This window comes from Bidens hawaiensis, unplaced genomic scaffold (genome assembly GCF_021521415.1).
Source record: "Bidens hawaiensis isolate Kalapana, Puna unplaced genomic scaffold, B.hawaiensis_p1.1 tig00005935_1, whole genome shotgun sequence".
Taxonomy (NCBI): domain Eukaryota; kingdom Viridiplantae; phylum Streptophyta; class Magnoliopsida; order Asterales; family Asteraceae; genus Bidens; species Bidens hawaiensis.
Window position 1 is genome coordinate 162,705 of NW_027491390.1, and position 72,089 is coordinate 234,793.

Consider the following 72,089-nt stretch of genomic DNA (forward strand, 5'->3'; position numbering starts at 1 on the left):
ACATTTCTAAGCGCGCCGCGGGAAGAATCACATTTCTTAGCGCGCCGCGGGAGGAACTAAAATTCCTAGCGCGCCGCGGGAAGAACTATAATTCTTCGTGCGTCGAGGGATGAACTACGATTCTTAGCGCGCTGCGAGAAGAACTACAAATCCTTAGCGCGTCGCGGGAAGAACTACCGTTCTTAGCGCGCTGCGAGAAGAATTACAATTCTTAGCGCGCTGCGAGAAGAGTTCGTCTCGCGTAACGCTGAAACAGGTGGTCTTCACGCAGGATTCCTTGTAAGGGGTCTGGCGCGTGGAGCTGCGCAGACAACCTTAGGCGGGAAGGAACAAAGGACAAGCAAAGAGTTAGAAGAAAAAGAGGGAAACAAGGCGTAAGGGCGGGACGGCGACAATAGGGAAAAGAAGGCGGAAAGAGAGAAGGAGAGGGACGGGACGGCGGAAAGAAAGAGAGAGAAAGAGGCGGGAAGGAAAATATATATTATTATTAAAAGTAAAATATAAGTATAAATAAATATTAAATCACAAAAGGAAGAGATCGGTCAGAGAAACGGGTACCTGGGTCGGGTCGGATCGGGGCAGATGTCACAGTACCCTCTTTCCTCGAGTATTATTAGGGCTCGGTACCCTCTTTCCTCGAGTATTATTAGGGCTCGGTACCCTTCTTCCTCGAATATTAGTAGGGTTCGGTTCCCTAGTTCTCGAATATTAGTAGGGTTCGATTCCCTCTTCGTTACCATACAACCATACATCATACCTCGAGTATTATTAGGGCTCGGTACCCTTTTCGTAACCATACAACCATACATTATCATTTCTTTCTTCTATTATCTCTATCATGTTCGTACACATAAACATACATAACATACTTACCTTATACATAGCGTTACAACCTGACAGTACGTGCAATATCCGAAGATCGTTCACGTACCATCAAGCAATCATTCATACATTTCACATTATCCACATAAGGCATACACTTATCTCTTAGGATAAGTGTAAGAGATAAGTGTATTAACAAACATATTGAGTATGCACACAGCCCCGAAAACGTAACACATAAATGGGGCTAGAAACTCACCTGAACACGGTTACGTTCTTCGTTGATCGTAATCCCTTTCTTCAGTTGTGCACGGCTGACTGTATAACAAGTATACATATCAATTTAACTATCACTACTTATAACATCTTTCTAGTCTTAATTACTACCCACAACGAATGGGGGTCCGGGGGCAGCGCCCCTGGCAGCGGGGTCTAGGGGCGGCAGCCCCTAGCAGGGTCCAATGGGCAGAGCCCCTGGCTGGGGTCGAGCTGTCTTAACACATTTTTCATTAGATTTTAAATTTATTTTCTAAACGAACTTGGCTTTAGGCGAAGTTAAACCTCAGGCGAACTTAGCTTTAGGCGAAGTTAAACCTCAGGCGAACTTAGCTTTAGGCGAAGTTAAACCTCAGGCGAACTTAGCTTTAGACGAAGTTAAACCTCAGGCGAACTTAGCTTTAGGCGAAGTTAAACCTCAGGCGAACTTATCATCAGGCGAACTTAAACCTCAGGCGAACTTGTCATCAGGCGAACTTAGCTTGCAGGCGAAGTTCATCAGGCGAACTTAGCTTGCAGGCGAAGTTCATCGCTTGAAGGCGAAGTTGCCCAGATGAAGGCGAAGTTGCCCAGATGAAGGCGAAGTTGCCTAGGCAGCCGCTGTTTTAGTTTCTGATCGGCATTTCGGGCGATTTTAACACCCTTGTTAAGGTTCAATACTACCCACTACACTTCCCGACCATTTTCGGTCGTTTATACACTAAAAGCTCGGATCTTTAAACTTCCAAGATCAAGAATCATACCTTTTGAGCTTGTTTGGATCTCGTTTATCTTGGTATCACCACTAATCTTTCTCTCTTACCCGGACCTCGCTCGATCCTTCCTTCTTTCTCGGCCCGGCCGGCGGCGGTTTTGGGTGTGCTTGGTGTGTGTGTGTGTGTGTTTAGGAGAGTGGGGGAAAATGAAGATATTTTGGGATTTTGGGGGTATTTATATCCCTGAAATCCCATTCTCATTTTACCCATCTCAATTAATCCAAGTCCAAGACCCGCTCCTTCCCCGACATTAATCAATTACGCGAAATCACTAAACATAACTTTCTTTATTCAACATTATAAATTTTAGGATGTTACAGCCAACGAGCAGTGGAGGTGGATGTGGAGATGGATTAAGCGGAGATCGTTTTTCCAGTGTTCCGATGATGGTTCACATAGAGGAGATTATTGGGCAGAGGATGTGATTTAGGGTTTCTCAAAATCAAGGGTGAAGGAAGTCGCACACCTATTGTACGATAAGATATTAATGTATCGGATCCTATTTCTATATATGGTTGAGAAAAAGTTTATAGAGTTTCTTCAACTCAAGTAGTTTTTATTTTATTCTAACATGACATTACCAAGTATAATTACAAAACAATTTGGACACATATTGTAGTTAGGAACCATAACCAACTATGGCCGACTTGTCAATATTGGTCCATTAAGTTCACCGACTTGTGACTTGGAGTCCGAAATTACGTCCAACGTATATATCATTTATTTGGGAGTGACTATTTAGTGTTCATTCATGACTTTGAATCACGTTTGTATGCATACCAGGGATGGCTCTAAGGGTGTGTCGAGTGTGCGACCGCACAATCTAAAAATAATAGAGGGGCAACAGAGGGGAGGTCGACCTCCCATTTAGAGGCGTAGGAGCAAACCAGTTGTGCTAGGTTTGCGTTTCAAAATTTATAAAAAACATGCTAAATAGTTAACAAAAAATACTTTGTTAAAATAATACAAGGCGATGATTGACCCTCGACCTCACATTTGGAGGCATGGGGAGACAACCAACTCCGCTAGTTTCCGCTTGTCTTCACGACACACAGTAATATATAGTCTATAACACGAAGCAAACTCAATTATTGGTTGAGCTACAATTCATAGATTGTGAATTGTTATACATGTATAATTCTAGTTTTGATATTGGTTGTTGCTTTTACTACGAATCTATGATGATATAGTTTTTGATGATGATGTATAGAAGTTTGATGCTTTACAAGATTTAGAAATAGAATTTATACTCTTTAATAAAATGCTACAAGTTTTGTCACTTGTCACTCATACATTAAACCTCGTCAATTTTAACAAATTTATAATAGTAAAATAATAGTTATCATTCTTAAATTTTATGCTTCAAAATTTGTTAATTAGATATTTATTTCCTTTTTTTTCAAACATTTGATATTTATAATTATCTTTTACTTTAAAATTGTTTTAAAGACTATTGTACAACGACTGTATTTATAATGTTTAACAAGTTTATTGTTTCTTGCATACTAATTATTTATTAAATATTGTATTTTCAAAAACTACTCGTGTAGTACACGAGTCTCAAACTAATATAATATAGATAAGGACGATGTATAATCAGTTAGTGATATAACTAACATATTTGGAGCTTTAGTATATATTACATAGTATGTTCATATTGTTATATCAAATCAAATAGTTATTGTGATAATATATGGAGTGCCTCGGTATTACAGAATCAAAATCTTATTCAATCATAACACATTAGAAGAAAAAAGAGAGATAGTGATGTTTAAGACTTCGTTTATACGCTGATATGATGGCAAAGAGTCAAAGGCAATTTGTCCTTAGTAAAGAAATCAACAATAAAATATTTAGATTAAAACAATTTTGTTAGATGATTATTTGCTTATTTAAACCAAAAACAAATGTTATATCCAAAATATGCATTTGTGCATGTAAAAAAAAAAAGAAATTGTAAAGTCGGATACAATCAGAAAGAGCTACCGAACTTAAATCTCTGATACTAGAATTCTTTTTATATATTTTGTGTGTCAAACAAAAAAAATACAAAACATACTTTTTGTTATAAAAATCTAAACCCATAATGCTCAATAGAATTTGTAACAAAAAGATAAACCATGCTACACACTTTAACAATTTTATACGTTATTACTTTTTGTTTGATCACATGAATTATCAATTCAATACTAGTGTTCACATCTAAAAAAATCTAAGCTCAATACAACTTTAAATAAAAGGACAAACTGTGGTACATATATTTGGACAATTTTATACGTTATTACTTTTGTTTGATTCATGAATTATTTATACTTGTGTGTTTGTTCACATCTTGATTTCCTCACTAAACACCGGAGTCATTGTTACTCCACTTAGACCCGTGACCACGGGGATTTTGACGTGTTAATTGAGTATTGGTTATTATATTTTTAGTTTAGTAAAAATTATAATACGACATATGTTAGTTAAAAGAATAATCTATCTATCTATCTATAATATATATAAACGAAAACATAAAAATCCTACGTGTCGCTCCCCATTTTTTTGAGTCACCATATTTGCTTTATTTTTAAATGAAGGCTTCTCATACATTTGACCCGAATTCACGGGTATGGGTCTCATTAAACCCAAATATTTCATAAACGGGTTATAACATCTCATTAATTTAAAAACTAATCTCAACAAATATTTGATACAAAAATCCTATAAAGTAGGAATATACTAAAAATTAATATCTGATTTTTTTAAAAAGTATATATATTATTTATAATTAAAAAACCAATTTTACAGTAAAAAAAATAAACGAGTCTTGGATCTCATCAAACTCATATAGCTTTTAAACCGGGTTATAACATCTCATTTATTTGTGAAACAATTTAATATCAAACCATAAGTATATTATTAACTTTCATACAATAAAAATATAAAAATTCAAAAATAGATAAATATTAAAAACAAATTGTCACACCCTCAAAATCCACTAACGGAGTTTTACCGTCAGAGGGTGTGAACTAACAGGATCAGATTCATTAGTTATAATCAAACCATAAAACAAAGTTTTCAAAACACAAAAACGTTTACGAGTAATTAAACGCGGAAGCGTAAAAACCAAAAGATAAAAGTTGCGTCACGCAGGACGACTTAAAACCCCATAACAACAGTTAAAAATCAGTTTGCATAAACAAAAGCGTTTCAGATAATGCATGATTCTATACCGCGCGCCCGCCTCGGCTACCTGAGAATAACATACTAAAAGTGTCAACACGGGGTTGGTGAGTTCACAAGTTTATATAAAATAGAGCGTTTAGCGTTTGCGTTAAGCGTTTTGCGTTAAGCGTTTTGCGTTATGTCAATTATATATCTATAGGTAGCTAGCCTATAAAACAAGTATTACTAAGTGTTCGACACCGAAGCTGACTGTTTATCATTTGCCTTGCCACCAGGTCTATCCCGACCATGGTATGTGTTTAGCCAAGATTACACCCACTCGACCTCCAGTCGAGTTTAGCATTGGGTGGGGTTTGTCAAACCCAGTAGTACTACTCAACAATGACTCGCTATTATCCAATATTAAACAGTTCGATGTGAATGAAGGACTTAAGTTATTGCGTTTGCCACTTAGTCTTTACAAGTGATATATAATCTATATTAACAAAATCTTAAAAGCGTTTTCAGAGTATGTTATCTCCCCAAGTGAAAAGCGTTTGAAAACAGTTTAAAGGGGTAAGTGAACTCACTGTTTGCGAAGAATTCCCAAAATAAATCACCAAGTGATGCGCGTCACAGAAAACTCTCTCTAGCGTTCTAAAACAACAAGGAGATTTTCTAGTGTCGGAACTATTATCGAGTCTCTAGACTCGGCACATAATACCTATGCACACAACATGTTTCGTGTTTCGTTTGTGAATCGTGTGTGACTTTAACAAGTGTATTTGTGATACGTTACATGTGTGAGCAAATTATTTACGTGTCATGTATTCATAATGTACATCACTAGCAATTACTTCCCGTAAGGGCAATTTGGTCAACACATAACAATTAACTAGCAATTATTGCCCGCAAGGGCAATTTGGTCAAACCATGACAATCAATTAGCAATTATTCCCCGCAGGGGTATTTTGGTCAAAATACGACAATTAGTTAGCAATTATCCCCCGCAAGGGCAATTTGGTCAAAACACGATAATAAATTAGCAATCACCATGTTTCATGCAACTTTTACAAAATTCAGCAACTAGTTTCTTAATGACAGAATTCTACTTGTAAAACTAGTCTATTCCACCGATCATAGCATCTCAATTAATTTACCAAATATCATCACAAAAGTATATATGTGTTAGGTTTCCAGAACATATTTTGTTGTATTTTTATTTCATATATATTCCTCATAATGATCAATTTACCAAAGCAAACTCACAACAGTCAAATTTATGCGCAACAGAAATTTATTTGCAATTCCCGTTAAATGAAAAATCCAACAAATGCAAGACCACTTGGGTTAGGTTCCTAACTCAACAAGTCAACTTCCAGAAGTGGAACCAACCCAATTGGTCTCGTAGTTCATGAGATATAACATTTACAAAACAACCTAACAGCAGGTCTAACAACTCAGCTTTGCATAACATTTTTGTAAAATCATAAAGGTTAACTTTTACACGTCCAAAAATTGCAAATTTACATTCTTTAGAAACTAGACTCAACCTAGTTTACTGTAGTATCAATTATCTCAATCAATTTTCACATTTACACCCCGTTACAGTCAATTGAACATCAACAACACAATCTGTCCAGAAACTGTTTGCAACAAAACTCAACCTATTAACTATCTATGGACCATAATCCGTTCATGTGACCTTATAGACACCATAATCATTATCCATGCACATCAAATACACATTACATCCATGATTAGGGTTTTACTTGAACTCAAAATCAAGAAACAAACGATTAACATGCAATAACACCAATACTAGCTATCAATTCAACAATCAATACATCTTTCAATCAAAACAAGACATATGAACATCATGTATATAATTTCCAGATTCTAGGGTTTATAATTATACCTTCCAAAGCACAAAAATAAGCAAGGGGAAGGTAGAAGATGACTAGAATCGGGTGTAGGATGCTTCAATTGTGAAAACCAAGATAAAAAACCAAGCAATATGTGTGTGTGTGTGAGCCGATCGTGAAGAGAGGGGGGGGGGTAGCTGCCGTCGGGTTTGGGGAGGAAGAGAAGGGGGTTAGGGTTTAGGTTTATATTAAAAATAATATAATACACTTTGGTCCCTTAACTTTCAAATGTTACTTTTCTAGCTTAATTAACTAGTTCTAGCACATTGAGTTAACGTTTATAACAATGTTATCACATAACACATAAGTCTAACACATAATTATCACATAATTATTGTTTTGACGTTTTTCGTTTATTCACCAATGGTTAGCGTCAACTCGTTTGCGTTTCGGTGCAAATCCCGAAAGACTACACATGTAGTAAGTGTCAAGCGTCATTTAAACCCTAGTTTAAATGTAATGAGGTGTACGTTATAGATTCAATGATCTTAAGTTTGAATTGACGGAGTTGAGTTAACGGAGTTAACCTGAAATTGACGATTGTCACATCATTCCCATGTTAAAGAATTTTCGTCCCGAAAATTTGAGTCAAGTCGTGATGAGTGTCTGAAAAAGTAAGAAAAATTTTCAGTTTGTCATATCATCCCCTAGTAGAAAGAAATTTCGTCCCGAAATTTAATTCATACCTCCGGTGATTTCTGACGGTTTGTCGGGTTTCGCGGTTTTCTGTGTTTGGTCAGCCCTTCAAAAAGGTGAGGATACTTTTTCATCATTTGATCCTCGCGTTCCCACGTGAACTCCGGTCCACGTCTCGAGTCCCAACGAACCTTAACGATTGGAATTTTGCTGTGCTTGAGTGTTTTGGTTTCCCAATCCAAAACTTCAACTGGTTCTTCAATGAAGCGTAGCTATTCATCAACTTGCAGTTCGTCCAAAGGGACTACTTGGGTTTCATCAGATAGGGATTTCTTCAAATTGGATACGTGAAAACATTGTGTACACTGTTGAGTTCCGCTGGTAAGTCCAGTCGGTACGCCACCGGACCAACGCGTTCCGTTATCCGGTAAGGACCAACATATCGTGGGTTGAGTTTGTTTCGCTTTCCAAAGCGAACCACACATTTCCAATGTGAGACTTTGAGTAACACTTGATCGTTCACTTGAAATTCGAGAGGTTTTCGGTGCTTGTCGGCGTAACTCTTTTGGCGATCTCGTGCTACTGCCATGCGGATTCGGATTTGAACAATCTTTTCCGAAGTTTCGAGTATCAATTCTGGACCAGTGATTTGGCTGTCACCCACCTCTGCCCAGCAGAGAGGTGATCGACACTTCCGTCCGTACAGTGCCTCAAACGGTGCTGCTTTAATACTTGCGTGGTAGCTGTTATTATACGAAAACTCTACCAAAGGTAAGTGAGGTTCCCAACTTTTTCCGAAATCCAACACACATGCACACAACATTTCCTCTAAGGTCTGAATAGTTCATTCACTTTGCCCATCCGTCTGAGGATGGTATGCTGTGCTCATATCAAGGCGTGTGCCTAGGGCACTCTGTAGCGACTTCCAAAAGTGCGAAGTGAAACGGGAATCTCGATCAGAATTGATTGAGACAGGCACTCCGTGTCTAGACACTACTTCCTTCATGTAGACGCGAGTCAGTCTTTCCATTTTGTCCGATTCCTTAATCGCTAAAAAGTGTGCCGACTTAGTCAACCGGTCAACGATCACCCAGATGGTATCGCATCCCGTCGGTGTCTTAGGTAATCCCGTGATGAAGTCCATTGAAATGTGTTCCCATTTCCACATTGGAAGTTCCGGTTGTTGTTTTCTGGTATTCTATTTTGACTCTGGCACAAGTCAAGCATTTGCTCACGTAGATGGCAATGTCGGCTTTCATGTTCGGCCACCAGTAAAGTGCCTTTAAGTCATGGTACATTTTATCTGAGCCAGGGTGGATAGAATATCGGGACTTGTGTGCTTCGTCCATCACCAGAGTTCTCAACTCTCCGTACCGTGGAACCCAAATCCGGTTCTCAAAATATCGAACCCCGTCCGATTTGGTTTCAAGTTGCTTGTTCATGCCCCGCATGAGTTTCGAGGGAAGATTATCATCTTTCAAAGCTTCGAGTTGGGCATCGCGAATCTGATCGGGTAAGTTGGCATGAATCGTGAGTTGCAATGCTCGCACTCGCCTGGGTTTATCTGTTTCTTTTCTGCTGAGAGCATCGGCCACTACGTTGGCCTTGCCAGGGTGGTACTTGATGGCACAATCATAATCCTTAAGCAGCTCGACCCAACGACGCTGTCGCATGTTCAGCTCCTTCTGATCGTAGATATGTTGGAGACTCTTGTGGTCGGTGTAAATGGTAAACTTGGTACCGTACAAGTAATGCCTCCATATCTTAAGGGCAAACACCGCAGCTCCGAGTTCCAAGTCATGGGTCGTGTAGTTCTTCTCGTGAACCCGTAGTTGTCGAGAGGCATAAGCTATAACCTTCTCAAGTTGCATCAGCACACAACCGAGACCTTGTATCGATGCGTCACAATGTACTTCGAAATTCTCTGTTCCCTCGGGTAGGGCTAGAATAGGGGCGCTACAGAGTTTGGTTTTCAACAGTTGAAAAGCGGATTCTTGCGCGTCACCCCAATTGTACTTAGTGCCTTTATGAGTCAAAGCGGTGAGGGGTTGAGCAATCTTTGAAAATCCCTCGATGAAACGCCGGTAGTAGCCGGTCAGCCCTAGGAATTGCCACACCTCAATCGGAGTCTTAGGTGCTTCCCAGTTTTTGATAGCCTCTACCTTACCGGGATCGACATGGATACCATTCTCATTGATCACATGTCCTAAAAAGTGAACCTCGCGAAGCCAAAATCCGCATTTCGAGAGTTTAGCATTCAGTTGTTCCTTCTTCAATAATTCCAGAATTACCCTTAAGTGTTCCTCGTGGTCAGCCTTGTCCTTGGAGTAGACGAGAATATCATCAATAAACACAATCACAAACTTGTCGAGGTACGCCTTGCATACTCGATTCATGAGGTCCATAAATACGGCTAGTGCATTGGTTAAGCCAAAAGGCATAACTGAAAACTCGTAGTGACCATACCGTGTTCTGAAAAGCCGTCTTTGAAATATCTTCCTCGCGCACTCTTAGTTGATGGTAACCAGATCTCAGATCGATCTTCGAGTAGTAACTCGATTCTTGGAGCTGGTCAAACAGATCATCAATTCGAGGTAAAGGATAACGGTTCTTGACCGTCACCTTGTTCAACTCCCGGTAGTCGATACACATGCGGAAAGTCCCGTCCTTCTTTCGGACAAATAAGACGGGGGCTCCCCACGGCGATGAGCTAGGTCGGATAAAACCTTTATCCAATAAATCTTGCAACTGAGTGGACAGTTCCTGAAGCTCCACCGGTGCGAGCCGATACGGGGCTCGTGCTATGGGTGCTGCACCGGGTGTCAACTCGATTTGGAATTCGACTTGTCGTATAGGAGGGAGTCCAGGCAAATCCTCCGGGAAAACTTCCGAAAAATCTCGCACAATCGGTATATCTTCAATTCGCTTCTCCTTCGCTGGTTTCTCGACAATATGCGCTAAAATTGCCGGATGACCCTTTCGTAGATACTTCTGTGCCTTCATGAGGGTGATAACGCTGGTGGTCATACCGCTTCTCTCGCCCCGGATCGAAACGATCTCGCCGGAAGGGGTAGTAATGTGGACTATCTTGTCGTGACATATAATCTCCGCTCGGTTCTCGGATAACCAGTCCATGCCGACCACGACATCGAAACTACCAAGCGTGAAAGGAACAAGGTCGATATCAAAAACATGACCTGACAGTTTTAACTTACATCCCGCAAGTACATGAGTCGTTTCTACAGACTTTCCGTCGGCTAATTCTACTGGAAACATAACATCTAACGGGGTTGGAGTTATGTTTAAGAGTTGACTAAAGGCTTTCGACACAAAACTCCTATCAGCTCCAGTGTCAAACAATACAGAAGCAAAACAGTCGTTCACAGGAAACTTACCAGTCACCACGTACGGATCATTGCGGGCTTGACCTGACCCAATAACAAAAGCTCTTCCTTTACCATTGTTTCCACCACCACTGCCACTTCCATTACCTCCATTGTTGTCATTCTGTTTCATCTTAGGGCAGTCTTTCTTAAAATGTCCCTCTTGTCCACACTCAAAACATCCCTTGGTCGTCATGGATGGTTTAGGAGCACCCTTTGCCGCAAGGTCTCCTCTACATTCCTTTGCCTGGTGACCCATCTTTCCGCATCTCAGACACTTGACACGGTCACACGGGCAAGCATGATGATAGTTACACCTGTTGCACTTCGGATATCTCCTAGCATAGCCGCTCGAACCCTGCCCGCCACCGTTGTTATTGTTATTGTGACCCTGATTGTTGAAGCCCCGAGTGAGTTCGGGCTTACGGTAGTGTTGTTGCTGTGGGGGGTTCGAGGATGAGGATCTGGTGTTGTCAAACTTTCTCTTTCCATTGCTCGGGTTGTTGTTGTTGCTGTTGTCAGTACTCGGGTTGTCACGGGCTTTAGTGGTTGAACCCCTAGGTGGTAGCGCACCTTGGGTCACTGCCTGATCCGTCAGTTTGTGAGCTAACCGGATCGCTTGTTGAATCGTGGCTGGTCTGGAAGACGTCACCATGCCCTGAATTTGCGGTGCTAACCCATCAATATACATTTCAATCCTCTTACTCGGCGGGTCTACCATCCGTGGACACATCACGGCTAACTCGTGAGAGCGGGTAGTGTAGGCTTCGATTTCTGAACCCACCATCTTCAATGACCAAAACTCGGATTCCAACTTTGCAATCTCCTCTCTCGGACAGTACTCTTCTCGCATCATGTTCTTGAACTCCTCCCAGTTCATAGCATTATCCAGTTCCAACCCAAGGATCTGCACGTTTGAATTCCACCAAGTGAGGGCAGAATCTTCAAGTGTTCCAGCAGCAAATTTTACCCTACTGGCAGGGGGACAATTACACATCTCAAACGCTGATTCGGCCTTCTCAGCCCAACGCAGGAAGCCTATAGCTCCCTCAGTGCCCTTAAACGTACTGGGCTTGCAGTCAAGGTAATTCTTGAAGGTACACGTTCCAACTGGACCTCCAGCTTGGTTCTGGACATGTGCGGCTAGAGCGGCCGCCGCATGGTCGTTCAGCAGAGTTTGGAGTTCTGCTGCAGTCAAGTTGATGTTACCACGTCCGTGTCCAGCGTTTTTCCTGCCATTTCCTAGAATCACAGCATAAAATGTTAAACATGAATTTTTCTTTCATATGTAACACGCCATACATGTAATAAAAAGATAGGTAAGAAAGAAAATAAGAAACAATATCACATCACAACCATCTATTAATCCAAATAATAATTCATGATTAAAACCATTGTATTCGCTACAAAGTATTTAAAACCAATCCTTAAAATCATAGAAAATAATAGTTTGGATGGAGACAACCCCTCCATCTAGGTGTTATCATCATTAGATGTCATCATCTGAGGACACCTCTGAGTGTGCCTCCTCCTCAGCCGGTTCTTCCTCCGGTTCTTCTTCAGGTTCCCCCTCGGGATCTTCCTCAGGATCCTCCTCAGGCTCCTCTTCGGGATCTTCTTCGGGTTCCTCTTCAGGCTCTGCCTCAGGTTCTGCCTCAGGTTCGGCTGCGTTCTGAGCAATCTGCATTTGTAGAACATCGCAACGTTCTAGAACTATTTCGGTTCGGGTCCTTGTTACTTGGAGTTGCTCTTGCAAGTCTATCATCTCGGCTTGCATCTTTCTCATAATCTTCATCTGTTGATCACTAGCCTCTTGCATTTCCTTCATGGCCGCTGTCATGCGGGCAATTTCCTCCTTAGTTTCGGTTCCATCTTTTAACAGTCCGGAAACGTTAGCTCTCGTATAGCGCATGTAACCAACATCACGCTCTAAGCAAGAAACAACAGCTGCAAGTACACGCTCTACAGGTTCGGTTATGGGTGGTAGGGTGTTGGGGTAAGCAGGATGGTTCGGGTGAGGTAACGGGGGAACTTTTTCACGGTAGACCATACGTCTGATCATATTAGGGTACCAATCCCAGCTAACTTCGTTTTCGTACATGCCTCCGGATAAGCGGTACCTCTTCGGTGCGGGAGCTTCGAGTTCCGGGACTACTCGGGGTGGCGATGCGGTAGGTATCTGCGGTTCTTTCCCATGAGCATGAGTCATCGGATCAGATGATGATGAGGGTGGCGTCGACATCCCTACAGGTAAGCCGTGTATGCGTGCGTATGAGTGAAAGAGGTAAAGAGATAAGATTACAAAGACTACGTATCATTATAACTAGTGGGTCGTCGCAGTTATAGTAGTATGCATGCAATTTCTAGTTCGCTATAACCAAAGGCTTTGATATCAATCTGTCACACCCTCAAAATCTACTAACGGAGTTTTACCGTCAGAGGGTGTGAACTAACAGGATCGGATTCATTAGTTATAATTAAACCATAAAACAAAGTTTTCAAAACACGAAAACGTTTACGAGTAATTAAACGCGGAAGCGTAAAAACCAAAAGATAAAAGTTGCGTCACGCAGGACGACTTAAAACCCCATAACAACAGTTAAAAATCAGTTTGCATAAACAAAAGCGTTTCAGATAATGCATGATTCTATACCGCGCGCCCGCCTCGGCTACCTGAGAATAACATACTAAAAGTGTCAACACGGGGTTGGTGAGTTCACAAGTTTATATAAAATAGAGCGTTTAGCGTTTGCGTTCAGCGTTTTGCGTTAAGCGTTTTGCGTTACCAGATAGTGTTATGTCAATTATATATCTATAGGTAGCTAGCCTATAAACAAGTATTACTAAGTGTTCGACACCGAAGCTGACTGTTTATCATTTGCCTTGCCACCAGGTCTATCCCGGCCATGGTATGTGTTTAGCCAAGATTACACCCACTCGACCTCCAGTCGAGTTTAGCGTTGGGTGGGGTTTGTCAAACCCAGTAGTACTACTCAACAATGACTCGCTATTATCCAATATTAAACGGTTCGATGTGAATGAAGGACTTTAGTTATTGCGTTTGCCACTTAGTCTTTACAAGTGATATATAATCTATATTAACAAAATCTTAAAAGCGTTTTCGGAGTATGTTATCTCCCCAAGTGAAAAGCGTTTGAAAACAGTTTAAAGGGGTAAGTGAACTCATTGTTTGCGAAGAATTCCCAAAATAAATCACCAAGTGATGCGCGTCACAGAAAACTCTCTCTAGCGTTCTAAAACAACAAGGAGATTTTCTAGTGTCAGAACTATTATCGAGTCTCTAGACTCGGCACATAATACCTATGCACACAACATGTTTCGTGTTTCGTTTGTGAATCGTGTGTGACTTTAACAAGTGTATTTGTGATACGTTACATGTGTGTGCAATTATTTACGTGTCATGTATTCATAATATACATCACTAGCAATTACTTCCCGTAAGGGCAATTTGGTCAACACATAACAATTAACTAGCAATTATTGCCCGCAAGGGCAATTTGGTCAAACCATGACAATCAATTAGCAATTATTCCCCGCAGGGGTATTTTGGTCAAAATACGACAATTAGTTTGCAATTATCCCCCGCAAGGGCAATTTGGTGAAAACACGATAATAAATTAGCAATCACCATGTTTCATGCAACTTTTACAAAATTCAGCAACTAGTTTCTTAATGACAGAATTCTACTTGTAAAACTAGTCTATTCCACCGATCATAGCATCTCAATTAATTTACCAAAAATCATCACAATTGTATATATGTGTTAGGTTTCCAGAACATATTTTGTTGTATTTTTATTCCATATATATTCTTCATAATGATCAATTTACCAAAGCAAACTCACAACAGTCAAATTTATGCGCAACAGAAAGTTATTTGCAATTCCCGTTAAATGAAAAATCCAACAAATGCAAGACCACTTGGGTTAGGTTCCTAACTCAACAAGTCAACTTCCAGAAGTGGAACCAACCCAATTGGTCTCGTAGTTCATGAGATATAACATTTACAAAACAACCTAACAACAGGTCTAACAACTCAGCTTTGCACAACGTTTTTGTAAAATCATAAAGGTTAACTTTTACACGTCCAAAAATTGCAAATTTACATTCTTTAGAAACTAGACTCAACCTAGTTTACTGTAGTATCAATTATCTCAATCAATTTTCACATTTACACCCCGTTACAGTCAATTGAACATCAACAACACAATCTGTCCAGAAACTGTTTGCAACAAAACTCAACCTATTAACTATCTATGGACCATAATCCGTTCATGTGACCTTATAGACACCATAATCATTATCCATGCACATCAAATACACATTACATCCATGATTAGGGTTTTACTTGAACTCAAAATCAAGAAACAAACGATTAACATGCAATAACACCAATACTAGCTATCAATTCAACAATCAATACATCTTTCAATCAAAACAAGACATATGAACATCATGTATATAATTTCCAGATTCTAGGGTTTATAATTATACCTTCCAAAGCACAAAAATAAGCAGGGGGGAGGTAGAAGATGACTAGAATCGGGTGTAGGATGTTTCAATTGTGAAAACCAAGATAAAAAACCAAGCAATATGTTTGTGTGTGTGAGCCGATCGTGAAGAGAGGGGGGGGGGGTAGCTGCCGTCGGGTTTGGGGAGGAAGAGAAGGGGGTTAGGGTTTAGGTTTATATTAATAATAATAATATAATACACTTTGGTCCCTTAACTTTCAAATGTTACTTTTCTAGCTTAATTAACTAGTTCTAGCACATTGAGTTAACGTTTATAACAATGTTATCACATAACACATAAGTCTAACACATAATTATCACATGATTATTGTTTTGACGTTTTTCGTTTATTCACCAACGGTTAGCGTCAACTCGTTTGCGTTTCGGTGCAAATACCGAAAGACTACACATGTAGTAAGTGTCAAGCGTCATTTAAACCCTAGTTTAAATGTAATAAGGTGTGCGTTATAGATTCAATGATCTTAAGTTTGAATTGACGGAGTTGAGTTAACGGAGTTAACCTGAAATTGACGATTGTCACACAAATAATATAAAACAACTTCCGTATGGTGTTTTTGTAATCATGCTAACGGGTTCGCGCAATTCAACCTAACTTTGACATAATTTTATGAATACCTTGACAGAAGATGAATGTTATTTTAGCTCCATTGTATCCCCAAAATATAATTCTTCCGAGACAAGATGACAAAAAAACGTCCTTTATATTTGGTCTGATTTTTATTAGACTTCCTTTTTCGAAACAAATAGCAGAAGACATAATTCATGTATAAAAAATAAACGGTTCTTGGGTCTCATCAAATCCATATACTGTTTAAACCGGGTTATAACATCTCATTTATTTGTGAAACAATTTATCATCAAACCATACATTATTAACTTTCATAAAATAAAAAAAATTCAAAAAATAAATAAATATTAAATACAAAATAATATAAAACAACCTCCGTAATACGAGGGATAAAACCTAGTATATAATATTTAATTAGAACACTAGTTAAATAACAAATCTAGTCCCTAGGTAGTTATAACTTGTTGAGTATAGTTCTAACCTAGTTCCGCTTTTTAACGGTTCAATTCGTCTTAATCGGTTCTAAACTGGTTTTAACGTGGGGGTTCCTAAATCCTAACCCGGTTTCAGTCATACAATTTGGGTTAGAACTGGAACCGGTTTGTTTGTCCACCTCAACAACCGATGGTGTTGTGGGCTTTGAGAAACTGGGCTTTAAAACTCACAATTCAGGCCCTCGGAGTAACTGAAGTTGGTATTTGCTATTTGGGCTTTGTGAAATTGGGCTTGAAAGTTCATCTATTCTTAATTTCTTTATCATTCGAGTTCGAGTGTGTTATTGGTTGTCTCAGGCACAAATCCAATGTCAAAGTGACCTACATACAGTCCTATGAAACATGTATTACAATTCCTAAATTTTAACACTTCCTAATATATATTTTTATCATAAAATAACATACTTTTCTTTTTTTAACAAATTAGCAACCGCGCATGAAATTTGAAGTTACTAAACATATTAACCAAACATATAACAACATTTTTTGTAGCAAATTAGCATATTACTCTATTATCCAAGAATAAAGAAAAACAAAAGGTTTAGTTGTATTGTTTGGGTAAACGAATGTGCATGCCTTGGTAATCAAGTCGGGTATCACATAATAGTATACGTGTCAGCAAATTTTTTAAACATAATCCCATAAACCAAATATCTTCCGATGTGTTTCAAGTTTCGTGTTTGCTTGTCGTCATATTTGGTATACATGTTCTTATTACTTATAGTCCTACATAACAACCAAGGATTACATAGACAAGTTTCAATACATAAATGATGATGTATTGGTCTTCGTTGTAGTCTATCGCGATTGTAACATTATCACACTTAGATAATAACGTCAAACTCGTATTATGTTTTCTTTTTTTGGTTACAACAAAAGAAAACTAACTAGATTATATAAATTACATATCTTATATGTTAAAGTTTTTGAATAAAAATATGTGGATCAACCAAACTCATATTAAAGAAAACTATTTCTTTCGATATAAATGCATGCATAGTATTTATTTCATTTTTATTATTATTTAATAAACCTTTAAGGAAGACATGGTCCATTGTCATGTAGTGTGACTAGGTTGATCACATGGCACAATCAATTAAAATCGTAATTGTTTTTATTTTGCCAAATCTTGTGGGATACGATAATATTCGCTTTCATGGTTGCATTAAATTACTAAGCTATAAAGTATAAAATACGGATCATTTGAGAATTAAATAAACCTTTTTCTATTATTGTCTAAAGACGTTTTTTTTACGTAACTTAAAGTTATAAATACTCCCAGCGTTGGTATGCATGAATGAGAAGGGGATTATTGCTAAGGAACGGAAAAAATGAGTGTCTGGTTAGTTAATAGAATAGAATGATCTATTACCTAGTTCATTTCATTATCTCTAAAACACCTCAATTTCATTTCATCCATCACCTTTGTTTTTTGTTTTTTTCCGTTTAATTCCATCTTTCACCATACACACCTTTGTCACCCTCCCACCACCACCGCCTCCGACCATCGCCGCCTCCCGCCGCTGCCACCACCCACTAGGTACCATTGCCGCTACCCACCACTACCGCCAACCACCATTGCCAACCACCAGCCACGACTACCCCCACACCACCACCACCTCGAGTCACCACCAATTTTATTTTATTTCTTCGTCAGTTCGTCTACCATACAACACAAAGTAATGATCTATTTCATTCCCACATAGTAACCAAACAGGACAATGGAATGATATGATGCATTCAATTATCTCGTCCATTTCATTCCCGCATCCATTTCATTCCCTCGTTCATTTCATTATCTCTTACCACATTGACCCTAATCGTTCATCACAAAGGCTACTAATCGTGGATGATGTTAAATTTGCTAGTTAAAGCGTTATATCATTGGCATGTAGGCAGTGCAACTTTAACAAGCACACCACGTTATGATTTAACTAACAATAGTACCACCATTTTCTTATTAAATTACCTGGGTCTCATCATTTATTTGTTAAAGCCTGTTAACCGGCTACAAGCCCTTTACCACCCCGGACAGGCCGGTTAACTTTGGCGTCCTCGTTAAAACCCACAACTACCGATCTAAAGATAAATTAATAGAACTCTAAACAGAGACCATTGATTTATTTGAATAAATATAATAATTACCATAAGCACCTAAGCACTTTCAAAATTGCGGATTTTCAGGTATAATATCATTAAAATAATAAAAAAAAATATATAAGATAGGATGCTAAATTGCTAATCCAACCGTAAAACTGACTTTTAACCAACAATATTGTTGTCGAAGACTCATATTCAACATCGTGAAATGACTTTTATGTCCCCAGTCAATGGATTCATTTATCATTTGCCTATGCTATTTTATTATTATGTTTGACCTAATATAAAATGAATGTTTTTGAAACTTCAACTCGAAATCATGTTTGTGTGACTTGTTTTGCAGCTAAATAGATTATGTTCACATGGAGTTTGGTTTATGAATCTATCAAACTACAAAATTTAAGATTTGGTTCAAACCACATAGATTCGCTTTCATTTAAAAAAAAGCAACTTTTTAATTTTTTAAGTACATACTATTAGATCTTGATGGCGCTCAATCGTTTGTTGATGCTAGGCTCTCTCTGGTTGTCTAGGCTTTATAACCAAGTCATTGGCTAATCTATTTTATTAAACGATCGATTTTCAGTTAATTGGTTCGGTTTATTCAATTAGTTTTTTTGTTTCAATTATTATTTTTGTTTTAACTTGATTATAAATTCATTAAATAAAGGTACATATACATGTTGTGGAGGTATAAAAACTAGAAATGTATGAAAATAGAACAGACTCATTTTGAAAGTTAACAAAGGGTACAAACTGATAACTGGTTTTTGGTTAATTTGGTATTCAATCAATATAGAATCGGTTTCGTTGATTTTTGGTTTAGTTTCAGCTAACAGTTCGTTTATTGCTCACTGCTAAGAGATTTTTTAAAATCCATTGATGATAAATGTTTGTTTTTGTTTGAACTTGCATCGAAATTTATAAAGTTATTTTATAAATACAATAACACATGACATGGAAGTATAATAGATACATGAAATAACATGTTAGCATGACATAAATGAAATAAAGGTATAAAAGCTAGAAATATATCAAAATATAAACAGTTCAGCTAACCAAGAATAAAAAAACCGATCATTAATTTTCGGTTAATTCAGTTTTCTGTTAATTTCCGTTCCGTTCATTTATTGTTCACCCATACATTTTTACAAATGAGATTTTTTAAAATCCATTGATGATTTTTTTTAGTTACAATTTGAAATATTTTAGCCTTATAGCTTAGTCCCTATTGAAGAAGAAATTGAACCAAAAGCTAATTACCCATAGTGATGAATTGTTTGTTCATGTGGATGTATAATGGGAGAAAGTGAGTGAGGGACATAAATGATGATGATTATTATTATGAATATAACAAACAGTATAATCCATTAAAACTTTTTTTTGGCTGATGGGAAAGTGATGGTAGTCCTTGACCAGGTAAAAACACATACATTTTGAGTGGGGGGGAACACCTTTGGTACCCATTTGAAGGTCTTTGGGTTACATGACAAAACCAAAGGTTGATACAAATACCCCACATAAACAAAAGCAATTTCAAATTGGTCCCCATGCAATCTTATGCATATTTCATCTATATAAACACATATATTCATAGACATAGATGGGCCAAACCAACAAAAACATTTCTTGGTTCAATGTATACATCAACCTCATTATCTATTCGTACCTATAAGTCTATGGTATTTTTTATACACAAGTGAAAACGACCCTAACCTTCAACAAGGCTGACTAAATGATCGTTGCCAAACATCTAAGATATGGTTTCACTGCGTTTATCACGCTGAGACTCATTTTTCTGGGTGGGACGCCATCAAATGATTGACAAACACCGTAAAAACACTATATCTGATTTCATATTTATATGTGTATACACATATAAAAGTTTAATACAAACTAGTTATAAGAAGATACTATATAACTGCATAAACACACGTATTATAATCCATTGCAAGGATATTGAGATCAAGTGATCCCGAGGTTTCAATATATGTATTTGTAACGTCGAATGTCAAATTATCACGTAGGTTTTTGAACGATGATCTCTTGAAATAAGTTGCACGATGGAAATAGCATAAGATATTAGGTTCGACTGGTAATCACGTTACCTCTTTATTGGAAAGATCTACACTCTAATGGTATACCTTCTTTTAAATTTCTTATATGGCTGAACATTAAGTACAATATTACATAATAGGTTGTCTTGCAAACATGTTTTGAACACCGAACCTCTAATATAGAGGCGCAAGAAACAATGAGTTGGCTAGCAACTAATCATGTTACCTACGCCAATAATTTAATAAACATGTATAGAAAATACTTTCCTCCTAAATATAAAGTTTTCGGTCACTAAAAACAATTCAAAAAATTTATTAGTATCTAAAGTTGAAAATGGAATCGAACTTCAAAACACATAATTACTACCTTAATAAAACAATTTTAAATAGACCATGCAATCTACCAATTTAGTCTCATGCTTGCATGTAGACAGAAAAACCCGACAATAATATACTTGGGAGTGGAAAGTCCGATAAAGATTAAAGAACATGTCCGAAGACAACATCCTACACGCGGTTAAGTAATTATAGATTGATAAGTGAATGAATTAAATAAGATTTAAAAAATAAATCTTTTTGAAACATTGGTTTTGCCTTTTATTATAGTAGCTTTGCATTACTATTTTACTTTATATATAAAAGATTTATGTTTAAGGACTCTTTAACTATTAAACTTTTTTAGATAATTTATTATTACACTAGAAAAGTGAATGAATTAGATACCAAAGTTTTAGTAATTACGTGCAAGTCTTCGAAGACGGCCTCAAGTTCGATTGAAGCTGTTCGCAAAATACTTAAACCAATCTATTTAACAACGCGATGGTGGTTTTTTTAGGGATTATTGAAGTCTAGTTTGAAGGTTTTAATAGAGGGTAATTTAGGTAATTTCATCACATGTGTTAAACGACAGATTAAAGTTAAATACCAATTTGCAAGTGTGTGTTTCCAAATACAAAAGTTTTCTCAACAATTGTGTGTTCAATCATTCATTTGTCAGTCACTTGTTGTCTTACACGTTTGGAATATGGTTACTTAATCGTGAATTAGCGTCTTCTAAGCATTATAGTGTCAACGTAGAGTTTGCTTCATAGTTGGATTATCATTTCTGTTTCCTATAACATCAATCATCAGTAGTTTGTTGTTTGTGGGATTTACACGAGACTAGGTATTTGAATCCTTTTAGCACTTCCTTGTCCGACAATTAGGTTCTGTGAGGGTGTGACATGTTTCTAGCTTTCATGATAGTTACCGAATTAGATAAATATAGCATGAGTCTTTTCAATTGCTTTACCATACTCAATTTCGTATTACAAAAATTTTAAAAATATATGAAAAATTAAGAAATACATAAATACGAAAGATAAATTGGATTTTAATAATTCAATAATAATCTCACCTGAGGATATTCATGTCGGTGGTCCCACCTTAAAATTTGTTTTTTCACTCATTGCACTTTTGTTAAAAAAAACTTAACGGTGTCAAAGTTTTATTCGCATTTCAAACTAATATTTTAAAGATTTTTTTCAGAAGAATGATACGAGTCGATTGATGTAAACCGTGAAACTTCAAACACCTTAATTGAAGCACAGTTTCGTCGTTTGAAGCATCGTTTCGAGGTAAATTTTACATCAATCGACTCGTATCATTCTTTCGATTAAAAGCCCTAAAACGTCAGTTCAAAACTCGGATAAAATTTAACACTATTAAATCTTTTTAACAGAGGTCTACTAGGAATAATTTAAAAGGTGAGACCACCATCAGTATTATTCTCAATTGGGATTATTTTCAGTAAATGACAAAAAAATAGGATTAATAAAATCTGTTTTGCCAATAGGTAAAACAAACAACAAAACCACAAATAAATATGAATTACATAATTCAAAGTTGTGGATACTACACGTCTGTCATGTTGTGACTTACCATGATTCATTGTAAATTGGCAATTTACGTATACGTTAGTATAAATACAATTTCATACGTTAGTAAAAAGTATACACACACAACTAGAGGTGGCAAATGGGTTGGATTGGGTCGAACGAGTCATGGGTTGAAATAAGTCATGGGTCAAAACGGGTATGAGTCAAATTGAGTTTGGGTCAAAACGAGTCAATTAAATAAAGGGTTGTTTTTGGTTTGGGTCAAAATAGGTTAGGGTCAAACCGGGTTTTGAGTTTTTTTTTTTTTTTGTGAACGAGAATAACGGCGGAGACATTTTTGTTTTTTTAGATTTTTCGTTTTTTACTTATATTTTAAGTTATTTTTTTTAATTATTTTTTTAGGGGTTTTCTATTAAGATAAAAAACACTCAAAAAAATATTCAAAAATAATAATAAAAAATTATAACTCAAAATATAAATCATAAACCAAAAAAGTAAAAACACTAAAATGTTTCATACGTTGTCCTCGTTCCATAAAAAAAACATCTAGAATCGAACCGAAACCGAAAGAATCGACAAAAATGAAACAAAGAAACAAAAAGCCAAAACCGGACCACATCAATCGAAATCGAAAAAATCAATCAAAACGAAACTAAAAGAATTCAAACCAAACAAGAACAAAACTTAAAAAACGAGTCCGGAATCGACCAGAAAGAAGCAAAAGAATCCAAAACCCAACACGTCACGGGTGAAAACTCGTGTTGACTTGAAACCTGAACCAAACCCGTTCCGATCTGAAACACGTTTCGTGCCGAAACGTGTCTTGTACGAAAACCCGTTCCGATCCGAAACCTGTCACATTTCCTTGGGACACTAACCCACATCGACCCATTTCTTTGAACTTATCGACCCATTTTGACCCGAAAATAAAATGATGGAATTTCAAATGACTCATTTTGACCCATTTATTTAAAACCTTTTACCCAAACCAACTCATTTAACTTTTAAAACAACTCAAATTGACTCATTTGAAAGGGTTTGGGTCAAGATTGCCACCCCTATACACAACTATAAAACACGTATTATTTAAAAATACAACACTCACTTAACTAGCTAGCTGCCTTATTTTGTCAACAGAGGTTATTCTCATATCATATAAGTTATTTATGTGAGGGCTATACGACTACTATAACTCCTATATAAACCGTATAAAGTTATTAACATAACGTAAAAGTGGTGTTCTGAATATAACGACCCTGTTTTGTCAACCAAAACCATAAAGAAGAGGAGGGTAATGAGCGCTCCTTAAGTCACATGAAAGTGTTTGGGTAGTTTGGTAATATATAATATAATTATATATTATACGATAATGAGATCTCATCCTTGTCCCCACGTCATAATCATCAAGATTTGCGAAAGCGATGTTTGATATTCTCAACCTCTCCCTCCATTTTTCTTTTCTTTTCTTTCAATGGATGAAGACTAATTTTGGTATGCAAAATATACCTTCATATATTCGTTGATTAGGTTTAGGGGTGTTTGGTACAGAGAATGGAATTGTAGAGAAATGGAATAGAGAAATGGAATTGCAGAGAAAGGGAATTGGTCTGGAGAATGAGAATTGACTGTTCTGTTCGGTAGCACAGAGATTTCAGTAGAGAAATATAGCTGAGAATCATTTCTCTTGTTTGGTACATAGAAAATAAACAGAGAATTATATCAACTTTATCATTAGCACAAGTATTTTTTTCATAACAAATATTTATTAAAAAATAAAAAACATATAAAAAGATGCATAAATTCCAACCAAAATATGCATTGATCAAACCAATTCACATACAAAACATAGTTTTTAAGCAAAAAACATCAACCATAGTTAAAACCAATTCACATACAAAACATACTTCAACCATACACAACTATCCCATTGAACCATCGGTATACAACTCGACCATCTCAATTTTCTCTTCTATTGTCAACGCAAGAAAAGAACGTCCTAGATCCACATCTTTACCAATCAAATGAGCTGCTTTGAACCGTTTTTTCGTAGTGATACCTGGTAAAGCTTTCAACTCATCACTAACATTTTCATAGATTGCACGAGCCTCCATACCTTCTTTGCTAAGTTGTTCACCCACCATCTCCCCAAATCGAAGCAAAACTTTCTTGATATCTTTGCAAGACTCTCGATATATCTCATCTGCATCCGTGCTTCTAGTGACCTGGCGCATCATAGTCAACTCTTGAACCCATGTTGTCATACAACCATGCTTTTATTTTCCCATCAGTTGCAGTTGAGAATATAAACTGCACGGTTTCTTTAAAATGTGGACATACAGAATAAACAGGTGCTTCATGACCCTCAAATGTGTATTGTTTGAAACCCGTAACTGCATTCCAAACTTTTATTAATCTATCGTCACCGCAAGTCACAATGCAAAGTTGTTTGTTTGGATAAGAAAACGCGAGATCATTCACACTGCCAACATGAGCATCGATCTGTATATAATACGGAACATAATAAATGCATTAATATATACATAATGATGGCAACCGCCTAAAGAGCTAAAAATTAAAAGGTGAAGACAATATAAACCTCCAAGTGGTTTCTGACATCATCGCCGCCATGATACGAGTATATCTGCACAATGTGCTTTGAGTACGCAACACCTCTATCAACGTTCATTATTGTTAACTTTGAACTTTAATGACAAAAGATATAAAACTATTAAAAAGTTAATAATATACCAAAAAGGGTTCCATCAGGGCTCCAAGTTACACGATTGATTAATGCAGTATAGTCGCTGGTCAAAGCGGCCTACAATAAAGAGCCAATGCTCGACGTATAAACAAAATAATAAAAATTATAATTTAATAAAGAATAAACACATCACAGCAAACTGTGTTCATTTAGTTAAACGAACAAACATGAACAATTATGTTCTTTAGTTTACATTTGTTTAAGTTTGTTTGTTAACGTTGAAGTTCATTCGTTAATATTTCCATATATGTTCAGTCATGTTCATTCGTGAACCTTTCGTTATCCTGTTAACGTACAAACATAAACAAACACGAACATGTTTATTTTCTTAATGAGCGAAGACAAACAAGAAAACCACATTCGTTTAACTGTTCGTGTTCGATCGTTTGTTGTGTTAAAGTTAAGCGAACAAACACAAGCGTGCTCCCTTCGTGCTTGTTCGGTTCATTTACAAGGCTACCTGCAAAGGCGTTGAAAAGACGCTAAGATCCCAAACTTTAAAATTCTTATGAGCAAGTTTTTCTCTACTACCAAGTTCCCATATCATGATATCCCCAGTATTTGTTCCAACTGCAATTAGTGAAAAAAGACAGACATTAATGACATAATACACAATTAATAAAAAGTAATTTAGAGTAAACGAGAGCCAACCAAGAAGCAGAATCTGCTGTACTGGATGAAAATCCATACTCTTAACCACGGAGCCTTGATTAAGTGTCATCACCACAGTTTTTGGTAAATCATCTGACGAGTATGAACTTTGACCATGGTGACTTTGACCACTGTAACCAACAGGCAAGATATTTACAGGCATATGATTAACCTGCTAACAACACACAAATGCCATCAGAACCTGGTAACATTTAATGTCAAGACTACTCAATTTTTTATAAAAGAAAATGACATACTTCATCAGAAATACCAAATGCCCTTGTTCTTTTTAATACATGTTCTGAGTCAGCTGTTTGATAATCTACAGCAGGATTGTTCGTTGGCGGAGTACTAGGGCGCTTTAGCATAGCTGTTATACCTTACATTAAGATAACATGTACCACTAATTCATTATATAGAAAAACAACCTTAAATCACATCAAATTGTAAGGCCCCGTTACCGGTAACCCTACTTTCGAGTTGGATTTACTCATAAACACAGTTCTAAATATCAGAGTTAATTAAAACATTTACGCGGAATATAAAACTTTCATAAAACTTTAATTCATAACTTGTCTCAAAACATTTATTGTCTTTCACATTAAAGCATTAAAATTAACACATCATAGGTCTTCAGATGCCAGATTCTTGTTCAGTGCCATGTGTCTCCTCAAGCGAGCTGCCTCATCCTACTCACCTGCGTGCATACTAAAAGTCAGCTACGCTGAGTGAGTTCTAGATAATCACATAATCATACCATTCACATAACATTATATTCTTTCGTTCATACTTTTATACCTTCATACTTTCTTACTTTCATACTTTCTTACTTTCTTTTGTATTAACTTACTTTCATATCTTATGTTATAAAGAGCATTACGCCCTACATTCCTCGAGTATTATTAGGGCTCGGTACCCTCTTTCCTCGAGTATTATTAGGGCTCGGTACCCTCTTTCCTCGAGTATTATTAGGGCTCGGTACCCTCTTTCCTCGAGTATTATTAGGGCTCGGTACCCTTCTTCCTCGAATATTAGTAGGGTTCGGTTCCCTAGTTCTCGAATATTAGTAGGGTTCGATTCCCTCTTCGTTACCATACAACCATACATCATACCTCGAGTATTATTAGGGCTCGGTGCCCTTTTCGTAACCATACAACCATACATTATCATTTCTTTCTTCTATTATCTCTATCATGTTCATACACATAAACATACATAACATACTTACCTTATACATAGCGTTACAACCTGACAGTACGTGCAATATCCGAAGATCGTTCACGTACCATCAAGCAATCATTCATACATTTCACATTATCCACATAAGGCATACACTTATCTCTTAGGATAAGTGTATTAACAAACATGTTGAGTATGCGCACAGCCCCGAAAACATAACACATAAATGGGGCTAGAAACTCACCTGAACACGGTTACGTTCTCCGTTGATCGTAATCCCTTTCTTCAGTTGTGCACGGCTGACTGTATAACAAGTATACATATCAATTTAACTATCACTACTTATAACATCTTTCTAGTCTTAATTACTACCCACAACGAACGGGGGTCCGGGGGCAGCGCCCCTGGCAGCGGGGTCTAGGGGCGGCAGCCCCTTGCAGGGTCCAAGGGGCAGAGCCCCTGGCTGGGGTCGAGCTGCCAGGTCAGCTTGGAAAAATTTTATTTCCATTAACTGTCTTAACACATTTTTCATTAGATTTTTAATTTATTTTCTAAACGAACTTGGCTTTAGGCGAAGTTAAACCTCAGGCGAACTTGTCATCAGGCGAAGTTAAACCTCAGGCGAACTTAGCTTTAGGCGAAGTTAAACCTCAGGCGAACTTGTCATCAGGCGAACTTAAACCTCAAGCGAACTTGTCATCAGGCGAACTTAGCTTGCAGGCGAAGTTCATCAGGCGAACTTAGCTTGCAGGCGAAGTTCATCGCTTGAAGGCGAAGTTGCCCAGATGAAGGCGAAGTTGCCCAGATGTCCGCTATTTCGGTTTCTGATCAACATTTCGGGCGATTTTAACACCCTTGTTAAGGTTCAATACCACCCACTACACTTCCCGACCATTTTCGGTCGTTTATACACTAAAAGCTCGGATCTTTAAACTTCCAAGATCAAGAATCATACATTTTGAGCTTGTTTGGATCTCGTTTATCTTGGTATCACCACTAATCTTTCTCTCTTACCCGGACCTCGCTCGATCCTTCCTTCTTTCTCGGCCCGGCCGGCGGCGGTTTTGGGTGTGCTTGGTGTGTGTATGTGTGTGTTTAGGAGAGTGGGGGAAAATGAAGATATTTTGGGATTTTAGGGGTATTTATATCCCTGAAATCCCATTCTCATTTAACCCATCTCAATTAATCCAAGTCCAAGACCCGCTCCTTCCCCGACATTAATCAATTACGCGAAATCACTAAACATAACTTCCTTTATTCATCATTAAAATTTTAGGATGTTACAAGTCTTCCCCCCTTAAAGAGGTTTCGTCCCCGAAACCTAACTATTACATAAACAAACTAGGGTAAAACTTGCGCATCTCATCCTCGGCTTCCCAAGTAGCATCTGATCCCTTGCGGTGTTTCCATATTACTTTTACCAAAGGTATAATCTTGTGACGAAGCTGCTTCTCCTTGCGATCAACGATCTCTATCGGTTGCTCGATGTAGTTCAATTGTTCATCAACCTCAATGTCCATTAATGGCACGTGAGACGTGTCATCAGCTAGACACTTCCTCAGATGAGAAACATGGAAGGTTGAATGAATTCTTTCTAACTCATCGGGTAAATCCAGTTTATAAGCTACTTCACCCACACGACCTACAATCTTGAACGGTCCAATGTACCTCGGACTCAACTTTCCTCTTTTCCTAAAACGGATAATTCCTTTCCAAGGCGAGACCTTGAGCATCACATAGTCACCCACGTTAAACTCAATTAGTCGTTGCCGCTTATCTGCATAAGACTTTTGTCTGTCTTGCGCGGCTTTCAATCTTGCTTTGATCTGATCGAGCTTTGAAGACGTTTCTTGAACTACTTCTAGGATTCCCATTTCTTTCTGACCAATCTCGCCCCAACACACCGGGGTTCTACATCGTCTACCGTAAAGCATCTCAAACGGTGGCATACCAATACTTGAATGGTAACTGTTGTTATAGGAGAACTCTGCCAGATGCAGATGATCATCCCAACTTCCACCAAAATCTAAAACACAAGCACGTAGCATATCCTCAAGGGTTTGGATCGTCCTTTCGGACTGTCCATCAGTTTGAGGATGATACGCCGTACTGATGTTCAACCTCGTCCCCATAGCTTCATGGAATTTCTTCCAGAACCTCGAAGTAAACCGTGTATCTCTACCGGACACGATCGATAACGGTACTCCATGCTTGGTTACAACTTCCTTGATGAACAAGCTTGCTAACATTTCTGACGAGATGGCCTCTCGTATGGGCAGAAAGTGAGCACTCTTGGTCAAACGGTCCACAATCACCCAGATGGTATCATGTTGCTTAGCTGTACGAGGTAGCTTAGTTATGAAATCCATGGTGATGTGTTCCCATTTCCACTCAGGTATCTCTAGCGGTTGCATCTTCCCATAAGGCTTTTGGTGCTCGGCCTTGACTTGTAAGCAAGTTAAGCACTTACTAACATAATCCACTACATCATTCTTCATTCCTGGCCACCAGTAATCTCTTTTCAAGTCTTGGTACATCTTTGTAGCTCCAGGATGGATTGAGTACCTTGACTTATGAGCTTCATCTAAGATTCGACTTCTAAGATCACCATGGCGTGGAATCCACATACGGTCAAATCTAGTTTTAACTCAATGAGTGTTTTCCATCAACTCATCTTGCTGGCCATAAATCCTTTCTTTCTTTACTAACCCTTCGTCTACTAACACTTCTGACTGCACTTTGATGATTTCTTCAAAAAGACTTGAGTTCATGATCAACTTATATGACTTCACTGTTGCAAGGACTTCCTCATTCTTACGACTTAACGCATCAGCGACCACGTTAGCTTTACCGGGGTAATACCTAATCTCACAGTCGTAATCCTTTATCAATTCTAACCATCTTCTCTGCCTCATGTTCAGTTCTTTCTGTTTGAAGAAGTACTTTAAACTCTTATGATCGGTATAGATAGTACACTTAGTACCGTACAGATAATGCCTCCATATCTTAAGAGCATGCACTACAGCTGCTAACTCCAGATCATGCGTCGGATAAGTACTTTCATGGACCTTCAACTGTCTAGACGCGTAAGCTATCACCTTCCCCCGTTGCATCAACACGCAACCTAACCCTTGATGTGAGGCATCAGCACAAACAACGAAATCCTCGTCGCCATCGGGCAAAGTAAGGATTGGAGCTTGCGTGAGCCTCTTCTTCAATTCTTCAAAGGCTTCTTCCTGAAACTTTCCCCAACTGAATACTATCGACTTTCGGGTCATACCGGTCAGCGGTGCGGCTATCTTGGAGAAACCTTCGATGAATCTCCTATAGTAGCCAGCTAACCCTAGGAAACTTCGTATATCAGTCGGATTCTGCGGAGTCTTCCAATTCGTTATCGCTTCAATCTTAGCTGGGTCCACGGTAATCCCTTCAGGATTAATCACGTGACCTAAAAATTGCACTTCTCTTAACCAGAACGCGCACTTCGAAAACTTGGCATACAACTTCTCTTTCTTCAGAGTCTCAAGTACCTCTCTCAGATGTTCAGCATGTTCAGACTCGCTCTTTGAATAAACCAATATATCATCGATGAAGACGATAACCGACTTATCCAACATCGGTCGACACACCCTATTCATCATGTCCATAAATGCTGCAGGAGCATTGGTTAGACCGAATGACATTACGAGGAACTCGTAGTGTCCATACCGCGTTCGGAAAGCTGTCTTAGGGATGTCTGCCTCTTTCACCTTCAGCTGATGGTAGCCTGATCTGAGATCTATTCGTGAGAACCAACTTGAACCTTGCAGTTGGTCAAACAGATCATCAATCCTTGGCAACGGATATCTATTCTTTACCGTAAGCTTATTCAACTCACGATAGTCTATGCACATCCTCATACCGTAAGCTATTTTTTAATTTATCAGAAATAATATTTTAACGTCATACGTGACATCAATCTTGTTACAGCAGACGTGGCATAATTTTTAACCATGTGAAGTTTATTTTTACCACGTGAAGTTTATAAATCTGAATTTTAAACACATGAACGAAACAAGAGCCGGAAATGGCGAGAAAATAATTGATCGAAAAGAAATATAAGAGAGAAAACAAATTAATAATTGTTAATTTTAAAGGTATTCTATTTAATTAAAAAAATATTTAATAAGATTAGTATAATAATACCAGACAACCTACTAGATTTGATTCTCAATTTTGTTCTCATCTGATTTTTTTCATATATGTGTAAACTTATTTTATTCTAAATCTTAAAAGCCAACTTATTAAATGGATAAGACCGTCACTTATCGTATGTTGGTAAGCATACAAATTAAAATATTTGCATCTTGCTTGTAACGATCAAAATATTTGTAAATATATATCAATACTATTAAACTAAAATAAAAAAACAAATACAATTCTCATTATTTTTTCAATTACAAGGTTTATGTTTAACAAATGTTTTTTCTAATGAATAGTTATAGACATTTAGTACTTGTTTATATGTCGGATGACATTATTTTCAGTAACCAATAACATATGAGTAAATGAAATTTTTAAAGGATAACTAAGAATTAATACATTTTTAACAATTAATCCACATAGATAATTTATCAGTTTTAATGAAAACGGTTAAAAATGTATAGGCGGATCCTAATCTAATTAGGCGATCAAACTTGATTATATTAATATCGGGTCTAGCTTGATACGTGAAAACAAGTAAAACTAACCAATACTTATTTAAAGGCAAATGAATTAATGCTAAGACTATGATCGAGCCATTTACCTCAAGTATAAGCGAAGGATTTTCAATACAAATTTAGTTTTAATAAAGAACCGTCAGAGCTTTGTATAAATGCGGCTATTGTTTTTACTATCAAATTAAGACGACTGTGTAATACTCATTTGTTAATAGCATTCCATACTTACAACATATACAATTACATTCCTAACTTACACGTTCGTTATCGATAGCAAATTTTCCTCTAACGGAAAAGCATCCGTTAACCCCTAGCTTTTCATTAAGGTCATTCCACAACATTTTACAACATTCTGACTGGGATAAAAATCAATCAGCTTTTGCATTATTAACAACCAGTTGTCTTGAAAATGAAAGTAAATGTTAAAAACGTATTCAATCATACAGCTCGAAACCCAGGAAGTTGGCTTTGCCAACGATCCTCCCTACTTGCAAAAATGATTGAATCCAAAGGAGGCTAGATTCTCTATTTTTCGGGTTGAACGAGAGATAAAACCGTATGAAATCCATCCTCCACCAAGGTAGCATCTACATAGCACTCCACTGTCGCTTGAGTGTATACGGTGCACGACGATGAACACTCAAACCGAACTCACCCTTCCCTTTAGGCAGGAGAACGCGTTAGCCGATAAAAACAATGAATAGGGAAGGGTATATTTTTCTGACGCACCCCATGACTCTACAAGCATCTCAGTTATTTGATAAGAGTTATTTGATAGTCCTTTGCACTATAAATATAGATTTTTATAATATAATGAATTATATTTAAATCACCAAAATCTAATTTATCTGTTTTCTCATATTTTGTTGATATTATAGTTACTTATTTTTCTTAATTATACATGACTAAAATTAATAAACTTTTTATGTGGTTGTTTTTAACTTTTTATTCAAGTTGGGCAGGGGGACAAGAGCGTATCTTGAAAAAAATCCTGAAAATTCGATTCATTTGCTTTTTTAAGTAACTTATTATTATTAATATTAAAAAAATAATAATATTAAAATATTAATATTATTTTTCCCCTCAATTTCCTACAATTATTAAACACCAAAACATATTCTTTAATCCGGTCAAAAACCTTCTAATTTCGCTTAGATTCGATATGATTTCTTCATCTTTTTTAATTCAAGATTTCACACAACAACAGTGAATGTGTTAAAGTCTTTGTCTGCTACCTTCTTCACGCCTCTGGTTTTATTAATATTAATTGTTTTTTTTATTATATTTGTATCAACATTTTTTTGCTTCAAAGCTCCTTTGCTATCTGGGCTTCTGTGCATCTTTTTATAGCTACTGCAAACACCCCCATGCTTGTCTCTTTAAGATCATTCTTAATTTTTATTTTTTTTTAAATAATAAAAAAAAAAACACTTTTGTGTGCAAGTTCCTGTCTTTGATGATTATTGTTTGTGGGTTTTTCTGGGTTTGTGTGTTTTTAACCTTCTTGACCTAAATCACACAAAACCATGGTCCAATTATATGTTTTCTTGAAAAAGTTTTGTCCTTTGAGTATAAAGATTACAAATCTTTAAATTCAAGAAAATTAACAAGTATGAAAATGCAAGGGCAGCATCATTTAGTGGCAGTGAGTTTGAATGACCAGCAGCAACTGGGTGCAAAGAGGAAGTACACATCATACATTCCAAGAAGAAATCAAGGCAAATACCTGGCTTTATGGGTGATTGTGTTTGGGTTTGCTGCAGTTTATGTGTATAGATACATAGATGCAGGTTATCAAGAGAGAATTCAAGAGGGGTTGGTGAGCATGTGTGATCAAAGGGCTAGAATGTTGCAAGATCAGTTTAGTGTTTGTGTTAATCATGTTCATGCTCTTGCTGTTTTGGTCTCAACTTTTCATTATTACAAGAACCCTTCAGTCATTGACCAGGTTTTGACCTCTTTTTGAACTTTTATGGTGTTTGTGTTTGGATATATATATTTTTTTCATGTTTTGCTCAAGATTATCAAGAAAGATTGTTTCTTGAGTTGAATCCTTGTGTTCTTGTGAAATTTTACCATTTTTTTTAATTCAATTTCAGCAAAAATATTCATAAAGTCTTTGTTTTTTTTTGGTAATTTAATTTGTTTATTCTAAAATTCTAGAACTTCTGTGAAAATAAAGTTGCTGAGGAGGTATTTATGAATATTTTGGTAGTTTTTTTTTTCATGTTCTTGCTCAAGATTATGAAGAAAGATAGTTTCTTGAGTTGAATCTTTGTATTCTTGTGAAGTTTTACACTTTTCTTGATTCAATTCAGCAAAAATAATCATAAAGTTTCTGTTTTTTTTATATATTTATTTTGTTTATTATTAAATTCTTGATCATCTGTTTGTATTTTTGGTATTATTTATTGATCAAACTGTGGGTAGTTCAAGAAGCATATTTTGGGATTTAACAAGAAACCTAAATTGAAATATTTTTTGATTCAAAGAATCAAATTGTGGTAGAGTTGATGTGCATTGTTGGGATCTAAAACATCTAAGTATCTGTTTGTATCAAACTGTCAATTGTTTCTTGCAGTCTTTTGAATTTGACATCAAATTTGAGGTTCAAAAATTGTATTAGTTTTGACTTTCAAAGTCAATGTCAAATGGGAGAATTGATTTTGTAACTTTGTAATGCAGGAAACATTTGCAGAATACACAGCAAGAACAGCATTTGAAAGACCACTATTAAGTGGAGTAGCATATGCACAAAGGGTAATGAATTACCAAAGGGCTGACTTTGAAAGTCAACACAGTGGGGCAATAAGAACAATGGCGAATAAAGATCCTTCACCTCACCGGGATGAGTATGCCCCCGTGATCTTTTCTCAAGAAACCGTTTCTTACCTTAATTTGGTAGATATGATGTCGGGCGAGGTTAAATATCTAAACTTTATTTAATAATAATCCATACATCTTTATGGTATTCGAATATTTGAATAAATCTTGATTCTTGAATTTGATTACAGGAGGACCGAGAAAACATCCTGCGGGCCCGATCAACCGGGAAAGCAGTGCTCACAAGCCCGTTTAAGCTCTTGGACTCCAACCATCTTGGAGTTGTGTTGACAATCCCGGTCTACAAATCAAAACTCCCGCCAAACGCATCGGTCCGGGACCGCATCGAAGCTACGGTCGGGTACCTTGGTGGAGCCTTTGATGTCGAGTCACTAGTCGAAAACCTGCTTGGTCAACTCGCGGGAAACCAAGAAATCATAGTAAAAGTTTACGATGTCACAAACATGTCAGACCCGTTAATAATGTACGGTCGTCAGGCCCAATATGGTGACATGTCACGTGTTCAGGTCAGCTCACTCGACTTTGGTGACCCGTTTAGGAAACACGAGATGATGTGCCGGTACCTCCATAAAGCACCGATCTCACGAACCGCTTTCACCACTGCGTTTTTGGGATATGTGATCGTTTTCTTGGCGGGCTACATGTTTTATACGGGTGCTATTCATATTGTTCAAGTTGAAGACGATTTTCACAAAATGCAGCAGTTAAAAGTCCGAGCCGAAGCTGCTGATGTCACCAAATCCCAAGTTAATTCCTTAAAGTTTGAATCTTTAATGTTGATATAAACCATATAGTAAAACATGTTACTAATTATTTTGTATGTTTGAATGCCAGTTTCTTGCTACTGTTTCACATGAAATCCGGACTCCTATGAATGGCATTCTCGGTATCATTTCAATCTTTTTGCTCGGTTTTTATTCATATTAATTTGATGGATAGAATTATATAATAAATCTGCAAATGGGATTTTAGGGATGCTTGCATTACTTCTAGATACTGATTTAAGTTCAACACAAAGAGATTATGCTCAAACGGCTCAAGCGTGTGGACGAGCCTTGATTACTTTGATTAACGAAGTGCTTGATCGGGCCAAAATTGAAGCCGGGAAGCTGGAACTTGAGGCAGTCCCGTTTGACCTCCGGTCAATATTAGACGATGTGCTTTCGTTGTTCTCCGAGAAGTCGCGGAATAAAGGAATTGAGGTAAAATGCATGTTTGTTAGTCTCTTTTTCTTTTTTAAATGATCTGATTTATGCTCGGTTTTGTGTTATGAAGCTGGCGGTTTTTGTATCGGATAATGTCCCGCAAATTGTGATGGGCGATCCTGGAAGATTCCGACAAGTGATAACGAATCTTGTGGGGAATTCTGTTAAAGTAAACAACTTTCGTGATTTTTGTTGAATTATATCGAAATGTTTTGATTTTTATGATATTAAAATGATTCAAGATTCTTATAAAGATTTGATTTTTAATGATAGTTTACCGAACAAGGACATATATTTGTTCAAGTCCATCTAACCGAACATTGTAAAGCGGTAAACGATGCAAAACCCGATGGTTGTTTGAATGCAAGATCTAATGGTTTCTGGTCAAACACGTTAAGCGGTCAGGAAGCAGCCGATGACCGAAACAGTTGGGAACGATTCAAGCATATAATAGCAGATGAAGAATGCCCGTTTGACGGGTCATCACAAAACGTTAATCTAATGGTCTCGGTCGAAGACACGGGAATCGGGATCCCGTTACACGCTCAAAAGCTTGTTTTCATGCCGTTTATGCAAGCCGATAGTTCAACCTCTAGAAATTATGGTGGGACGGGAATCGGGTTGAGTATTAGCAAGTGTCTCGTTGAGCTTATGGGCGGTCAAATTAGCTTCGTTAGCCAGCCACAAATCGGTAGCACGTTTTCCTTCACGGTTAACTTTAAACGCTGCGAGAAAAACGTGGTTACCGACCCGAAGCGATCGCTTTATGATGACTTACCGACTGCTTTCAACGGGTTGAAAGCAACCGTTGTTGACACAAAACCTATTCGAGCCGCGGTTACACGATACCATTTGAAACGGTTAGGTGTGTTAGTTGAGGTTGTTAATAGCATAAGAACCGCGGGGTCCGTTTTCGGTTCAGGTCAACAGGACATGATTCTGGTTGAGAAAGATGTTTGTTATCGGGTGACGACGTTACCAACATACGGGTTTTCGGGCCCGCGTTAAAATCACCTAAAATGATCCTTCTTGCCACGAATATAACCGGTGATGAATTTGATAAGGCAAAAGCCGCGGGTTTTTCCGACACATTGATTATGAAACCATTACGAGCGAGTATGGTGGCAGCGTGTTTACAACAGGTGTTTGGAACCGGGAAGAAGGTGGAACCGGGTAAAGGTATGGCGAACGGGCCCGTTTACCTTCGTGGGTTGCTTCGTGGGAGGAGGATATTAGTGGTTGATGATAATCGAGTGAACCGTAGGGTGGCAGCCGGTGCGCTTAAAAAGTTCGGGGCATAGGTCGAGTGTGCCGATAGCGGGAAATCGGCTCTCGATTTGCTTCAAATACCGCACACGTTCGATGCCTGCTTTATGGATATTCAAATGCCCGAAATGGACGGGTACGTACTAATAAAAAAAACTAGTTTACATTATTTAGTTTCATAATAAAATAATAATAATAATAAAACCGCGTTATTAAATTTCAGGTTTGAGGCGACTCGCCGTATCCGGTTAATGGAAAGGCAGGCAAACGAGCAACTAACGAGTGATCCGGTAGACTGGTGTTGTGAGGCTCGAACTGCAACCGAGTGGCACCTACCGATCCTAGCCATGACTGCAGACGTGATCCACGCCACATTTGAGGTATGTCAAAAAAGCGGAATGGACGGTTACGTGTCAAAACCGTTTCAAGAAGAAAATCTTTATCAAGCAGTCGCAAAGTTTTTTCGAGTCGAAACCCAGCACAGGATCATAAGAAAACCGAGAAATTGGCGGGAAAACTTGATGTACATTCTCGATGGTATCGGTGTTGTGAACCGGCGATATAGTTTGGATAACCGGTCGTAACCCTAACCGACTTTGGATCTAACTCGACGGGTTGACTCGGAACGTGTATGTATAGATGGTTTAGGGGAGGGGAAATTTCTATTTTGTGACCGATTTTATTTTTCATATTGTATCGTTAATATTTTATCGGTATAGGTATTGAGAAGCCGCGAAAAACACACATTTTGTTGTGTAATTGTCTTTGGTAATACAAATCTATGCTATGCTGCTTCATTGTTATAAAACTAGAATCAAAAACAAAAATAAGTATGCATATAAGTGTAACATATCTTTCACATATGATTTTATTTTATTTCTTTTTTTATTTTACACTTGGATTCTTGTCAAATAAGATACAGTTGTTTATGCTGAATGTACAGTAAAGGCAACAAGTATGGAAGCAATGCAACATGTACTTGAAACTGTTGAATACTGGACTGAGGGCAGAGAGTCTGTTTACTTACTGGACTGGCTCGTTTGACCATTTCTGTTTGGGTTCAGATTATGTTTATAGCCCATTTTAGTGGCTACAATTGTGATGCTTTAGGTCTTCATCCACCTGCTAACTTTCCTCATATTCAAATATATTATTTAACATTGTTTTCTAATGTTATAAATTTATAGAGACTAATTAGTACTCCCTCTGTCTCATTATACGTGTCAATGTTTGAAATATACAAAGTTTAAGGTGGATTGAATGATTACTTTTTTTTCTTACTAAATGACAATAATGCCCTTGAAAAGTGGGTCAATCAATATTGTTTGTTAATAATAGTTGTGTGTGTTTAAGGGTAAACTTGGAAATTTGTTAATAAATTTTGAAAATGAACACTTGTAATGAGACAAATAAAAAAGAAAATGTGAACACTTATAATGAGACGAAGAAAGTAATATCCTTGTGAAGAATAGATCAGTTTTTATAAAGAAGTGGTTTTGACATAACATTTATGGTTGATTTATAAAAAAAAACTACACCATAAAATAAAAATCCAGCTACAACTAGTTTGACATACTATTAGAAGGGGACAATGGTCCCATTACGAGCCTAACCGATATGTTAGATATGTTTTTTTAACCTTTTGTATTAAATACATTAATTTAACAAAATCCTTTTGGGGGTTCAATTTCGACACCGTAATTGATATAGACCGAATTCGTGTAGAATTACAACTGTTATTCCCGAGTTTACCGACCGAATAAACGTAATTTTAAATATGTTGTTCTTTATTATAACCTATATGAGTGCCGTCCACTACTATCTTGGCCGTTTAGTAATTTATTTTTTAAGTTTAGCACTAGTACCGTGATGAATCTAACCAAAAATGCCTATTGAATTCATGTCGCTTTGATCATAAGTTATACGTGTCAGTGTTGTTTTAGGCAGCTTACAAATTTATTTCCGGTAACGTAACAAACTTAACCGATACCAACCGAATTCTTTCTATACGGTTTTGTTGTATGTTCTAGTTTAATTTATTTTGAACTTGTTTTCACAATTTGAGACAAACAATCTTGAATTGGACATAGGCGCGTAACATGCGCGTAGGTTGGCAATTAAGGAAAATTAAATGCACGCGAAAAATGCGGACAACTGAAAGTCTGAAACGCATGTCTTTCTTCACTGACAAACGTTGTGTAGTGGAAAAATAAAAATAAAAATAAAAAAGAGAACGGTTATATTGAAGGGGTATGCACCCGCCTTAACATCGAGTGGGGCGGGTCAACCCACAAGATATTGACAAGAGGCTTGAAATCAGGATGTCATGAAGACACAAAGCCAAAACCTATGCGCGTGGCGCATATCACATATGCTACGCATATCGCATATGCTCACGCATCACATATGCTCACGCATATCACATCTGCGCGTGGAGCATATCACATATGCTCACGCATATTACATATGCTTACGCATATCACATGCTCACGCATATCACATCTGCGCATGAAACATCTGCGCGTGAGAATAAAGAGAAGACCTTGCGTATCCCCGGGATAGGCGCATAAAGGACAAGACAACAAATGAGACAATAGTCTAATCCAAATCAGGATAAGGACAACCATGATTGTACTCATCAGACAACCTTCCAGAAGGTATATTTTAAGGAATAAAGAATGTGCTGATGTTGACAGCTGCCAATGAATGGTGGACAACTCAGCAAAACCCATGTGCCACCACGTGATGGCACATGGGTCAGGTAAAATACCTTGGTCAGAGAATAATCAATGAAAAAGCACCAGGTGTCCTAAGTACACGTGGCGCGAAGCAATAGGAGGAGGCCAAAAAGGCCCTAATTGGGTCTGAGCCCAATCATTGGAAACCCTAATACTATAAATACCACACCACCTCCACAGTTGGGGTCGGGCAAGAAATATATTCTGAATCCTTTACTCATTTTCACATTCTTATCTTCTCCTGCAATATCTTATTCTCACACCGGAGGGTTACCCCAAAGAGGACCCCTCTGTCCCTTTTTGAGGGGTAAGCTCACGGTGCTGTTCGTTTTGTAGGTGGAAGAACTCGTATCTCGGAAAACCATCGGTGATATAGCACACTCATACCCGAGGAACGTAGATCGAATACAAGTAAGTCGATACACGTTTCTTCATTGGCGCCATCACCTGCTACAACGGCAACAAAACCACTATTTCATCAGTTTTCTCTCTGAAAATCTTCACCATGGTTTCCGGTGTTCGAAACAATGATCAAGTTCTGGAGGATAATGAGCTTGAGGAGGTTAATGAGGGACATCAGGTTCTGAGAGCGCCGCGTGACACTGCGCGCACCACCAGTAACCATCCCTTCAATACAACGCCTCATAGCCAGACTGAAACTCCCCCAGACGATCTCACGTTCCAACATCTGACTGGTACAAAACAAAAAGGACCAATGGGTCCGGAAGTTGAAACCAATGACCCTAAAGAATGGCTCATAAACGAACAACGGCGTTTAATGGACAAATACAATGAGCTGGTAAAACACAAAAAGTTAGCCGACTTAACACAAAGGCTCGTATTTGATAAACAAACCATTCAGGGAACAACAAAAAAGGCGCGCGCGCCGGAAGACGGTCATTCTGTTCACACCGAACACGCTGATTTTAGTGATGAGGAAGAGGTGCACAGCATGAGGAAGACGCGAGATACTCATGCTGGAGGTTCACAGCTTCGCGCACACATGAACATAGCACCTGGAGCCAAAGCTGATATGGATCTATACACACCATACAACTCACAAGCGAAAGAGCAAGTGGACGTAACCACACCATATAGGCCAGCCATCTTGGTAAAACATTCAAAATTCACTGAGCGCATTGCGAAGGCTCCCATTCAACACAAAACTAAGATGCCAAGTGGTTTAGGCAAGTACGATGGTACAACAGATCCAGATGATTTCTTACAAGGTTTTTACAACACTGGAAACCTAGAAAGCTGGACGATGCCAACATGGTGTCACATGTTTGCTCGCTGCCTCAAGGGCGCAGCGCGTGTCTGGTTCGAAAGCTTGCCGACAGGACAAATCGATGGGTTCGAAGAGCTATTAGAAAAGTTCCAGGCTCACTTTGTACAGCAGCGCAGACACACGCGCGACCCCGATGACATCATGCACTGCGTGCGCAGGAATGATGAAACCATTGAGGACTACATAACTCGTTTCAATCAGGAATCTCTTGCAATTGGAGGCATCACTGAACAACTCTTGCGCGTTACCTTTATACAAGGTGCGCGCAGTGATCAACTCCGCAGAGCTCTCGTGAGCAGAGAAGGCATGCCAACCACTTGGGCTAAGCTTATGGAAGCGTCGCGAGTCTTCGCGCGAAATGAAAAACAAATTGCCCAAGACAGAGCAAGAGATAGAGGGCATCAAACAGAAGCACCACGCAACAATGAAAGGAGGGGCAAACAAAACTCCGTATGGTCCAGGTTGCAACAAACCAATTATTCTCCCGCAGAAAAGCAAGCGCAACAAAGTTCACCCCAGCCCCAAAAAGACATTCTTAATCGCAGAGAGGGTGACAAGAATGAAGGCGGCAGAGAGCCTAATAGACCTCTACCAAGAATATGGACTCCCCTCACCAAAACGCCTTCGCAAGTGTTAAGCACAGAGAATGTCCAGTTTAAAAGCCCCATGCCATTACTCCATAAGGGACCACCAAACAGTGGCAAATATTGTGAGTTTCACAAATCCACAGGGCACAACACCGATGCATGCCACCATTTGAAGGATGCGATCGAAAAAGATGTGAAATCAGGCAAGTTGGCTCACCTAGTAAAAAACCCAAGACCAGAGAACGAACAACCAGACGGAGCCTCAGCCAGTAAAAAATTCAAAAGAATCTGTGTAGCTGAAGGAGGAATGCAAGGGCAAAGATCGAGGAAGAGAAGCGCGCAAATCCAAGGGGATTGGCGCGAGCAACAAGTAATCTTTCCAAGAATCAGAGGAGGCCCGTCTATCAGCAGTCATCTAGTCATCACTGCACACATCGCTCATTATGAGGTGTCAAGAGTCCTGGTAGACACCGGTAGTGAGTCAGACATCATGTATGAGCAATGTTTCGGGAAGTTGGATCCAGAGGACCAAGCAAGGCTCGAAGCTGTGAGTGCACAAATCTCAGGTGTCTCAAACGAAATTATTCACCCCCTAGGTCAGATACAATTCGAACTAACTATGGGGGATGAGAAGCACAAGCGAGCTGAAATTGTCAACTTTCTGGTCTTGCCCACCACTTCATGCCATAGTATGATCTTGGGTAGAGGAACGATTGCCCAATTCAACGCCATACCGTCACCAGCGCATGGCGCGTTGGGGTTCCCAACACCAACAGGAGTAACATTTGTGTATCGAGATCATTTATGCGCAGTAACAAGTATACCTCGAGAAGGGAGAATGAAGCTTCCAGTGGCAAACAACGCGCCAGAGGAATGGATTCTCAACCCAAAATTCCCAGAACAAACAATCACAATCGGAGCTACGATATCAGATGACACAAGGATGAGAATGAAAAGATTGCTCACAACGTATACGTCAGTCTTCGCGTGGCAACATTCTGATATGACTGGGGTTCCGCGAAACCTGGCGCAGCACTCTCTCAACACATTCAAGTCTGTAGAGCCAATTGCTCAAAAGAAAAGAGTCATGGGAGACGAGAAGGCAAAGGCCATGAATGAGCAAGTAGAAGACCTACTGCGAGCGAATATCATTCGCCCAATACGATACCAAACATGCGTAGCCAATCCTGTGATGGTAAAGAAGAGCAATGGGTCATGGAGAATGTGCATTGATTTCAAAGACCTCATCAAAGCGTGTCCAAAAGATTGTTACCCCCTCCCAAACATTGACGCGAAGGTGGACTCTGTGGCGCCATTTAAGCTCAAATGTTTCCTGGATGCCTATAAGGGCTATCACCAAATTCAAATGGCACCGCAGGATGAAGACAAGACTGCTTTCAGAACTGACAAGGGTGTTTTCTGTTACACAAAAATGCCCTTTGGTTTGAAGAATGCAGGAGCCACTTACCAAAGACTCATGGATGCAATTTTCAACGAGCAGATTGGAAAAAACTTAGAAGTCTACGTGGATGATTTGGTGATTAAAAGCAGGGAGGAAAAACAAATGCTCAAAGACATCGAAGAAACCCTTCGGCGCCTAAAGGAAGTAAACATGAAGCTCAACCCGAGCAAATGCACATTTCGGCGTGGAAGAAGGGAAATTTCTCGGTGTAATAGTCACCAAGGATGGTTTCAAGGTGAACCCAGAGAAGGTGGAGGCTATCCTCAGCATGCCCTCACCATCCACCATGAAGGAAGTTCAAAAGTTGAATGGTATATTGGTATCAATTAACAGGTTCCTAGCAAACCATGCAAACAAATCTACCCCATTCATTAACACATTGAGAAATTGCTTAAAGAAAAGCCAATTCAAGTGGACGCCTGAGGCCGAGCAAGCTTTCAGTGAGATAAAAGAATGTCTGATAAATCTGCCTGCGCTCACAGCTCCACTACCTGGTGAAACTTTAACGTTATACCTGTCAGCAGGAGAACGCGCCATTGGCGCAGTATTGTTGGTGGATCGCAAGGGAATCCAAACACCAATTTATTATGTAAGTCGGGTGCTGACAGATCCGGAGACGCGCTACACCATCATAGAAAAGTTAGTTTTATCACTAACGCATGCGTCGCGCAAGCTTCACAGATATTTCAATGGTCATCCTATTGAAGTCCTGACTGGTTACAACATCCAGCAAGTCTTGCGGCGTCCCGCGCTCTCAGGAAGGCTGACAAAATGGGCGCTGGAATTAGGGGAGCACACGATCACCTATAAGCCTCGTCCAGCAATCAAGGGACAAGTCTTAGCTGATGTCATCGCAGAAATCCCTGAAGGAAAAGTCGAAGAGGCTCAGCGCGAAGTAGACCCTCCGCAAGCCAATAATGAAGAAAACGTTTGGAGATTATTCACTGATGGAGCTTCAAACAACGAAGGGTCCGGCGCAGGCCTCAAACTGGTGGATCCAGAAAATCATAAGTATACCTACGCAATCAGGTTGGATTTCAAGAGCACCAACAATGAAGCTGAGTATGAAGCCCTGCTGGCTGGTTTGCGCATCGCGCACAAGTTCGGAGTTAAAAAGCTAGAGGCTCGTGTAGATTCATACCTGGTAGCAGCACAAGTCAATGGCCTCTATGATGCCAAGGAGAACACCATGCCTCTGTATCTAGAGCAGGCGAAGAAACTCACCGAACAATTTGACTTTTTCAGAATCATACACATTCCGCGCAGTGAAAATAAGTCCGCCGACGCGCTAAGCAAAATGGCATCAACCAGCTTCGATCATTTTGGCAAAGATGTCAGGGTGGAAGTAATGAGCAACCCGTCAGTGGGAGCGAAGTCTGTTCTTGTAATTCATACAACACCTTCATCATGGATAACTCCAATAATGGAATTCTTGAAGGAGGGAAAGGTACCAGACGATCGCGCACAGGCGAGGAAGATAAGACACAAGTCGCAGAACTACGAACTGCTCGATGGTACGTTATATCGACGCTCTTATCTTGGACCACTCATGAAATGCCTAGACGCTGGAAAGCAAGCTATGTGATCAGAGAGATACACGAAGGAATCTGCGGAATACATGCTGGCCCACGCATGGTGGTCGCCAAGGCAATGAACGCAGGTTACTATTGGCCAGGCATGTACTTGGGCGCGTTAAAAGAGATCCAAAAATGCAAAGCGTGTCAGAGCTATGCGCCAAATACCATGCGACCAAAGAACAACTTGATTCCGGTGACCTCTTCATGGCCTTTCCACAAGTGGGCAATCGATATTGTGGGTCCCTTGCCGCAAGCGCCAGGGCGAGTAAAGTTTTTGGTAGTGGCAGTAGACTATTTCACAAAATGGGTTGAAGCCAAGCCACTGGCAAAAATCACAGCCGAGGCAATGAAGCAATTTATTTGGAGCCACATCGTATGCCGTTTTGGCCTGCCCATGGAAATCGTGAGCGACGATGGCAAACAATTCACTGATAGGAAGATATCCAGTTGGCTCAAGGAATTGCGCATCAACCAGGTCTTCACTTCAGTATACCACCCTCAAGGGAATGGCCAAGTGGAACGCGCGAACCAGAGCTTGCTGAATGGGCTGAAGAAAAGGTTGGAGGGAGAGTCCCATGCATGGGTCGAGGAGTTACCTAATGTCCTGTGGGGACACAGGACATTAAGCAAAACCAGCAATGGCGAGTCCCCGTTCAGCCTAACCTATGGAACGGAGGCTATGATTCCAGCAGAAATTGGATGCCCATCCTATAGAGTGCTCATGATGAGTAAGACGGATAATGAGCAAGAAAGGAGGTTGGATCTCAATTTACTTGAAGGGCGCAGAGAGGCGGCTATCATCAGTGAAGCCAAATACAAGAAAAACTAGAAAAATATTACAATCAGCGCGTGAAAGAATGCCACTTCAAGAAGAATGATTTTGTCCTTCGAAACAATGAAGCTAGTCGCGCAATACCCCCGGGAAAGATGTCTCCCAACTGGGAGGGACCTTATCAAGTCTCGGAAGAATTGGGAAAAGGCGCATACGCTTTAAAAGATTTAAATGGAAAGAAGATCCCGCGCACATGGAACGCAGCACAACTTAGAAAATGTTTCATGTAAAAGTTGTCAAGTTTGTAATCAAGGTTTTTTAAGCCATTATGAATAATGATACGCACTATTTTCTCTTAATATGCGTTTTATTACCTTTTGCATACATGTTTCACACTTCCCTTTATTAATTTTGAGCAATATGACAACATTGTATTGACATCAAACTAAAAATAAAACGAAGTAAAACATACATGCGCGAGCTTCAAGCTCAAACGCGTTAACGAGTTTTAACTCTAAAACGTCAGGGCCTTAGCCCAATAATATGAGCCTTTGCTCAGGGCCTTAGCCCAATAATATGAGCCTTAGCTCAAATTACTCATAGCATCCATCCTACGTATTGCGCAGCTGGACCATAAAAATACCTAAGCACAACTAAGGCAAAGCACATGCCAAAGCATAGTTGTTAAGGTCTCAGGTCGGGGCCGCGCATGGGATTATAATGGATATAAGCAGAGTAACACATACTGACGTAAAGGCTAAAAAACTCATTCATAATTCCCTATAATAAATGCATGATAACGTCGCGCAAAAGAGGAACAATGAAATGCTAAGGCACGTGTCAGCATATTCAGAATATTGCAAAATAACTTGAAATATGACAACTGTTAAGGATTAAATAAAATAGTTTCCTTACAGCCTTGTCCAAGTTTCAATGTGTAAGCATACCTTATATTCAACGAGCACAAACATGCAATATAAAGAGACGAATTGGGAATGCGCAAGATGCGAATAAAGGAAAAACAAAATTTCATTCCACAAACATAGAAGTTTACAAATTTACAAATGATGAGGTAAAAACTACAAATACAAAAAAAACAAAACAAGAAGGGCTTTTCAAGTCTCTATATCAATATCAGCCTCTTCATCGTCCTCATCATTACTTCCTCCCTCAGCATCTGGCGCAGCCCGCTCCTCGTCATCTCCAAACTTACCATAATCAAGTTGTTCGTCTTGAATATAGTCGTCTTCTATTATGATAGCGTCAGGAGTAGGTCCTTTGGCCACGCTAGAGCCGCTGGCAGAGGTAGCGTTGCCCGCGCCATCATCATTGCCACCAGTCTCTTCACATTCATCAAGTAATTTCTTTAAAGCGCCAAAATCGGGCTGGTCAGCAAGCGCGGCTATCTGCAAGTCACAAGGAACAGTATGAGTACAAAAGATTATGAAAATAAGTCAAGTAAACTCATTAAGGTTAAAATACCTGCTCAAGGATGGGAATTGGAGTATTCAGGTACTTCTCCCCCACCTCAGCCATGTCAGCGCAGACAACGTCGAGCTGATAAGGGTAGTCGGATGGATTCTTCTTTAGCATGCCATATTCATAACCATCCTTAAACCCTTCAGCTCGACCCACCAAGCGCGACGCCGCATTACAATCCATCACAAGGGTCTGAAACTCGTCTGAGTATTTCATCGCATAAGCGCAACGAGTCACACCCTGTGAAATCAGCCATTGACGGTCCTGCGCGAGGGAAGAAACAGACGTCTCAAGAGCATGGATCTGAGAGTTTAACAACTCAACAGTTTCCTTGGCTTGTTTTAGCTCTTCTTTGTCAGACGCCGCTGCCGCCAAGGCTTCATTCTTTTCCGCTCGCGCAGCATCGAGCTTTTTCTTCAGACGCGCAACCTCACTCTCCAATAAAGATTTGTCAATATTAACCTGCGCAATAGTTTGGTCACGCGCCTCTGCTTCCAACTCCAGGTCACCCGCTCGACGCGCGTACTTGGCCGTGTCTGCCTCTGCCGCTTGCAGCTTCTCCCGCGCAGCTTGCAGCTCAAGCCCGCGCTTCACAAAAGCAGCGTTGGCACTTGCCCGGTTCTCGCTAAGTTCTGCTTGGAGTTTCTCAGCCCTCTCTCGGGCATCAGAAAGATTCCAAGCAGAAATCTTAGCCTTTTGCTTGGCCTCCGCAAGGGCATCACGTACCTTTATATAATCATTGCGAAGCTCCTGGGAGGCAGCAAAGAACGCAGACCCATCAAAAAGGTGGTCATTAAGCAAGTCCACGCGAGCGCGGTCCTCTTGAAACCTCCTTTCAGCTGGAGGAACAGAGTGAGCCCAAAAGTCTTCGCATACGCCCATGGATTGGAATGAGCTCTCTTCAGTGATATTCCAGCTCGGGCGGTATATGTGATCGGCTCCCTACAAACACAAAGCAACGTAAAGAAAGGTTTTAGTTATCTAAACACTAATTTGGAAGTCTGCACAGCGGAGCAAAATAAACTTATACTTGCGGAGAACCGGCAGAAAGGTTAGCGCCAGCTGGCGAGCTCCCGTTCGCCCCATGAGAAAAAGGCTGCGCCACGAAATCTCGTGGCGCTATAGGGCTTACGCGGCCACCATCAGAATCTTCAAAATTAACCTCCTCATCACCCTCTATAACAGGTCTCTTCTCCTGCGACTTGGAAAAATCAAAAATAGTCTCACGAGGAGGGCTACGCGCAGGAGGAGGTGAGGGAGGTCTTGACGCTGTTAGATCAGCGCGTAAAATAGTCTCCTGCTCCTTAATGATCCCAATGAGAGGAGATTCAGTACTTGTTGGAGCAGGAGCAGAACTAACGGCGCCAGCGCTAGCAGTGCTACCAGCAGCTTGTGTGCCAGCTATAATTCCTATTAAAAAACCAACAAGAAGAAATGATTCATGACTTGAACTAAAGGAAAAAATCAGACAATCAAAGCGCAATAAATACATTGGCGCACCGCAGTCCGCGAATTAAACATCGCCATGAAGTCCATTTTCCCCCTTTTCGAGGGTAAAACAGGGGACTTCAAAACAACATTCGGCGTAGCCTCGGCACCTTGCTGCGCCTGAGGTTGAGCCACCAACGTTGCCGGCTCTATAAACATTTGAGTGAACAAAGCTTCATTAATGACTATCAGAATCACACTCATAAAACCATAAAAAAATAAACAAAGTATACCTGTTGGAGAAGACGAAACAGCAGGCACAGCACCGCTTCCCTTGTCCGCCGCACGCAGAAACGAGGTGGCTGCACCATACCTCGTGTGGACGGGAGGACTGCCCACACCTTGAGGCAAAGAAGACGAGGAAAACTTGGAAGTAAAACCCTTGGTTTTCTCAAGTCCCTTCGCCTGAGTAGGAGGAAGATTCTGGGCAACAGAGGCATCATCTTTTTTCTGTTTTTTACTGGCCCCTGCGTCATTTTTGCCTTTAGCCTTGCGCTTGAGTTTTTGCGCTTCAGCTTCTTCCTCCTCCACTTCCTCTTCCACAAGCTCCAACTCATAATTAGCGAGCGCATCTACAATACGCGCAACAGAAATGTTAAAACCAAATTTGGTACTCAAAGGGCCTATGCACGAATACAAAGGCTTACCAGGCGCATCGCTGTAAAAACAAAATTCTAAATCGACAGGGATGAACATATCATCGAAGTGATCAGGGAAAGCAACTTCCCCAGCGCTCAGCGCGACAGAGCCACCTTCCATATGCTCGTCATAGGCGGCGTGGATGTATTCCTTGCTTTCTGCATAAAACAAGACAAGTGATATCAGCAAAACGAATTATACTCACGCAAAATTAATGCAATGAACAAACAACCCACCTGACCCATCAACATGGATGACAGGCTCAGTCCCGCTGTCAATCCACCTCTTGCTCATGCCAACCCCCACCAACGCTTCCTCGCAAATTTTCCTGGCAAGGGATGGTTCAGCAGATAACTTCTTAACCCACGCGCCAGATGGATTCTTAAGAACGTCATCATCCGCAGGCGCGGAAGTAATCGCGCGCATAGTCATGCGGATGAGAATCACACCAGCCTTGATATAAAAGAATTTTTCAGCCCAGTCATGAAGGCTTTTGAAGGAAACAGTGCAGCACTTAACCTTCTGACTGCACGGTGTGAATGAGAACCAAGAATCTTGGATTTTCGGCTTATAAAAATATTGAAAGCGCTGAGGGGTGGGCTCCTCGCGCTGAGTTTTGCACATGAACTCAAAATGAGTCATGCGCACTAGTCCACAGGGATGAACCTGAGATATATGAATCCCGTAAAACTGGAGGAGCGCACCTATAAACCTCGTCATTGGAAGACGAAGATTACAGTGGGTGAAAAAATGAGAGTATAAAGAGATATAGCCGGCGGGAGGATCCGCCGCCGTTTGCCCGGTCGCCGGGAGCAGACAGCCATACTCAGGGAGAAAACCCTGAGAGGCGACGAGATTATCAAAGTCAGATTGTTTCAACTTGCAGGGAATCTCATCCCATCTCTTCACCGCCTTGTTCTTCCCTCCCTCCTCCGACAAGGCCTCGGCAACCCGTTTACCCTTGCCGGTCTTCTTCAAAGTAGACATAACCACTGATTTTACACGGCCTTTACTAGGGGAAATTGTGGTGTCTGGGTTATCAGACATACAATTGCGAATCGAACAATATGGTTACTTTAAGCACGGAAATCTAGAAGCAAAGATAATGGCTCTTAATCGGAATGTAAATTAAAAAAGCAAAAGCTCTGAAAATGACAATGGAGATGAAGAAAAAACGTTCAAAAGGTTTGGTTTTATAGGCCCAGGGGAGAGAAAGAGAAACAAGTAATAATCAGATCTACGCTCACGCGCCCCCACGCGCAGGCGTAGGCCAACATAAGCGCGACACGTGTTCCTGACACTGTATGAGGAGACGTGAAAGGCAACTGTAGCACCTTGAGCACGCGAAAGGTCTGACACATAACGTCTCCATCTCTGATGCATGTCAGCATCAATCAACCACGTGCATTGACGATTCGTTTTAACCAAAGGGATAGAATTTCGCGCAACGCACATATGAGAAATGAAAAAGAAAAGACAAACCCTGTTAAAAGAGCAAACTATTAAGTCTAATATCTATCTTACCTCGCTCGCGCGAGACAAGACACACATTAGACTGGGGGGGCTTGAAGGGGTATGCACCCGCCTTAACATCGAGTGGGGCGGGTCAACCCACAAGATATAGACAAGAGGCTTGAAATCAGGATGTCATGAAGACACAAAGCCAAAACCTATGCGCGTGGCGCATATCACATATGCTCACGCATCACATATGCTCACGCATATCACATTTGCATGTGGAGCATGTCACATATGCTCACGCATATTACATATGCTTACGCATATCACATGCTCATGCATATCACATCTGCGCATGAAACATCTGCGCGTGAGAATAAAGAGAAGACCTTGCGCATCCCCGGGATAGGCGTATAAAGGACAACACAACAAATGAGACAATAGTATAATCCAAATCAGGATAAGGACAACCATGATTGTACTCATCAGACAACCTTCCAGAAGGTATCTTTTAAGGAATAAAGAATGTGCTGATGTTGACAGCTGCCAATGAAGGGTGGACAACTCAGCAAAACCCATGTGCCACCACGTGATGGCACATGGGTCAGGTAAAATACCTTGGTCAGAGAATAATTAATGAAAAAGCACCAGGTGTCCTAAGTACACGTGGCGCGAAGCAATAGGAGGAGGCCAAAAAGGCCCTAATTGGGTCTGAGCCCAATCATTGGAAACCCTAATACTATAAATATCACACCACCTCCACAGTTGGAGTCGGGCAAGAAATATATTCTGAATCCTTTACTCATTTTCACATTCTTATATTCTCCTGCAATATCTTATTCTCACACCGGAGGGTTACCCCAAAGAGGACCCCTCTGTCCCTTTCTTCACTGACAAACGTTGTGTAGTGGCAAAATAAAAATAAAAATAAAAAAGAGAACGGTTATATAATTATATTATTGAACTTAAAACTAGGTACAGTTGTAAATATTTAATGTACAACTAAAAGGAAAGTAGGAAACTAGCTTTTAGTCTGGTTTTAAAGTTAAACTAGTTGAATATGAACTAAAAACATAAATATTCAAACTACCTTTTATACATGGTCACATATTATAATCTATGTGATTTTAAAGACCGACAAATGACGAGTGTAGAGCTATCTTCATTTCATACAATACAAGATCGTATGAAACGATGACGAATACTCGTAAGAAATCATGCAAGTGTAAGGTTTTATGAATGACGAGGAATCTTAAGAAGCTACTCGTGTTGGTTTCTCGAAATTCGGGTTTACTCGGGTAAAGATTGAGGACCGAACCGAGACCAAAATTATTTGATATACCAAGCTGATGACCATCGGAAAAACATAAACAAGGGTCGTCCTTATACATGGTCCCTTTCCCCCTAAAACTTGGTGTCAATAGTTAAGTAAAAAGTCTTTTAATAAAAAAAACAACAAAAGAGTATATTATAATCTTACTATTCATCATAATTCATAATCATGACATAGGTTTTTCATTAGTATAACGACATATGAAACTGGATGTAATTATTAAAATTCAATTTGTATATTATTTAATATAATATTTTATCCGTCTTATTTTAAATGTTCATTTTTCCATTTTTGGTTATTCCAATTTAAATGTCATTTCTATACATATATATTCAATTTTCAATTGTGTCCTTACTATTACATATACTAGATGTTTCATTTTACAAAATGGTTTTTAGCCATAATAACTTAAATGACATTATTGTCATTTTATAGCTCATAAAATAAATTGATTAAACATTTCTTAATTTGTGTGTTTTGGGTCACATGACATTTATAATGGGACGGGGGGAGTAGAATCTAGTCAAGTATTTGTTGTGCATCAACTATTTTTCCGACTCGTATACAAAACTTAAATTGAATTGTACAAACTTTATAGAATAACATGCTTAGGAAATACCAATGTTTTCATAACCGGACCGGATAGCGAATCGGTCGGGCTACCGGTTCACCGGTTCAACCGGTCGAGCCGGTCAGACCGGCCAAACGAATTCGGCTTAAAAAATGCTAGAAAAACAAAATTTTCAAAAAAAATATTTTTTTAATAGGAAAACCGGTTCGACCGGTCCGGTTTTCCGGTTGGACCGGTGAACCGGTTCGGATCGACCGGCTTTTTGGATACCGAGCGAGCATCAGAGAACCAGACCGGTAGGTGGACCGATTCCCGGTCGAACCGGTCCGGTTTTAACAACATTGGGAAATACAAGACGGGTTAACGAACCGATTTAGTACCAACTCTAGAATGAAGTCAAACGAACGAGCCTGGTGAGGCTTGTTTATACTAACGAGCTAAAACTATGAGCTTGAGTTCAGCTAATAAAATGCGCAAGCCATCTAATTTAATAAGTGCAAAATTTAAAATTTATAAATATAAGCAATCAATACGAGCCAACAAGCTTAGATTGATGTAAACTTGACTATTGGTAATTAAGTTATAAGTTCTAAACATCAAGAATTGGATTTATTTTTTTACGAGCCAACCTTTCTAAACAATGCAACGAATTATATGAGGAAAAATATAACGTGTAATGTCACACGTACCGACCACGTCTTCTCCATCGACCGACCCCAAGCCTATTATTATTACTATTATTATTTCTAATTTACCAGTTCAAACTTCAAACCTATAATTTGAAGCATTCCAAATGGTCAACATTCAATTTTCCGCTTTTCTTCAACACTATTTTAATAATAATAATATTATTTATATTATTATTATACATTGAAACCAAATTCTATGATTGAAAAACCAACTTTTCAAACCTTAAAACACGCGGTTGCATGTCTGCTTGTATAAATAACGACCAAACTAACATGTCTTCATATTATTCAACATATTCACAAAAACATTCTCAAGAGCTAGAAATAGAAACAAGTTATAGATATTTATATTATTAATAACACGTTACACGCTACAATGCTTTCTGCTTATAGAACCGAAGACAGGCAAGAACTAATGCTAAAAAGATCAACAAAGTTATGGATCATGTGGAGGTTGATCAAGTGATTATACCCGAGCATTTTCAGTGTCCGATATCACTTGAATTAATGAAGGATCCGGTGATATTATCAACCGGGGTAACCTACGATAGGGAGAGTGTGGAGAAATGGATATTTGAAGACGGGAAGCACACGTGTCCGGTGACGGGTGTGGCGTTGACCAGCCTTGACCCGGTGCCGAACCACACGATTAGAAGGATGATTCAAGATTGGTGTGTTGAGAATAAGTCGTATGGGTTCGACCGCATACCAACTCCTAGAATCCCTACTAGCTCGGCTCAAGTGGGCGCGATTTTATCAAGGATCGTGTCGATGAGAGATAAGGGAAATGCGGAAGGTGTTATGGAGTTAGTGGGAAAGGTTAAAGATTTGGTTAAAGAAAGTGAGAGGGACAAGAAGTACATTGTGTCGAATGGGACAGCTCGGGTGCTGTCCCAGACGTTTCAGGTGTTTTCTTGTAATGAATATCAAGAAAACACCTCGGTTTTGGAAGAAATTCTCTCAGGGTTAGCCCTGATTCTTCCGTTTGACCAGGAGACCAAGTCTGGTCTCGGGTCAAACCAATCTTTACGTACGATAGTAAAGATTTTAAAGGTTGGAAATTTATCCGGACGAAGAAATGCGGTCTTGGTACTTAAAGAACTCCTCTCATCCGACGAAACGAAGCTACAAGAATTCGCGACGGTTGAAGGAAGTATAGAAGCATTAGCAAAGCTTATCAATGAGCCAATTGACCATACTACAACTAATGCTTCATTGCTTGTCATTTATCATCTTGTCACCCCATCAACTTCTTTTAACCAAAAGGAAGCCCTAATATCAAGTTTCCTTGCAATGGGTTTAACCGAAAAGTTAACAGGAATGCTTGTCGATTGCACAAGAGGCGTATGCGAAAGGTCGTTAGGCGTACTTGACGGTCTTTGTAGCATAGATGAAGGGCTTGAGAAAGTTTACGCTAACGCGTTAACTGTCCCGGTGCTTGTGAAGAAACTGTTGCGTGTTTCGGATACCGCGACTGAGTTTTCGGTTTCGATTCTTTGGAAACTGAGTAGATATGAGAAGAGTATTGGAGATGAGGAGGTTGTAGCAATGGAAGCACTTCAAATAGGAGCATTTCAAAAGCTTGTGTTGCTATTGCAAGTTGGTTCTTCTTTGAAAACTAAGGAGAAGGCTGGTGAATTGTTGAAAGGGTGGAATTTGCTTAGAGGGAGAGATGAGTGTATTGAATCTATGGATTTTAAGAACCTAAAAAGATCTTTTTGATCAAAATTAGTATAGTTTTAGGAACAATATTTCTTTGTAAGTTTAAAATATATACGTAGGGAAATTAATAGTAATTCTTTTCCATACATATAAAATTGATTTAGAAAAAGATAACATGTACTCAATGTTGTGTTTAAGAGTGAGACCTAAGTCCTGGTAACCCTGTTAAATGATGATTTGACATAGATTTTATATCTTGAAATCAAGCCAGTTTTAAGCAACTTTATGATAATAAAACCAACTAGTAAGAGGCATGGCCGTCTCTGAGTTCATCTTAAGATTTTGGGGCTTGGGGCGAGTAGAAAAAACGGACCTCTAAAATCGTGTTCTCAATTATATAATAGATTTGACAATTTTACCAATAATGTTGTCTTTCAAAAGCCCAACATAAACAAATAATAATAATATGTTACTAAAATCTACTATTATAATAAATAAAAATCCATTTGTGCCACTTGGCACCTAATTCATCATATGTATGTCACTTGGCAAGTTTTTGTTTAATCTATACTATATAATAAATAAAGCTTTTCAAATGCCACATGGCATCACCAAAGTGTTTCTTCCAAAATTTTCCCTCATATCTCTCATATTAAATGACATTCTTTCTTATTAATAGTTTTGCATTTCGTTTTTTTTTCTTTTTAATCTTTTGTTTTCTCTTTTTAATAATTCTTTTCTGACTTAAAAAATTAAATATCAACATAAATATGTTATTTTGTTTATCTAAATATATTATATTAGTTATTAATATTAGCTTTTATAAGTAACCAATTTTCACATTGATTGTGAATAATGATTGTAAAAATTAAGGTTTTAAATATATTATATTAGTTAATTAAAATTAAGGTTTTATAAGAAATGATATTATTAGATGAAGAGCCAAGGTTAACTTAAATTTAAAATTTCAGTAAACTTTAACTTAATATTAAGCTAAACTGCATATGAAAATACAATATGATAATCGTGCTATAGAAGCCGAAATTATATCCAGAAGTAATATTGAAACTCACACTTTTATTCTAAAGAAAAATTTCTACACCTTTAGATAAAATAATTAATTTCAAAAAATAAAATTTTCACTTTATTTTTGTTTCGCAATAAATATTAATAAAAGCCAAGGCCAATTAATATAGATGGTTGGTGGTTGGGTTGTTTTTAGACAATTTATGTTAACTCATAGTCAGTTATATGTTGCATTATCTAGAGTTAACAACAGAAACAATGTGAAACTATTAAGTTTTGGTATAGAAAGTAAAATTACAAATAAACTACAAATATTGTGTACAAAGAAATATTTAGAGATTCATGAATTTTCTAACAACTTTTTATTTCTATATTGTATAATGTATAATTTATTAAACCATATAATATATCTTTATATTTGTTGGACATATTTTTTGTATTTCACATTATGTTATTATTTAAATAAATTTATTTATTCTAACACACGGGTAACTAACCTATCTAAACTCTATAATAAAGGAAACCAAAATGAGACAGATGTCTCATTATCAATCACTCATAATTTTATTTTCCCGCTGATATTTATTTTCCATCGGTGACTGATATTACAAAATTTTACGGTTCATCATTTTCATATTCTTCATCCCTGTTTCCTAATAGCGGCCCCTCATTCTTAATAGTTGGATTCAATCAATGCTCAATAATATACGGGGAATCTTCTAACGATTTGAATGTGGATATACAATTAGGTTAGGAGTTTAATCTGGCAACCATGTTCAATCGATGAAGGTTTGTTCGATTTCATCAATATTATGAACCCTAAAAATTTGATTTAATATGATGTTTTGTATTAACACTATATCGATTCGGATATTAAGATTAATAGATTATGAGCCCTACATAATCGACTTCGATTTCTAAATATTACTGTAGTTTTATTTTTAGTTCAGGTTTGTGTCATAGCTTCATTTTTGTCTGCTGATTTTCTTTTCATCTGTAATTTTGCAGCTATGGACTCATATTTTCAGTTATATAATTTAAAAATGTTTTTGTGTTTATCTGCACACAAGCTGCTCGATGAATTGCCTCAATGAGATTTAATTTCATGTTAGTTTTACTTTCAGTTATCATCTTTGTAGGTATATTGTTAGACATCATTTTTAGTTTTTTTAGTTTTTTTTTTCTGAAGACCATAATCAGTTTTGTTGAATTTTGGTTATGAACTAACACACACAATCACATGTGTTAATGTCCCTGGATATACTTACAACAGATAGCTTTTAGTGCATATGATTGATCAAGAATACATAGTTAATGTTTCATCTTTATGAACTGCAAATTTATTTTTATGATGATTGTTCTTTCTGATTATGTGAAGCAGATTGTTTGATTATGGATTTTAAATTTTAACCTGATTAGACCGTTTCACTTAGTACTTTTTAACGAAGAACCTATTACAGTTACATATGGGTTTGAAGGATACTTGAAATTTGATTAATATTTTGTTGCTTATTTAGATAATTAGATGACCCAAACCAAGTTTTATCTTCATTAAACCAACTTTTACCTTCATTGACCTTGCGTTATGATCTTGCCTCCTTTTATCTTAAAACAGAAAACAATAAACACATCTACACTCATTGACTCATTGTATGAAACTTTTTGTGTACAAACCTGTATGTGATTAAGTTGCACCCTCAGAACTTGAGGACTTGAACAAAGTCACAAACTACTCAAGCAATCTAAACTTTTCGTTGATACATTATTTTTCATATTGTCAATTTAACGAGACACCAATTTTATATCTTGAATCACCAATTTTCTTTGTCACATTTAATTCTACTCTCTTTGGTTCTCTTAATCTTAGCCTCTATCATTCAATTATGTTGAAATGTCCACCTATTCTTGATCCTTGATTCAAAGCTTTAGCAATACGTATGAACCTAAACTTACTAAAGCATGATTAAATTGTTGTTGTATAACTATTCTAACGTTTTAAAATATGTGGGCAGATTTATATTCTATGACAAGATACGCTAATGATAAAGACTGAACAGTTGGAGCAAACGATAAGGAATCTCAGCTTAGGTAAACACAGCTTCAGGACTAACTTCCTGCTAATGAACTAGGTCAGGTAAAATTAATGCTAAAAACTAAACTGAGTTTGAACAAGCCTGTTTAATAAACGAGTTTGAACCTAAACGATCCTATTATTTATATATGAATGTTATAGTTAAAATATATACAAAAAATAAATATAAAATATAAGAAAATAGATAATAAATAGTAAACAATAAGTTCGTCGAGCTCGAGCCGAGCTCAAGCTTTAGAAATAGAGCATGAAACAAGCCTGGCGTTTTTCAAGTCGAGCCGAGCTCATGTTTATAAACGTTTAGAGATTGTCTTTTAGTTGCTATTTGCAGTATGACAAAGTTCGGTGTTTTTCAAATGGTTAAAATAGTTAAAATTTGTTTATGATTTATAACTTATTTAACTAATTGATATGTAATTTTAGGATCAGACCATCTCTAAGTTCAAGGATTTTGTCAAAAAACTCAACTCACTACTATAAATGATTGTATGTCTCTTTGAGTCAAACGAGTCATTTTAAAAGCATTAATAATGCAACCTCTTATTTTCATGTATTTCTCATTCCTTATACAACTCACTCATATGTAATCTTTAGATCTGGAAAATTGTGCGGGGCCGGTTTGTGTTACAGGTTAGAATGTGTTTGGATCAGTATGGGTTCAAAGCAAAGTGAGTTGGGCCAAAACGGTTCATTATTAAAGTCATCAATATGATTTGGGTCAATACGGGCTTTCTTTCATATGGACCATAAACTATATTCTGTGATTCATGACTGAAGCTAAAAATTTGATGCAACTATAAATAAATGAGGGTAATTCAGTCTTCATCATAAGTGCCATCATTCTTGACATATCCAATTGTTCGATTATTGATAGTTTGTTTCTCTATATCTGGCATGATCAAGCTTCATGGATTTTTGCAAGGTTGACTGCACTATTTGCAAGATCGGTTCACAAAGAATAATGTCATAAACATGATCACACATGGTTAACAGTCTTTTAAAGTGGTGAAACAAGTGGGTTGAATAAGATTGGCTAATGTTAAAAGTTAAAACATAGGTTGTGGATAACATGTCGAGATGGGTTGCATTTTTTAAACTTGGATCAGTCATGGAGGACCAACTTGGGTTGAACACTTAGATATTTTCTATGTACAATTTGAAATATTATGTGGACACTGTTTTTTTTAATTATTATTTGAAAATTTATGAAAGATTAAAGTTCGGTTGACTTGTTTACATTTCTTTCAATTGTATGCGTAACTTTTAATTTAAACCCGATGTAGTACATGTGTTCAAACTTAAATACTATGGAAATTTATCTATCATGTGTTTTCGTTATGTATATATTTTGAATTTTTTGGACTAACAAAATTAAAATTTTCAACCCGTGTGGTACACGGGTACCTAACCTAGTTATTAAATAAATGATAGTCAAAATTGGTAAATAGATTTGTAACTGACTCTTTCTTTAAATATGTCATTTATATTATGAACTAATTATTTAGTAATAACTAATAATAATTGTGTAAAATTGTAAGGTAATATTATTGTAATTTTTGAGACTCCAAGAATGAAAGTATTTTCATCGGGCATGACTCATATGAGTGCATATAATTCTTTCATGAATTTTCATCATCATCATCATCATCATCATTATTAATTAAAAAACAAGATTAAAGGACTTAGCTTAAACAATCAATGCTCAGTTTTTATTATTTCAATATGATAGTAATCTTTATAATTTATCATAGTATATATACAAGTGTCCAGTTCAAAACTAATTTGAAGTAGAAAATTGTGAGAATCACATAAACAATTATACATCATGCATTAAAAATATAATCAATGTAGTGAAAGAGAGTATATATGTATACATTTGTGTCATTTTGCAAGTTTCTATTTTCAATCATTAAAACTCTTTTTCTTAAAAAAATAATCAAAATTGATAAATGGGTATCCCGTAACTAACCCTTTGTTATAAAAAAAATTAGATTAATTTCCATATAATTTATCACACATGCTAATTTTTCGTGCCTCCCTAAATCATATATGGCGTAATTGACTTTCTCCCTAAATGAAATCAGACACAAAAAATTACAGTTTGAAATCGTATCTGGAGAATCATAAATCAATCGCATAATCTCATGTTATTCCATATATCCAATCTCAGTTACGTCAATTTATTGGTAAATACTTCATGATTTCTCCAAAACTCGATAATAAACCTCTAAGGTTTACGATTTGTTTACTTTTTTTTATTTTGGTTGAATATATGATAATCTAGGTTAACATCTTAAATTTTTTACAATACTATTAAATTTGTTAAACATTATTTTCTAATTTCTATCACTATATACGTGTTTGTATTGATGATTATGTTAAGTTTGCGCATATAAATGGATCTTTGAACCCATAGGGTTCCCATGTAAATTTCAAATTGGGGAAAAAGTCTATGAGACTTTCAAACTTAATACATTTGATGTAAATGTTATGTTTATGATTAATTTTGAGAACCGGTAATGATGTATCTGTAGAACATGTCTACTTTGTTGATATAACTGATGAACTGTGTAATAATTTGTCTTTTTTATATCATAAACGAAACGGTGTTACATATATATATATAGGGGTGGGATCTAGAGAGAACTCCTTTTAAAGAGAGAACTAGAGAACTAGTAATAAATTATTTTTAACTATTTTATAAAAATTATTTTGTGATTTTTTTTTCTTTCCTCCTTTTAATAAGATGATATTGTTCCTAAAAAAACCGTCGATGTAATGCGTATGTGCATTAATGTGTATTGTATATATAAAATAGTGTTTTATTGTATATAATACAACGCAAATACATTATCTAAATACACACTATTGAATATATGCAAATACGACACTAATAATTGTATGCAAAATACATTATCGCATATATGTAATACAACACCAATGCACATATACACTATATCGATTTTTTTAATTTTTGTATATAATATAACACTATTGCAAATATACAATACAAACAACTATATATATGCTATTCAACACTATTTCAAATATCAAAATGCACACTATTGCACATACGCGTTATATAAAAAGTCGGTGTATTGCATATATGCATTATTCGTTAATTTTTTTTATTTTTATATTTTTTGTGGTGAAGAATAACAAAATATAAGAAGGATGAAAGAAAAAAATTTAAAAATATTTTTTTAATTAAATTAAAAATATTTCATTATTAGTTCTCAAGTCATCTCCATAAAAAGAAGTTCTCTCATGATCCTCTCCCTGTATATATATAATATTTCATTATTAGTTCTATAGTCATCTCCATAAAAAGGAGTTCTCTCATGATCCTCTCCCTGTATATGTGTGTGTATATATATATATATATATATATATATATATATATATATATATATATATATATATATATACAGGGAGAGGATCATGAGATAACTCCTTTTTATGGAGATAACTAGAGAACTAATAATGAAATATTTTTAATTAAATAAAAAAAATATTTTTAAATTTTTTTTATATATAGGGAGAGGATCATGAGAGAACTCCTTTTTATGGAGAGAACTAAAGAACTAATAATGAAATATTTTTAATTTAATTAAAAAAAATATTTTTAATTTTTTTTTTCTTTCATCCTTTTTATATGTTGTTATTCTTCACCACAAAAAAAATATAAAAATGAAAAAAAAATTAAAAAATTAACGAGTAATGCATATATGCAATACACCGACTTTTTTTATAATGCATATGTGCAATAGTGTGAATTTTGATATTTTAAATAGTGTTGAATAGCATATATATATAGTTGTTTGTATTGTATATTTGCAATAGTGTTATATTATATACAAAAATTAAAAAAAAATCGATATAGTGAATATGTGCATTAGTGTTGTATTACATATATGCTATAATGTGTTTTGCATCAATTATTAGTGTTGTATTTGCATATATTCGATAGTGTGTATTGGATAATGCAATTGTGTTGTATTATATGCAATAAAACACTATTGTATATATATGCAATAGGCATTAGTGCACATATGCACTACAGTACTACACCGACAAGTTTTTTTTTTTAAGAACAATATCATCTTATTAGAAGGAGGAAAGAAAAAGAAATCACAAAATATTTTTTTAAAAATAGTTAAAAATAATTCTTTACTAGTTCTCTAGTTCTCTCTAGATCCCTCCCATATATATATATATATATATATATATATATATTACTTCTTATTTGTGTAACTAACTTATCCACAAAGTTAACGTACATTATTTCTTGTAAAGAGTATATAAGTAAAATAAATAGATGCATCCATTTATGGATAATCATATGTATTTCATCGTCTAGCATGAGTAACTTTTTTTGTTAAGATTATATTGGGTTGTCCATTTATTATAAATATTTGATCATATTTTTGGTAGTTTCTCATATTTTGTTTGTAAATCAAACATGTATAATTTAATGTTACTAGCATAAGCAGACACACTACTACAAACTTTTTCGATATGATCAAGTTTCTTTTGGGTAGTGATGTATCCTGAAAGACTTTATATGAAAACATGTTCATACATTTGTTTTTATACTATTTATAAATCAAATATTTTATTAATGATATTATTTTCTTATATAATTCAGGTGTTACCAGCTAGGCATGCATAATTATATCTAAACAATTTTTTTTTTAGATTTTTGATAACTTTATCATGATTTTCTTTCTTTTGTAATTTATTCGTCTTTATAAATCTTGATATTCATTTATTAATATCAAAATATAATTTATCCAACCCGTGTATCACACGGGATACTAACCTAGTGACTTATATATAAATACAAACGAAAGTTTTTTTTATAAAAAAAAGAGCATTAATTGTGAGAATTGAACCTATGACCTTTGTTTCCATTCAACCAAAGAGTCATTTTGTATACGTTTTTGTTAAAACAAAATCATATATAAAATATAAAATTTATTTTTTAACAATTATGGACCTTTTGGGAGAGTTGGTCTTGGTCCGTCACCCTCCCCTTGGGCCGGGCCTGGCAAGAGGCGTTAACGTTGCTAAAATCAATGTACTAATTACAGTTACATGGCTTGATCATGTTCAAGTCATGTTGTTGTCAAAAAGAATTGTGTAAGTTAGGAGTAAAGTTATATAGTGTTAGAGTTGTCATTCTAAATAAAAACTATTGTTTAACTTATTGATGCTTTTATAGTTAGAAACACTTCATAAAGTCTAGTATTTGTTTCATGACCATGAGTTTGATCAAAGCCCACTCAAATTAAGATGTTACCCGAGATTTCGACATTGCATAGACAAATTTTATCCTACAAAGTGTAGCCTAGCAAGTGCTTTCGCACTGAACCATGCAATTATAGGTTGTCGTTTTAACGACTAGGACATCAAAGTATTTCTAAGAAAAATACGATACTGTGAGGTGGACAAGCAAATGTTGGGGCATCCACCCCAATCAGCATCAGATTAAGTTACAAGAGACCAAGCATTCGAAGCCAAAATCCATAGACCAAGGTCGATGATACCATGGATGTAACGCAACGCCCGTTTCACGAAAGCAAAGGGGATTCACATGGAACATGCATGAATAAACAAATTTGTTGTATTGCATATGAGATTTCCAGTCTAGTATACATGAGATACTTGAGGGCAGGACAAGAATTTTGTATAATGTGGCGTCAGATAAAGTTCTCCGCCAGTCATACTGACTTTGGAGTTTGTGTCAATCGGTGGGTTGCACGGGCTGGTTGAAGTATATCATGGGCATACTAGGACTGCATGTAAATAATGCGTATGAGAAAATCAGAGTGAAAAACAGTAAGCACAATATCATCTACGCAGGGCTGGCCCATAGGGGTGGCAGGGTGGTCGACGGCCATAGGCTCGACACTCCGTTAGGCCCGAATTTTTTTTAAATTATATTTATTTTTATTAATAACAATATTTATATTTAATGTTTAAACATAATCGCATGACCACTAACTTGGTCTAGTGGCAAAGGGGTATTACCTTCAACAAAAGGTTATGGGTTTAAGTCTCATTTGAGACATGTTTAATCATATTTTTATATAAAATTTTTTTGCACAACCCAAATTATAACCAAGTAAACCTATATAAAAATTTAACTGTTTAAACCAATAAAATACTTCTTTTTAATTAAGGCCCAAAAAATTTTTCGCCTTCGGTCCAAAATTTTATTTTTTTTTTTGCTTTCTCGAAGCCGAGCCTGCATCTACGTAAAGCATATAAGCAAGTTGATCCCCAAATTGATAGATTAATGATGAAAACCAGTTGTACCATATAATTAATGCATAGGCCACAACCTATAAGCAGCTGATGCTAGGACTGTATAGATGGTGGCCGGTTTTTACCCAAGTTATTCTAGTTTTTTAACAGAGAAAAATCTCACGTGTAAACCTTCCATTTTGGTTCTATGTGCAAGGCTGACTCTTCGACCGTCGTGAGACCGTACCTCTCTGATGCGCGGGAACCTGATGAAATCCATAAACCCTCGTCCCCTGTAGGGTTTGAACCCTGGATTAAAGCACAAATTCGTCCCTTCACCCAGATGTCCTTTGAATTGGTCAAAGTAAGAATCAAACTTACATCTCCACTAAAGGATAACATACCTCCTGTCACCAGACCAACTTCTCGGGATAAATCTGTTTACTTATTTGTTTAGTGCAAACTTCAACTATCAATTTTTTTCCCTTTAGAATATTAAATTAGTTTGCTAAAATTGGAGTTTTTTACTAAATGGGTGTAGTTGGAAAAAATATTTACCAATTTGGTATAGTTTGAAAACTATTTACCAAATTGGGTATTTTTCTTGGAACTTGTTTGTTTCTCTAATATTCTAATTGGATAAACCCAATTTATTAAAAGTAAATTATCATACTGTTATAATAATAATTGTTAAAATGAATTAAATAAAAAGAAAACACCGCTATTTACTAATTATCATATTTTTATATATATATTTATTCTTGTTTTAAATAATTGTGAACGTGGCCATATCATTTGCTATTAAAAATTGTAGCTTTGTTTTTTTTTAATATTTTTATTATATATTTATTTTTGTTTTAACAAACAGTGGACGTGGCTATACCTTTTCTTGTTTTTTCTATTTTCATTAATTAACTCAAATAGTTAAAACTAGGTTATTAACCCGTGTATGACACGGGTGGAAATATTGAAATTTTCGAACAAATACATGTCATTTGAAAGGACAACATAAGTTGTTATATGTTATTCAGGACAACAACATACTTTAAGTTGTAAATAATATTTGTATGAAAATAAATGATTGTGAAATACAAAGATAAACCCAAATAACATTCAAATTACAGTCTTTGAAAATATAATCGAAAGTTAAAAATGTAAAATACATAAGCTATTAAAAAGACTTCCTTAGGAACTATATTGATTCTTTATTTGTAACTTTATCTTCCTTTTTTAATAAGAATTTTAACACCACTCTTCGCTTTTGATAAAGCTACATAGAGTTGTCCATGTGTAAACACCGGGTCTCTGAGATATATGTCAACTTTTGCTAGAGATTGACTTTGACTTCTATTAATGGTCATTGCAAAACAGACTACAACTGGAAAAAAAACTACATTCTTTTCAAATTAAACGAAAGTTTCATATTTGAAGGTGTTACACCACAACGAAATATATAAATGCAATAACCAGTATTAGTACCTGAAAGAATTTTTACTTCAACAAAACACATTTCCCAACTTAATTACTCGCAATCTAGTTCCATTACACAAACCGTTCTTCTGATTCATATTTCTTAGTGACATTATTGTCACATTGACTTTTAGAACCAATCTATGAGTCAAAATAATTTTGGTCTTTTTGATTTTATTTAGTATAATGTGTTTTTGAAAATTTTAGTTCAAATTAAAATCTAAAAAGTAATTGGTATGATCTTAATTAAAAACCAAAAAATTGATTTTTTTGTATGGAGCACAACTAAATTTGTTAATTTTGTTGCCAAGTATGGAAACAATATAAATTGAGTAAACCATATATAAGTAAAAAATAAAGAGACATATTTTTGCGCCTCTAATTAACATAATTTATTCGTATACACATTTTAATTAAAACATATATTTTAATTGGTTTTAAGAAAATAAAATAGTATGGATAAATGAAAATTATGTTTCGTATCAATTCTAAAAAGAAAATAGAAAAAAGAAATATGTAAACATACATTCAATGTTATTAAAGATTTGTTTATCAAAGAGGTATAATGTAGTTAATAATAAAAATATTAAAAATCGTTTATAATTTTCTGTTACAAGTGCCTATTTTTTAGGTAATAACATATCAAATTGTATTTACTATATTTTAGTTAATAAAAAAATTATACTTTAATACAATATAGTGTATTAACGCGTTTAAAATAAAATGTAACCGTTCAAAATGTTAATAAGTAGTTCTCTTAGCGTTGAAGCTGCACGTTTACAAAAAAAATGCATACAATTTTAAAGGGTAACTAAAAAATATGAAAATAACTAATCGTTTGAAATCTTCTTATTGGAAGGCGTTAATTGACCAGAAATTGCATTTTCTTTAATTTTGAAGACATCTGTAATAGAATATAATATGGTTAGCATATGAAAAAAATAAAAAACATAAATATAAAAACAGAATTTTATAGAGCATGATGTTACAATTTTTCTTACATAATGAATGATTTTAAAACATAAAACAAAAAAAATTAGAAAACAGGAAACCAAATACTATTAACTTTAGTGACAATTGTAGGTTATTTATATTTGGTGTTCATAAATATATTAAAGACATGAAAATTAGAAATATTACACAAGAAACAACAATAACACAACTTACTCTACTGGATATGAAGACTCTCAGCTAACTTGAATCCACATAGATGATCAGAAATTCATTTATGTAAAAGTATCTAAACCACCAATATATTTCTAGAATAGTAGCTCATGTTACACATGGGTTGAAAACATACAAACAAGCAAATACATATAGACAACCATAAAATTTCATAACTAACATATTAAACCAACAAAAATATTTAACATAAGTTTGTAACCAAAATATTAAACATTTAGACTATATACATAAAAAGTTAATACTTACACAAACTTACTATACACCTAAACTAAAAAACCAAATGAAGATACGAACATGTTATAATCATATTAGCCCACCATTAACTTCTTCGATATTTTACAAAAAAAAAATCGTTTTGCTTCACAATTTAAAAAACAAAATAAACCATAACAGCCCGATTAAATATACAACTAAAGTTTTTAAGGTATTATGAGTTTCATTTCAACATTAATAAATAAATAAAGGTGTATTTTATTATAAATTATTTGTAATTAAACTTTTGTTTTATTTCAATTCAAAGACCATTTAGTTAAATGTATTAAGTTAAATCCTACTATACTATTAAAACAATTGAGATTTGGTCCACATGACCCTTCTCTATTGGTCCATTCCATTAGGAAACCAAATATATCCTATACTTCTCTAATTTTCTTAACAATTAAATAAATCAAAAAGAAATTCAATTACCAATAATTAATGTAACCATTTAAGTTTAAGAATAAGAATATAATTACAATTCCAATATTACAATACATGGTTTCCTTATGAGCCTTCTAATATTCAATTCCTTTTAACCTAATCACCCAAATCACTCTTTCACTTCGCCATTATTTTACATCTATCCGATGATGATTTCATTAGAACCTGCAATTGTAATCGACCTTGGAGTTTGCCTAAATTAGTGTGATCAACGATAAAGTAAGGCTCCATTATTTGATGACAATAATTGATCTGATTTCAGTAGATCCATAACAATGTACCTGCTCAGCATCTGAAAGTATACTGTTAATCATGTCTTCACATCCATGGCTGTTTTCCCCGCCAATTAGCGTTTTTTCGGGGTCACTAAACCATCAGGTTTGTATGGTTAAACGATTTTTTATTTTAGATTACTAAATTAGGTTAGTATGTTTAATGTTTAATTGTTAAATAACTGTTAATTGATATTATTAATTGATATGTTTCATTTTAAAGTACTAAATTTTCTTCGACATTTTAATTTTAACTAAATACCGTATTTACAATTTTTAGACTTTAAATCCAGTTCTTACATAAAAACCCCAGACATTTACTTTGCAAACCTTTTAAAACTTACACAAACAATTAACTTTGTATATTTGGTAAACACTAATTATTAGTTGTTTTGTTTTAAAAATAATTGCAATAACATCTCCGGGTTTATATTTCTATTTATTTTGTACATTTTTATATAATAAAAATTTATAACTTCTAAAACTTACAAAATCAATTAACTTTGTATATTTGGATACAACTAATTCTTAGTTGTTAAATTAGTCGTTTTGTTTTTTAAAATGAATGCAACAACATATCCGGGTTTACATTTATGATTTTTTGTATATTTGTATATAATACAAATTTATAAAATTTTATTTTGAAAAGCATTTACTATTTTTATATATTAAAAATCTTTGTATTTTTAGCTTCTATGATATTTCATATAACCTTAAAATATATATTTTGCTTTAATTCAAAATGGTAATTTAATTATTAAACTATTATATTAGATTTATATAGCTATCTTAAGTATGGTATATGGAATATTCTTTAATTTCATTCAACAATTTGAATTTTAAATAAATAGATATATATTTTTAATTAAATCAATATGAAATCATTTTTACATTAAAACCGTTTGACTACTAATAACAATATTAATTAGATAAATTATAAGTTTGAACTTTCCTTTTTTTGTTGCATATGTCAAAATTCAAATTTATATGAAACTGATTACCTTGAATGCAATTGAAAATAATAAGTCTTCTTTAATTAACTAACTAATAATAATTATGTGTATTTAATATAACACATATTAACTTTTCAGTATAATCAAAAGTAAATTATTTAAATTTGTTGTATTCATTAAATTTGTCATTTATGCTAATTAAAAATTGGTCAAATATAAAATATGAAAAGTTTTTTGACATTGAAAACTATTAAAAACTTCAAAAGATTGTTGCAATAGTAGTCAATTTCGGTTTTGAAAAACAAAAATAAATAAATGTAAATATTATTATAAAAAACTTTCCATTTTTTTATAAGTTCACTAACTAAACAATATACTATTAACTTTTTCTAATTATTACGAAATTATTGTCAAGACTCTAGCATCATTAACTTATTTAACAATAAATTCATTAGATAATTCTTTTTTTCAATTTTATACATTAATCTTGACATTTATGCCTAATGAAAAATTAGTCAAATATAAAAGATGGAAAGTTTTTATTTTCTATTTATTTTATTAGTTTATTTTTTTCAACAGAATAATTTAGACGAATAGGTAATTATTGACATTTATGCCTAATTAAAAATTGGTCAATCATAAAAGAAGTAAAGTTTATTGAGATTGGAGAATATTAAAACTAAAAAAGAGTGGTCAAATTTGGTTCTTAAAAATAGAAATAAATTAATGTATACTAGAATGTATCATTAAATTAAAGATGATGAATATTTTTAAAATAAATAAGCAATTATAGTAAATATCTAAGATGTTCTAAATATACATTTGAAATAAGTAATGCACCACATATTAAATTGGTCAAATAAATTAATGTGTTTTTAATCCAAAACTTATTAACTTTAAAGTATTATCAAAAGTAATTATTTAAAATTTCCGGTATATATTAAATATGTCGTTTATGCTAATTAAAATTTAGTAAAATATAAAAGATGGAAAGTTTGTTGAGATTGAATACTACTAAAAACTAAAAAAAGATTGTTGCAATAATGGTCAATTTTGAATTTTGAAAACAAAAATAAATAATTGTAAATATTATTATAAAAAACGTTCGATTTTTTGGAAGTTCAATAGATAACTGTTAAAAATTTCAAGATAAGATTCAAAAACTTTAACACAGAGAAAATAAAGATTGTTATTCATATAAAAATGAAATAATTTACATGAATTGTCTAAGCTACATAAAATAAAAAATGATAGAAAGTTAATAACTAAAATACATTAGTAATGACCAAAACAAACATAATCAAACTACTCTCCATCAAATACTTTTTCCATGCAATTAGCCAATCTACCAATTTGGGCCGCCATAAACTGAAATTATTTAAAATAAATTAATGTTAGATATACTGAACTATTAAAAAACAAATTAGTAAGAATTATCAATGGATGAAACAAAGCTTGTGTGGGCAGTCGATGTATTTGTAAGTAGACATATTTGCACCGAGTGAGGCCTTCCGAACAATCAAAGATTTATTCTCGGCAAGCCAAACATCATTCTTAGGAGTGCAAGGCTTCCTTACATAGGCCTGCATTCTGTTGCCCTGCAAATTATAATTAAGATTAGTAAATAGTTGTATGAATAATATAGTAAATTATTGAATGTGTTAACAATACCATTTCGTCTTGAACAATCATTTCGATGGACCAATCTTGCCCGGGCTTTGAGTTCTCCTTCATCCGCCAAAGTTTCAAAATACGGACCTTTAGGATACACTCACTGTTAAGAACATCAAGTTGGTTCAACATGGTGATATTTGTTGGCAACATCTTGCTATAAAACTTTAACAAAAACACAAATAAATTAAAATTAAACAACAATAACACTTTTAAGCCTAAAAATGAAATATGAAAATGGAAGATATATAAACAAAAAAAACTAAAAACCTTGGCGCAAAGCTCCTCGTTTTTACTAAAGAGGATTTGATGGTGTAAGAATTAGCATTTCAAATGTACATATTTATAGGAAACGAATTAGGGTAGAGAAAATTATAGAAGGAAGGTATAAATGTAATTGATTAAAAACATAAATTCAAAAATTTTCAAAAATTTTCAAAATTATTATAGTAAGAAGGAATATAATTGATATCGTAATTAATGGATTTTCAAATAATATGCAATGTTACATAATTAGATTCGAAATACAAATAATATATTTCGAAATTTTTGAGTTTTATGTAATGGTAGTTATGTAAAATGAAATGTTACATAATGTAAAATGTAAGTTACTAATTATATAATATGTATTGTAATTCATATAAGGTGTGAAAATAATAAGTTACTAATTTAGTTATATATATGTAACTTAATTGTTAATTAGTTAATCGTATTTCTAAGTCAATGTTGACAATTATAAGTGAATGGGTGAATGGGTCAACAATGGATTTGTAACTCAATTGTTATTGTTAAACAATAATAAGTCAATGGATTTGTATTTTAATTCTTAAAAGTAAATGAGTGAAATTAAATAAGTGAGTCAATGGGTCAATGGGTCAACAAACGTAATTATAGTAAAACTTAATGATTGTTAATTAAATAAAATTGACATTCAAATTTATACCATAATTTAGACAATAATTAATTCAAATAGGAAGGGGGGAATATCAAATTTACAAATTTACAAATCCGTAATTAAACATTTCCTTAATAAAATGGGTCATTCTTTCCTAATTTCCTTAATTTCCTTACGAGTTTGACAAATATAATTTAAAAAATATCACATTTTAACAGAATTATAATATTTTAAATCGGTATCTCTATATTATATATGTATATATATATTACACGTAATCTCTTATATTGATGAAATAACAAATAATTAATTAAATTATTTACTATATATTATCTATAAAATTAATACATGTGGTGAATGAAATCAACCAAAAAATAACAAAGGTGGTGAATGAAATCAACAAAAAATAATACAAATTTCAAAAAAATTTTTTGAATATTTCGTATTCAAACTATAGCTACGATTTTAAAATATTACATTAATTAGAATATTTTTTGTTGTTATTTAATTAATCTAAATTTACATTTTTAGCTAAATGGAATATTAAAATATTAAAATATTACATTATTATTTAAGTATTCAAAATGAAAAAATAAATATTAAATAAGATTGATTAATCTTATTTTAATATATTAT

At 36.1% G+C, this 72,089-nt stretch overlaps 1 long non-coding RNA gene and 2 pseudogenes across 2 annotated transcripts; 2 read left to right on the forward strand and 1 right to left on the reverse strand.

Moving 5' to 3' along the window:
- Positions 1 to 24,819: 24,819 nt before the first annotated feature.
- LOC143631064 (uncharacterized) lies at positions 24,820 to 25,878 on the reverse strand. Its single transcript, XR_013153283.1, has 4 exons — positions 25,814 to 25,878; positions 25,341 to 25,410; positions 25,189 to 25,262; positions 24,820 to 25,091 (listed from the first exon to the last, which is right to left on the reverse strand). It is a non-coding gene; the product is annotated as an uncharacterized LOC143631064 (long non-coding RNA).
- A 7,414-nt stretch (positions 25,879 to 33,292) lies between these two features.
- LOC143631065 (histidine kinase CRE1-like) lies at positions 33,293 to 37,976 on the forward strand (annotated as a pseudogene). Its single transcript, XR_013153284.1, has 8 exons — positions 33,293 to 33,831; positions 34,569 to 34,805; positions 34,898 to 35,473; positions 35,562 to 35,613; positions 35,700 to 35,929; positions 36,003 to 36,101; positions 36,206 to 37,334; positions 37,422 to 37,976. The product of XR_013153284.1 is annotated as a histidine kinase CRE1-like (transcript).
- Positions 37,977 to 53,655: 15,679 nt separating this feature from the next.
- Positions 53,656 to 55,059, forward strand: LOC143631014 (U-box domain-containing protein 21 pseudogene; annotated as a pseudogene).
- The last annotated feature ends 17,030 nt before the right edge of the window (positions 55,060 to 72,089 follow it).